Here is a 71,002-nt window from a genome sequence, read left to right on the forward strand (position 1 = left end):
TCTTGCTGAAGGTTCCTGGTTCGAATCCAGGCGGGACTTTGGTTTGAAGAATCAATGTTCTTCACACACATGTTTTTGGTTTTACCGTGGTGACTGTCATGCATTGCATCACAATGTTTAGGACCAAGTATCCTATTAAGAAATTACTGTATGGTGGAAAGAAGATGGTATGACAGCTTATAAATCAGCACCCCTGTAACTATTCCAGCAATGAATCACAAACTAAAAAGGGAAAAAGTTATATAATTGTATGAAAAAAACAAAAACATAGGTGTGAAGAATATTGATTCTTTAAACCAAAGTCACGCCTGGATTCGAACCAACAACCTTCACCAAAAGAAGCAAGCAGCAGCTAAACCACTGACCTATGCAGTCACACCAGCCTCCTTCAAAAAGGTCATATATGTTTTTAAAAAGCCATGATTAAATATTCTTCACAGAGATGTTTTTCTTCACATGCTGTGAAAATATGGAATTTGTGTTGACACAGAAATCACATCCACAGATGATATTCAAATTATGGCTTTTTTGAACCATATATGACCTCTTTGCAGTGGGTCAGCGTGACTGCATAGGTCAGTGGTTTAAACTGCTGACTTTTTTGCCAAGATTGCTGGTTCGAATCCAGGTGGGACTTTGGTTTTAAGAATCAATATTCTTCACACACATGTTTTTGGTTTTACCGTGGTGACTGTCATGCATTGCATCACAATTTTTAGGACCAAGTATCCTATTAAGAAATTACTGTATGGTGGGAAAGAATGGTATGACAGCTTATAAATCAGCACCCCTGTAACTATTCCAGCAATGAATCACAAACTAAAAAGGGAAAAAGTTATATAATTGATGTATAAAAAAACAAAAACATAGGGTGAAGAATATTGATTCTTTAAACCAAAGTCACGCCTGGATTCGAACCAACAACCTTCAGCAAAAGAAGCAAGCAGCTTAAACCACTGACCTACTAGGTCACACTGACCAACTCAAAGAGGTCATATATGGTTTTAAAAAAGCCATGATTAAATATTCTTCACAGATGTTTTTCTTCACATGCTGTGAAAATATGGAATTTGTGTTGACACAGAAATCACATCCACAGATGATATTCAAATTATGGCTTTTTTAACCATATATGACCTCTTTGCAGTGGGTCAGTGTGACTGCATAGGTCAGTGGTTTAAACTGCTGACTTTTTTGCCAAAGGTTGCTGGTTCGAATCCAGGTGGGACTTTGGTTTTAAGAATCAATATTCTTCACACACATGTTTTTGGTTTTACCGTGGTGACTGTCATGCATTGCATCACTTTTTAGGACCAAGTATCCTATTAAGAAATTACTGTATGGTGGGAAAGAAGATGGTATGACAGCTTTAAATCAGCACCCCTGTAACTATTCCAGCAATGAATCAAAAACTAAAAAGGGAAAAAGTTATATAATTGATGTATAAAAAAAAAAAAAACATAGGTGTGAAGAATATTGATTCTTTAAACCAAAGTCACGCCTGGATTCGAACCAACAACCTTCAGCAAAAGAAGCAAGCAGCTTAAACCACTGACCTATGCAGTCACACCAGTCTGCTTCAAAAAGGTCATATATGTTTTAAAAAGCCATGATTAAATATTCTTCACAGAGATGTTTTTCTTCACATGCTGTGAAAATATGGAATTGTGTTGACACAGAAATCACATCCACAGATGATATTCAAATTATGGCTTTTTTGAACCATATATGACCTCTTTGCAGTGGGTCAGTGTGACTGCATAGGTCAGTGGTTTAAACTGCTGACTTTTTTGCCGAAGGTTGCTGGTTCGAATCCAGGCGGGACTTTGGTTTGAAGAATCAATATTCTTCACACACATGTTTTTGGTTTTACCGTGGTGACTGTCATGCATTGCATCACAATTTTTAGGACCAAGTATCCTATTAAGAAATTACTGTATGGTGGGAAAGAAGATGGTATGACAGCTTATAAATCAGCACCCCTGTAACTATTCCAGCAATGAATCAAAAACTAAAAAGGGAAAAAGTTATATAATTGATGTAAAAAAACAAAAACATAGGTGTGAAGAATATTGATTCTTTAAACCAAAGTCACGCCTGGATTCGAACCAACAACCTTCAGCAAAAGAAGCAAGCAGCTTAAACCACTGACCTACTAGGTCCCACTGACCAACTGCAAAGAGGTCATATATGGTTTAAAAAAAGCCATGATTAAATATTCTTCACAGAGATGTTTTTCACATGCTGTGAAAATATGGAATTTGTGTTGACACAGAAATCACATCCACAGATGATATTCAAATTATGGCTTTTTTAACCATATATGACCTCTTTGCAGTGGGTCAGTGTGTCTGCATAGGTCAGTGGTTTAAACGCTGACTTTTTTGCCGAAGGTTGCTGGTTCGAATCCAGGCGGGACTTTGGTTTGAAGAATCAATATTCTTCACACACTGTTTTGGGTTTTACCGTGGTGACTGTCATGCATTGCATCACAATGTTTAGGACCAAGTATCCTATTAAGAAATTACTGTATGGTGGGAAAGAAGATGGTATGACAGTTTATAAATCAGCACCCCTGTAACTATTCCAGCAATGAATCACAAACTAAAAAGGGAAAAAGTTATATAATTGATGTATAAAAAAACAAAAACATAGGTGTGAAGAATATTGATTCTTTAAACCAAAGTCACGCCTGGATTCGAACCAACAACCTTCAGCAAAAGAAGCAAGCAGCTTAAACCACTGACCTATGCAGTCACACCAGTCTTCAAAAGGTCATATATGTTTTAAAAAGCCATGATTAAATATTCTTCACAGAGATGTTTTTCTTCACATGCTGTGAAAATATGGAATTTGTGTTGACACAGAAATCACATCCACAGATGATATTCAAATATGGCTTTTTTGAACCATATATGACCTCTTTGCAGTGGGTCAGCGTGACTGCATAGGTCAGTGGTTTAAACTGCTGACTTCATTGCCGAAGATTGCTGGTTCGAATCCAGGCGGGACTTTGGTTTGAAGAATCAATATTCTTCACACACATGTTTTTGGTTTTACCGTGGTGACTGTCATGCATTGCATCACAATTTTTAGGACCAAGTATCCTATTAAGAAATTACTGTATGGTGGGAAAGAAGATGGTATGACAGCTTATAAATCAGCACCCCTGTAACTATTCCAGCAATGAATCAAAAACTAAAAAGGGAAAAAGTTATATAATTGATGTATAAAAAAACAAAAACATAGGTGTGAAGAATATTGATTCTTTAAACAAAGTCACGCCTGGATTCGAACAACAACCTTCAGCAAAAGAAGCAAGCAGCTTAACCACTGACCTATGCAGTCACACCAGTCTGGTTCAAAAAGGTATATGTTTTAAAAAGCCATGATAAATATTCTTCACAGAGATGTTTTTCTTCACATGCTGTGAAAATATGGAATTTGTGTTGACACAGAAATCACATCCACAGATGATGTATTCAAATTATGCCTTTTTTGAACCATATATGACCTCTTTGCAGTGGGTAGGCGTGACTACATAGGTCAGTGGTTTAAACTGCTGACTTTATTGCCGAAGATTGCTGGTTCGAATCCAGCGGGACTTTGGTTTGAAGAATCATATTCTTCACACATGTTTTTGGTTTTACCGTGGTGACTGTCATGCATTGCATCACAATTTTTAGGACCAAGTATCCTATTAAGAAATTACTGTATGGTGGGAAAGAAGATGGTATGACAGCTTATAAATCAGCACCCCTGTAACTATTCCAGCAATGAATCAAAAACTAAAAAGGGAAAAAGTATATAATTGATGTATAAAAAACAAAAAAACATAGGTGTGAAGAATATTGATTCTTTAAACCAAAGTCACGCCTGGATTCGAACCAACAACCTTCAGCAAAAGAAGCAAGCAGCTTAAACCACTGACCTATGCAGTCACACCAGTCTGGTTCAAAAGGTCATATGTTTTAAAAAGCCATGATTAAATATTCTTCACAGAGATGTTTTTCTTCACATGCTGTGAAAATATGGAATTTGTGTTGACACAGAAATCACATCCACAGATGATATTCCAATTATGGCTTTTTTGAACCATATATGACCTCTTTGCAGTGGGTCGGCGTGACTACATAGGTCAGTGGTTTAAACTGCTGACTTTATTGCCGAAGATTGCTGGTTCGAATCCAGGCGGGACTTTGGTTTGAAGAATCAATATTCTTCACACACACGTTTTTAGTTTTACCGTGGTGACTGTCATGCATTGCATCACAATTTTTAGGACCAAGTATCCTATTAAGAAATTACTGTATGGTGGGAAAGAAGATGGTATGACAGCTTATAAATCAGCACCCCTGTAACTATTCCAGCAATGAATCAAAAACTAAAAAGGAAAAAGTTATATAATTGATGTATAAAAAAACAAAAACATAGGTGTGAAGAATATTGATTCTTTAAACCAAAGTCACGCCTGGATTCGAACCAACAACCTTCAGCAAAAGAAGCAAGCAGCTTAAACCACTGACCTATGCAGTCCCACCAGACTCCTTTAAAAAGGTCATATATGTTTTAAAAAGCCATGATTAAATATTCGTCACAGAGATGTTTTTCTTCACATGCTGTGAAAATATGGAATTTGTGTTGACACAGAAATCACATCCACAGATGATATTCAATATGGCTTTTTTGAACCATATATGACCTCTTTGCAGTGGGTGGCGTGTGACTGCATAGGTCAGTGGTTTAAGCTGCTGACTTTATTGCCGAAGATTGCTGGTTCGAATCCAGGCGGGACTTTGGTTTGAAGAATCAATATTCTTCACACACATGTTTTTGGTTTTACCGTGGTGACTGTCATGCATTGCATCACAATTTTTAGGACTAAGTATCCTATTAAGAAATTACTGTATGGTGGGAAAGAAGATGGTATGACAGCTTATAAATCAGCACCCCTGTAACTATTCCAGCAATGAATCAAAAACTAAAAAGGGAAAAAGTTATATAATTGATGTATAAAAAAACAAAAAATAGGTGTGAAGAATATTGATTCTTTAAACCAAAGTCACGCCTGGATTCGAACCAACAACCTTCAGCAAAAGAAGCAAGCAGCTTAAACCACTGACCATGCAGTCACACCAGTCTGGTTCAAAAAGGTCATATATGTTTTAAAAAGCCATGATTAAATATTCTTCACAGAGATGTTTTTCTTCACATGCTGTGAAAATATGGAATTTGTGTTGACATAGAAATCACATCCACAGATGATATTCAAATTATGCCTTTTTTGAACCATATATGACCTCTTTGCAGTGGGTCGGCGTGACTCCATAGGTCAGTGGTTTAAACTGCTGACTTTTTTGCCGAAGATGCTGGTTCGAATCCAGGCGGGACTTTGGTTTGAAGAATCAATATTCTTCACACACATGTTTTTGGTTTTACCGTGGTGACTGTCATGCATTGCATCACAATTTTTAGGACCAAGTATCCTATTAAGAAATTACTGTATGGTGGGAAAGAAGAAGATGTATGACAGCTTATAAATCAGCACCCCTGTAACTATTCCAGCAATGAATCAAAAACTAAAAAGGGAAAAAGTTATATAATTGATGTATAAAAAACAAAAACATAGGTGTGAAGAATATTGATTCTTTAAACCAAAGTCACGCCTGGATTCGAACCAACAACCTTCAGCAAAAGAAGCAAGCAGCTTAAACCACTGACCTATGCAGTCACACCAGTCTGGTTCAAAAAGGTCATATATGTTTTAAAAAGCCATGATTAAATATTCTTCACAGAGATGTTTTTCTTCACATGCTGTGAAAATATGGAATTTGTGTTGACACAGAAATCACATCCACATGATGATATTCAAATTATGGCTTTTTTGAACCATATATGACCTCTTTGCAGTGGGTAGGCGTGACTACATAGGTCAGTGGTGTTAACTGCTGACTTTATTGCCGAAGATTGCTGGTTCGAATCCAGGCGGGACTTTGGTTTGAAGAATCAATATTCTTCACACACACGTTTTTAGTTTTACCGTGGTGACTGTCATGCATTGCATCACAATTTTTAGGACCAAGTATCCTATTAAGAAATTACTGTATGGTGGGAAAGAAGATGGTATGACAGCTTATAAATCAGCACCCCTGTAACTATTCCAGCAATGAATCACAAACTAAAAAGGGAAAAAGTTATATAATTGATGTATAAAAAAACAAAAACATAGGTGTGAAGAATATTGATTCTTTAGAGCAAAGTCACGCCTGGATTCGAACCAACAACCTTCAGCAAAAGAAGCAAGCAGCTTAAACCACTGACCTATGCAGTCACGCCGACCCACTGCAAAAAGGTCATATATGTTTTAAAAAGCCATGATTAAATATTCTTCACAGAGATGTTTTTCTTCACATGCTGTGAAAATATGGAATTTGTGTTGACACAGAAATCACATCCACAGATGATATTCAAATTATGGCTTTTTTGAACCATATATGACCTCTTTGCAGTGGGTCGGCGTGACTGCATAGGTCAGTGGTTTAAACTGCTGACTTTATTGCCGAAGATTGCTGGTTCGAATCCAGGCGGGACTTTGGTTTGAAGAATCAATATTCTTCACACACACGTTTTTAGTTTTACCGTGGTGACTGTCATGCATTGCATCACAATTTTTAGGACCAAGTATCCTATTAAGAAATTACTGTATGGTGGGAAAGAAGATGGTATGACAGCTTATAAATCAGCACCCCTGTAACTATTCCAGCAATGAATCAAAAACTAAAAAGGGAAAAAGTTATATAATTGATGTATAAAAAAACAAAAACATAGGTGTGAAGAATATTGATTCTTTAAACCAAAGTCACGCCTGGATTCGAACCAACAACCTTCAGCAAAAGAAGCAAGCAGCTTAAACCACTGACAGACTAGGTCCCACTGACCAACTGCAAAGAGGTCATATATGGTTTAAAAAAAGCCATGATTAAATATTCTTCACAGAGATGTTTTTCTTCACATGCTGTGAAAATATGGAATTTGTGTTGACACAGAAATCACATCCACAGATGATATTCAAATTATGGCTTTTTTGAACCATATATGACCTCTTTGCAGTGGTTTTGCGTGACTGCATAGGTCAGTGGTTTAAACTGCTAACTTTTTTGCCGAAGGTTGCTGGTTCGAATCCAGGCGGGACTTTGGTTTGAAGAATCAATATTCTTCACACACATGTTTTTGGTTTTACCGTGGTGACTGTCATGCATTGCACCACAATTTTTAGGACCAAGTATCCTATTAAGAAATTACTGTATGGTGGGAAAGAGGATCGTATGACAGCTTATAAATCAGCACCCCTGTAACTATTCCAGCAATGAATCACAAACTAAAAAGGGAAAAAGTTATATAATTGATGTATAAAAAAACAAAAACATAGGTGTGAAGAATATTGATTCTTTAGAGCAAAGTCACGCCTGGATTCGAACCAACAACCTTCAGCAAAAGAAGCAAGCAGCTTAAACCACTGACCTATGCAGTCACACCAGCCTCCTTCAAAAAGGTCATATATGTTTTAAAAAGCCATGATTAAATATTCGTCACAGAGATGTTTTTCTTCACATGCTGTGAAAATATGGAATTTGTGTTGACACAGAAATCACATCCACAGATGATATTCAAATTATGGTTTTTTTGAACCATATATGACCTCTTTGCAGTGGGTCGGCGTGACTGCATAGGTCAGTGGTTTAAACTGCTGACTTTATTGCCGAAGATTGCTGGTTCGAATCCAGGCGGGACTTTGGTTTGAAGAATCAATATTCTTCACACACATGTTTTTGGTTTTACCGTGGTGACTGTCATGCATTGCATCACAATTTTTAGGACCAAGTATCCTATTAAGAAATTACTGTATGGTGGGAAAGAAGATGGTATGACAGCTTATAAATCAGCACCCCTGTAACTATTCCAGCAATGAATCAAAAACTAAAAAGGGAAAAAGTTATATAATTGATGTATAAAAAAATAAAAACATAGGTGTGAAGAATATTGATTCTTTAAACCAAAGTCCCGCCTGGATTCGAACCAACAACCTTCAGCAAAAGAAGCAAGCAGCTTAAACCACTGACAGACTAGGTCCCACTGACCAACTGCAAAGAGGTCATATATGGTTTAAAAAAAGCCATGATTAAATATTCTTCACAGAGATGTTTTTCTTCACATGCTGTGAAAATATGGAATTTGTGTTGACACAGAAATCACATCCACAGATGATATTCAATTTATGGCTTTTTTGAACCATATATGACCTCTTTGCAGCGGGTAAGTGTGACCTCGTAGGTGGACCGTTTTTCCCCACTCGGCGACACACCTGCTGAGAAACCGACCCTGGTAATTGGCGACTCTATTTTGCGCTACTTGAAGACGACTCCAGCGACCATAGTCAAGTGCTGCTGCTGGCTTCGTCAGTCGGAGGTCACCAAAATTAACATAGAGTCAGTGTGCAACTACGCAAAAACGATGTCGGACTCCGTAGCATTCTCTGGTCCCCTCCCCAATCTGGCCAGCGATGAGATGTTTAGCCGCATGTCGTCGCTTCGTCGCTGGCTGTCACGTTGGTGCCCCGATAACCTGGTGGCCTTTATAGACAATTGGAGCACTTTTTGGGGGAAACCTGGTCTGATTAGGAGAGACGGTGTCCATCCCACACGGGATGGTGCTTCTCTCATTTCTAGTAATTTGGCTAATTTTATTAGACCCAAAGTGACCTGACAATCCAGGGTCCAGACCAGGATGCAGAGTTGTAGTCTTACACACATCTCTGCTGCTTCCTTAGAACCCTCATCTGCCAACAATAACATATTTAAAACTATAGAGGTAGTCTCTGTTCCACGGTTAAAAGTTCACCAAGCACAGAGCAGGGGAGCGGTCAATCACCAAAATCTTATTAAAATTAATACTGAAGCACAAGTTGGAGAAACTAATATCACAATTAAGTGTGGACTGTTAAATATTAGATCTCTTTTGTCCCTGTTAGTGCACGACCTGATAGCGGATCATCACATTGATTTATTTTGTCTTACTGAGACCTGGCTTCAGGAGGAGGAGTATGTGAGCTTAAATGAATCTACTCCTCCTACCCATCTTAATTATCATATTCCACGTGTTACTGGTCGAGGAGGGGGAGTGGCAGCAATCTATTACTCCAAGTTATTAATTAATCCCAGGCCAAAACATGGCTTCAGTTCATTTGAAAGCCTGACTCTTGGCATCACCCATCTGAACTGGAAGGCAGAAAAGCCACTTCTGTTTGTAGTTGTATATCGGCCCCCTGCTGGGCCACATTCAGAGTTCCTGTCTGAGTTCTCTGATTTCTTATCTGACTTGGTCCTTAGAACGGACAAAGTCATTATCATTGGAGACTTTAATATCCATATAGACATTATAAATGACAGTTTTAGAAATGGCTTCATTTCATTACTTGAGTCAGTTGGTTTCCTCCAGCAGATAAACCAACCAACTCATAGCTTTAACCACACCCTAGATCTAGTCCTGAGTTATGGTGTTGAGGTAGAACATGTGTCAGTGTTCCCTCAGAACCCAGTCCTGTCAGACCATTCTTTGATCACTTTTACATTTATGATTAAGGATTCTTCTATGCTCAGAACAAAGTCTTACTATAGCAGATGTCTTTCAGATAATGCTGTAGCTAAGTTTAAGGAAGTGATCCCTGTGCTGATCCCAGGACCACCGTGTGTTTCCCCAGGGATCAATCATTATAATCTTAGCCCCGCTGAGGTTGACTCTATTGCTGAAGGTGCAGCAACCTCACTGAGAATCACGGTTGATTCTGTTGCCCCCCTGAAAAAGAAAATAGTAAATCAGAGGAGGTGTGCCCCCTGGTATAATTCACATATCAGGACCCTCAAGCAGAAAGTGCGAAGACTGGAAAGGAAGTGGCATTCTTGTAAAATAGACAGCTATCATGTAGCCTGGAAAGACTGTCTATTAGTTTACAAAAAGGCCCTTCACAAGGCTAGAACAGCTTATTTTTCTTCTTTAATTGAGGAAAATAAGAGCAACCCCAGGTTTCTTTTCAGCACTGTGGCCAAATTAACCAAGAGTCACAGTGTTTTAGATCCACGTATCCCTTCTTTCCTGAGTGGTGACGACTTCATGAGCTTCTTCACTGATAAACCTATCTGATATAGCTTCTAGCTATCAGCGAGAAAGCTAACCAGGCCATCCCAACAACTGGACCATCACCAGATGTGCCGACTGTGGGAACATACGGGGTCTCCAACGAGCCCTTAAACTCCTTCAGCCCTATATATTTTTCTGAGGCGTCATCGCTAATTCAGAAATCCAAGACCACCACGTGTCTTTTAGATCCCATCCCAACACACCTGTTGAAGGATGTTTTACCATTGATAGGCAGTTCTATCCTGGAACAGATCAATGGTTCTTTAGTGTCAGGTTATGTACCCCGGTCCTACAAGGTGGCAGTGATTAAGCCGTTGCTTAAAAAACCATCACTGGATCCTGATGTCTTAGCAAATTATAGGCCAATATCCAACCTTCCTTTTATCTCTAAAGTTCTAGAGAAGGTGGTGGTGACTCAGTTACTGGAGTACCTGCAGAGGAACAGCCTGTTTGAGATGTTTCAGTCAGGCTTTAGAGCTCACCACAGCACAGAAACAGCACTTCTTAAAGTCACTAATGATCTTCTCATAGCTTTCGATCATGGACTGGTCTCTATGCTGGTTCTGCTGGACCTCAGTGCTGCTTTTGATACAGTTGATCACAGCATCCTGTTACATAGACTGGAACATGTGATTGGGATTAAAGGGACAGCACTAGACTGGTTTAGCTCATACTTATCTGATAGATACCAGTTTGCTCATGTCCATGGTGTTCCCTCTTCATACAGTAGGGTTAGCCATGGAGTTCCTCAAGGTTCTGTACTTGGACCAATCCTCTTCACATTGTACATGCTTCCCTTAGGGAACATTATTCGGCAGCATGGGATACATTTTCATTGTTATGCTGATGACACTCAGCTCTATTTATCCATGAAACCCGAGGAGACAGAGAAGTTAGTGAAGCTCCAGACCTGTCTTAAAGACATAAAGTCCTGGATGTCTTCAAATTTCCTCCTCCTTAACCCAGGAAAAACTGAGGTCATGGTGTTTGGTCCTGAACCTCTCTGGGATAGATTAGATCACATGATCACTCTAGATGGTATCTCATTAACATCTAGTCTCTCTGTGAGGAATCTAGGAGTAACTTTTGATCAAAACCTCTCCTTCAACTCACACATTAAATTAGTCTCGAGAAGTGCCTTTTTTCACTTGAGGAACATCACAAAGATCAGGAAGCTGCTGACGCGGCATGATGCTGAAAAGTTAGTCCATGCATTTGTTACTTCCAGGCTGCACTATTGTAATTCTTTATTATCAGGGTGTCCAAACAACTCTTTAAGAAGCCTCCAGTTGATTCAAAATGCTGCAGCCAGAGTTCTGACAGGTATTGACAAAAGAGATCACATAACTCCTGTACTGGCGTCGCTTCATTGGCTGCCCGTTAAATTTAGAATAATTTTTAAAACCCTTATTTTGACCTACAAGGTCCTCAGAGGCCTAGCTCCATCCTACCTGGAGGAGCTAGTGATACCTTATCAGCCCAATAGACCGCTCCGCTCTCAGAATGCTGATCTACTTGTGGTTCCCAGAGTTTCTAGGAGTAGAATGGGGGGCCGAGCATTTAGCTACCAGGCCCCCCTGCTATGGAACCAGCTCCCTGTCCAGGTACGGGAGGCTGACTCCATCGCTACTTTTAAGATCAGACTTAAAACCTACCTCTTTGAAAAAGCTTATTATCACTAATTCTGTAGTTGCAGTTACTATCATAGACAGACAAATTAGTTTAACATCTTAGTTATGCTGCTATAGGCCTCCAGAAACCCAACCCAACCCGTCAAGTCCTCTCCTCTAGCCAGCCCTACATGAGCCTGGTCCGTTTTTCCTTGCCACTGTTGCTTGTTTGGGGTTAGGCCCTGGGATTGTGTAAAGCGCCTAGAAACAATTTTGATTGTAACAGACGCTATATAAATAAAGATTGATTGATTGATTGATTAGCGTAATTCTAAAATAACATTGAGAATCCCATTAACCTGCTAACCAGTTAGCACAGCTTGCATTCTTCAGTTAGCACACTAAACGCAGTTCCAAAAATCCACCATAGGTGAGTTATCAATTTTTAAAAAAGCAAGCAATACTTACAGACATGTGTTTTTTTAGGGATCCAACAGAACAAAGGTGAACGATGAAGAGAAAACACAGCTTGCCACAGGTCTTTCTTCGCGCTTTTCTTCCTTTGCTACAGGAAAACTACGGTAAGTCTACTTGGCCAAAAGAGAGGTGCCGTCAACCTAATGCAACTCTTAAAGGAGCGGCACTACGGAGTAACAAAACTATTCAAGAAACCAAACGAAATCGAATTAGGGTCTCAAATACACTCTTGGGCAGGCCTATTCAATTCATTTGGACTTGGGGCCGCTTCATGAATCTGAGGCAAATTAAAGACGCCACTCCGTAGCCAAAGGAAGTACGTACTGCAGCCAGTATCCACAAATCTGCTCCGATCCTTGTATAAAAAGAATTGACCTACTTTATACGACATTACCTTTCAAATCTCTGCCGATATTTTCACTGTTAATAGTTAGCTGCGCTTTATCTTTCATATAATAAGAATAAAATGTTCGGGATCTGAGGATTGGGGTTAAATGAATTAAGGTTGGGCTTTTATTGCATTTGAATTTCCCCATGTGACTCAAATCATCACTAAACACAGGAGCAATTTTAGATTTTAGTCACGAATACAACAAATATTCAGGAATTTCAGGAAAAGAAAATGGATCATTTAAAATGAAGCAATTCAAAAAAGAAAAACTGATTAGGCCATTGCCACCCATCGGCTGCCAAACAATCGGAACAAGCAGAGTCCCTGTGGGGTCATCCTTATTTCTTCGTCGTCGTACTCGTCATCCATGGTGTATTCACGCAGTCGACGCTGGCAGTTGCGACGACGACGACCGGCGGGTTTTTTGACCTTTGGAGGCTTGGGCTCCACTAGAACACAATTATAAAAGTCTGTTAGTGTTTAGAAGTTTCTCCCTTCCTGGGACTCGCATTCATTTCACAACAAAGCCAGATACTTACATTTCAGAGTCCAGACCGGCTGGTCTTCGTCGGTTTGCCACAATTCTTCAGTGTGTTCCCCTGTTCAGAAACACCATCCTCATGATCATCACCATCTAATCTATTGCTTTCACATGTGAATTATGGGTTAATTTCTTCTCACCAGAGTCTGGTGGCTGGCCGCTGTGGGCCTCACTGCTCAGACACTTCTGAACTCGCAAGCTGCCGTTTCCTGTTGTGTGGGCCCTTTGCTCGCTAGAACCAGCATATTCAGTTGGCTGACCGCCGTCGTCGGCTTCGGTCTGACAGCCCTGATCCTTGGTCTCTGCTTGTGCGTGGCGCTGCTCCTCCTACATGGCCAGGCAGAGGAAGACATGGATCACATGTGTTTGACAGCTGTCAAAGCCAGCCTTTTCACATCTGCTTGTGCACTTCTTCGTGTCACCTACAGTATGTGGAGCGTACGCTCTGAGCGCTCACCTGCAGTCTGACTCTTGGCTCTTCTAACCAGAAGATCTGCATGAGCATTTCTACGGTGCAGAAATTGTCCGTATTCTTATTCCTGATGGACCCTGATTTGACAAACTCCTGGAATCCATCCAGGTATTCAATCAGATACCACTGGGAAAAGTGTAAGAAAGGAAGCTTTTTTATTACCATCCCTCTGAAAATGAATAATTAGTAGTGAAGCTGAATTCTTTTTTGTGCTTTTTAAAATAAAAAAAAATCCACTCCAGCTTCTGAGTAAGGGCTTCTGATTCTGCAGCAACATCTGAATTACCTCTCCTATAATCATTTTGATCTGTGCCAGCCACCAGCCAAATGGTTCCTGGTCACCAAGCCTGGAGAAAACCTGTGATACAATGGACATAAAAACTGGTAAACTACAACTACCAGACCTGAGTTAATTGAATCATCACTTATACTGGTAGTTCTCACCTCCACCTCATCTCCAACAGCCACGTTACAGGAGAAATTTGGAGGAGGCAGCCGCCGCACAGAGTCACAACACACCACAACTTCCTCCTGTGGACTATAGATAATATATGTTAATAATCAAAACAAATAATACGTCAATACACTCCAGAAGTTTGAGATGTTTAAAAAAAAGCATTACACTTACCTGTTTTCATAAACTACTGTCAGAAGCTTTCCAGCAATGGACTTGATTTGGGCCTAAAGAGAAAGAACCAGTCACAGTATTGACAACATTCAAACACATGGGGGTTAAATAAGTTTACAATTCTTAACAACTGAGTATTGAACTAACAAATGTGTGAAATCCTAGCTGTGAGCTAGTGAATATTAAGTATACAGGTGCTTTTGCTGAGATCATCTCTAAATTGAGCAGCGCCTCACCTCGTAGAAGGCGCCGTTCATCCCTTCGACTTCAACGTTGACTTGAACCATGTTGGAGCTTGTTTCTTTTGTTTGTCTCTTAGTTGGTTTTGTTTAACTAAAAATCTGGAGCTTTGCTACTTTATCTAGGCTGAGGCTCTGACCCTCATTAAATAAATTGCCTTTGATTTACTTTGATCTTTGATCTTTGCCAAAGCCATAGAGACTCTGCCCTTTGATAATGCTGCTATGTTCGGGCCATCATACCCGTGTAGACCTGTATTAAGCTCAGCGTTGGCGGCGCCACGGGCAGAAAATGGACACCTTTTTAGGCTCCGTGCGAAGAACTGGCGGCTGGTGTTGGTGCAGTACCATAACCTGACCGAAAAGTGGCGCTGATGAAATTTACCACAATGCTTCTGTTTCAAACAAAACTGTCTGTGTCTTTTAATATGTTCCTCTGCAAACTGAACTTAACACACAAACATGTCATAAACCTGCTGGGAAATGTACTTATTCCATATCAATACTCACTACAAACACAACTCATCCTCATAATAATAATAATCTCTGCATTCAGAAATAATAAAAACCTCAAAGATTACCTGGTCAGATCAAAGGTCATTTCACAGATTGATTGGAAACACGGCCCACAGAACCATTATTTTAAACAACAAGAATGGGTATTTGATTCCCAAAAGCAAAAAGTATTCAGAACTGCAACACAAGGAAACTTTTTTTTTTCCCCAAAAAAAACCTGTGTATAGTTAATGTGTTGCATACAATTTGTTAAAAGATATGTGGGAGAAACAAGACTGACAATACATGTACGGTTTACTTGCCATAATATCATGAAATGAGAAAACACTGACCGGCATGTTGTCCAGCACGTCATCTCCCCTGGCTGGGATGCATTGCAAGCCTTGGTCTTAGAGTACAGTCCACACTGGTCCACGGCTTAGAGAAGGAGAGTGGAGAGAGGCTGCATTTATAAATTAGGTACTACACATCCAAATGGCCTTACTAACCTTTTAAAAAAAAAAAAAACAACAACCCTCATTCCTACTTTTTTCTCTCCCCCACTCTCTCTGTTTTCATTTTAACTTTTATCCATGATTTAACTTTTATCCTAACCCAATTTTAGCCCTAGTCCTAACCTAACCTTAATCTAACCCTAACCCTCTCTACCTGGGATCTCCTTGGATGGCTTCGCTCCAGGGGGCACTGGTAGGATGAAGCTGAGGCCTAGCTCCATCCTACCTGGAGGACCTAGTGACACCTTACCAGCCCAATAGACCGCTCCGCTCTCAGAATGCTGGTCTACTTGTGGTTCCCAGAGTCTCTAGAGGTAGAATGGGGGGCCGAGCATTTAGCTACCAGGGCCCCCTGCTGTGGAACCAGCTCCCTGTCCAGGTACGGGAGGCTGACTCCATCGCTACTTTTAAGATCAAACTTAAAACCTACCTCTTTGAAAAAACTTATTGTTACTAATTCTGTAGTTCCAGTTACTATCATAGACAGACAAATTATCATACTTAGGGGGTCGTCTAATCGTTAGGTCACATCTTAGTTATGTTGTTATAGGCCAAGGCTGCCGGGATCCGGAAACATGATCGCCTGACAGGCCTCTGTCACCCCACTGGGTGATGGTTTCCTCTCCTCTCCTCTCCTCATCAAGCAGACTAGTTATACTGATTCTTGTGTAGTTTTTCTGCTTCTCCGCCCCCCTCCCCTCTCTATTTATTTACAGGTATTGCCGCCTTCGGAGCTGCATAATGACCTCCGGCCCCGCTGAAGTGATTGTATATCATCTTTTTGCGTGTGTTTCTGTGCTCTGTGCCTCTCCTCTCCCCCCCCCCCTCCTTCTCCTTTTCCTCCCCCTCTCCTCTCCCTTCCTCTCCTCTTTCCCCTCCTCCTCCTCCTCCTTCTCCTCTCCTCTCCTCTACCTCCCCTTCACTCTACTTCTCCTCTCCTCTCCTCTACCCCTCTCCTCTCCTCTACCCCTCTCCTCTCCTCTCCTACCTATTCTATCCTCTACCTGTCCTCCCCCTTCTCCTCTCTCTTTACCCAGCCGGCCATCAGCAGGAGGGTCCCCCTACATGAGCCTGGTCCTGCTCGAGGTTTCTTCCTGTTAAAGGGGAGTTTTTCCTTGCCACTGTTGCTTGTCTGGGGTTAGGCCCTGGGATTCTGGAAAGCGCCTTGAAACAATTTTGATTGTATAAGACGCTATATAAATAAAGATTGATTTGATTCCCTGTAAGCTGACTCATCGTTATCCTTGATGAGGCCAACCACTGTGGTGTCATCTGCGAACTTGATGATGGTGTTGGAACCATGTAGAGCTCTGCAGTCGTGGGTGAAAAGGGAGTAGAGGAATGGGCTCATCACACAGCCCTGTGGTACTCCAGTGTTTACAGTGAGGGTAGGGGAGCAGTGATGGTCTAACCGCACATGTTGTGGTATATTGGTCAGAAAGTCCAATAACCAGTTGCAGATGGAGGTGCTGATGCCCAGATCCCTTAGTTTGGTTATTAGCTTGGAGGGGATAACAGTGTTAAATACTGAACTGAAGTCTATGAACAGCATTGGGGCGTATGTGTCATTATTGTCCAGGTGTGAGAGGACAGAGTGCAGTGCTGTGGAGACTGCATCTTCTGTGCTCCTGTTCTTATGATAGGCGTACTGATGGGGGTCCAGGGTTGGGGGGAGACAGGATTTGAGTTGTGCCAAGACCAGCTGCTCTAAGCACTTTGTTATGATAGGAGTGAGTGCTACTGGACGATAGTCATTGAGACAAGCTGGGGTGGAATGTTTTGGTACTGGCACGAGGGAGGTGGATTTGAAGCAGTTCGGCACAACTGCATAAGCCAGGGATAGATTGAATAAGTCTGTCAGGACCCCTGCTACACAAGTTCTGAGCATGCGTCTAGGGATGCCATCGGGGCCCGCAGCTTTGCGTGGATTGATCCTGCTCAGTTCCGCTCTGACATCAGTGGTAGATAAAGTTAAGGGTTGGTGGCCAGCAGTCAGCTCTACCTTGCTCGCTTGTTCAGGGTTGTCCTTCTCAAACCGAGCATAGAAGTTGTTTAGCTCATAGAGGAAGGAAATGTCAGTTGAGGGGGGAGAGGGATTGATGGGCTTGTAGTTGCCGATGACCTGAATGCCCTGCCACATAGATCGGGGGTTGGAGTTGGAGAAGTGCCCTTCTATCTTCAGCTTGTAGCCGTGTTTGGCTTTCTTAATACCCCGCTTCAGGTTAGCTCTAGGTTTGTGCATCCTCTGATCGGAAGGCGATGTTACGGGCCTTCAGCAGGAGACGGATATCCCTATTCATCCAGGACTTCTGATTAGGGTACATGGTGATCTGTTTCTGGGTGGTGACACTGTCTATGGAGGTGGAGATGTAGTCCAGTACAGATGAGGCATAGCATTCAATGTCTATGTGAGAGTCACAGGTTGCCTTAGTGGCAAATGTATTCCAGTCTGTGTTTGAACCGGTCCTACAGCCCAGAGTCTATCCCCTCAGGCCACACCTTTATTGTCCTCACTGTGGGTTCCACCCGTTGAATGAGTGGTGAATACTTTGGGGAGAGAAAGAGAGAGAGGTAGTCTGACTGTCCAATGTGGGGGAGGGGTGTAGCTTTGTAAGCTCCAGCTATGTTGGAATAAACATGGTCCAGTGTTCTGCTCCTCTAGTGTGGCAAGAGACATGCTGATAAAATCTGGGGAGGACTGTCTTCAAATTTGCATGGTTGAAGTCCCCCGCAACAATAAAAGCAGCCTCAGGGTGAAAAAAGGCACTTCTAGAGACTGTTTTAATGTGTGAGTTGAAGGAGAGGTTTTGGTCAAAAGTTTCCTCACAGAGAGACTAGATGTTAAGATGAGATATCATCTAGAGTGATCATGTGATCTAATCTATCCCTGAGAGGTTCAGGACCAAACACCATTACCTCAGTTTTTCCTGAGTTAAGGAGGAGGAAATTTGAAGACACCCAGGACTTTATGTCTTTAAGACAGGTCTGAAGCTTCACTCACTTCTTTGTCTCCTCTGGTTTCATGGATAGATAAAGTTGAGTGTCATCAGCATAACAATGAATATTTATCCCATGCTGCCGAATAACGTTCCCCAAGGGAAGCATGTACAAGGTGAAAAGGATTGGTCCAAGTACAGAACCTTGAGGAACTCCATGGCTAACCCTACTGTTTGAAGAGGGAACGCCATGGACATGAGCAAACTGGTATCTTTCAGATAAATATGATCTAAACCAGTCTAGTGTTGTCCCTTTAATCCCAATCACATGTTCCAGTCTATGTAACAGGATGCTGTGATCAACTGTATCAAAAGCAGCGCTGAGGTCCAGCAGAACCAGCATAGAGACCAGTCCATGATCTGAAGCTATAAGAAGATCATTAGTAACTTTAAGAAGTGCTGTTTCTGTGCTGTGATGAGCTCTAAAGCCTGACTGAAACATCTCAAACAGGCTGTTTCTCTGCAGGTGCTGCAGTAACTGAGTCACCACCACCTTCTCAAGAATTTTAGAGATAAAAGGAAGGTTGGATATCGGCCAATAATTTGCTAAGACATCAGGATCCAGTGATGGTTTTTTAAGAAACGGCTTAATTACTGCCACCTTGTAGGACCGGGGTACATAACCTGTCACTAAAGAACAACTGATCTGGTCCAGGACAGAACTGCCTATCAATGGTAAAACATCCTTCAACAGGTGTGTTGGGATGGGATCTAAAAGACACGTGGTGGTCTTGGATTTCTGAATTAGCAAAGACGCCTCAGAAAAATATATAGGGCTGAAGGAGCTTAAGGGCTCATTGGAGAACCTGTATGTTCCCACAGTCAGCACATCTGGTGATGGTCCAGTTGTTGGGATGGCCTGGTTAGTTTTTTTCTCTGATAGCTAGAACTTTATCAGTGAAGAAGCTCATGAAGTCTTCACCACTAAAGGAAGAAGGGATACGTGGATCGAAAACACTGTGACTCTTGGTTAATTTGGCCACAGTGCTGAAAAGAAACCTGGGGTTGTTCTTATTTTCCTCAATTAAAGAAGAAAAATAAGCTGTTCTAGCCTTGCGGAGGGCCTTTATTTAACCTAATAGACAGTCTTTCCAGGCTACATGATAGCTGTCTATTTTACAAGAATGCCACTTCCTTTCCAGTCTTCGCACTTTCTGCTTGAGGGTCCTAATATGTGAATTATACCAGGGGGCACACCTGCTCTGATTTACTATTTTCTTTTTCAGGGGGGCAACAGAATCAACCGTGATTCTCAGTGAGGTTGCTGCACCTTCAGCAATAGAGTCAACCTCAGCGGGGCTAAGATTATAATGATTGATCCCTGGGAAACACAAGGTGGTCCTGGGATTAGCACAGGGGTCGCTTCCTTAAACTTAGCTACAGCATTATCTGAAATACATCTGCTATAGTAAGACTTTGTTCTGAGCATAGAAGAATCCTTAATCATAAATGTAAAAGGGATCAAAGAATGATCTGACAGGAGTGGGTTCTGAGGGAACACTGACACATGTTCTACCTCAACACCATAAGTCAGAACTAGATCTAGGGTGTGGTTGAAGCTATGAGTTAGTTGGTTTATCTGCTGGAGGAAACCAACTGACTCAAGTAATGAAATGAAGCCATTTCTAAAGCTGTCATTTACAGCGTCTACATGGATATTAAAGTCTCCCATGATAATGACTTTGTCTGTTCTAAGGACCAAGTCAGATAAGAAATCCGAGAACTCAGATAGGAACTTTGAATGTGGCCCAGCAGGGGGGTGATATACAACTACAAACAAAAGTAGCTTTTCTGCCTTCCAGTTCAGATGGGTGATGCCAAGAGTCAGGCTTTCAAATGAACTGGAGCCATGTTTTGGTCTAGGATTAATTAATAACTTGGAGTGATAGATTGCTGCCACTCCCCCTCCTCGACCAGTAACACGAGGAATATGATAATTCAGATGGGTAGGAGGAGTAGATTAATTTAAGCTAACATACTCCTCCTCCTGAAGCGAGGTCTCAGTAAGACAAAATAAATCAATGTGATGATCCGATATCAGGTGGTGCACTAACAGGGATTTACACAAAATAGATCTAATATTTAACAGTCCACACTTAATTGTGATATTAGTTTCTCCAACTTGTGCTTTAGTATTAATTTTAATAAGATTATGGTAATTGACCGCTCCCCTGCTCTGTGCTTGGTGAACTTTTAACCATGGAACAGAGACTACCTGTATAGTGTTAAATATTTTATTGTTGGTGGATAAGGGTTCTATGGAAGCAGCAGAGAGGTGTCTAAGACTACAACTCTGCACCCTGGTCTGGACCCTGGATTGTCAGGTCACTTTGGGTCTAATAAATTTAGCCAAATTACTAAAAATGAAAGAGGCACCATCCCGTGTGGGATGGACACCGTCTCTCCTAATCAGACCAGGTTTTCCCCAAAAAGTGCTCCAGTGACCTCCGACTGACGAAAGCCGGTTGGCATTTGCTCCAACGTGAATAATAACTTTACCAAATTTATGTTTACATCTCGCCAGCAGCTTTAAATTGGCTTCTATGGGTTATATTTTCAAGCTCGGTCCCCAGCGAGTTCAGAACTGAAGAAGCCTTCTGGATAGAATGCAAAACATCTTCAAAGAGAAGAAATACAGTCCAGTTGACCAAGAAAACTACCTTGGATAGGCACCAGGGTTATACTGAAAACTCAGAATTTAGATGTGGACACACCTCCAGGACTGTGCTATGATCCAGTTGGACTACCAGATACGGACTGACAGACGGGGGACCAACCAGCCGCACATTGTGGTGGTGGACAAAAGGGCTGTTCTGATAGATGTGGCATTCCTGGATGATGGGTGAATCAACGGGAGAGAGGAGCACCTGACATTCTAAGGAATTTTTGAAAGATTACATTGCTTTAATAAGTTGCTTGCTAATAAGTTGCTTTTTGTTGCGTTTGCAAAGTAAAGGCAATACAACTTAAATTACTGTTGACACACAATCGTGTGTGCCTTTTATTAAATCGACAACAGGTAGAAAAAGAAACCAGTAAGAGCGGGAAAACCACACCTCTCTGCCATTAAACTCCCACGGTCCGTTAAAGGAACCGTGCCAAATTACCCGACTTAGTTGTTGGCAAATAGTGCGAGCAAGTGAGGAACTCATACATGGCAAAATGCTCAATAGGACTATGGCAATGGAACAGATATGACCAATTATGGTGAATTATGATATTTGAGTACATGAACAGCTGTAGAGAACCACGAGATACAAGTGACCGCTACACATGCCCCCCCAGAATTCACCATCACAAAGCAAGAACAGTCAACGATTCGGGGCTCGAACGGGTCGGCCAGATCGTGTGCGTCGAAGTGGTATTGGTGGTGCTAGAGGAGCAGGGGAAACAGGATGCGCAGGGGGTCAGTGGCACTGACAGAGTTTTGAGGGACCTGTGTTCCTCTCAGAGGACTGGGCCGGGCGGGGGGGCGTCCTCGCCACGGGGGCACGGCCGTGGCAACTGGCTGACCAAGGTCCAAGTGAGCTGCCTTGAGGCGGTCTATCGTAACGCGTTCAGGTCGGCCCCCACGTCTAGCAGAAAATGCTTGTCCCCGCTCTCCAAAACACAAAAAGGCCCATCATAAGGTGGCTGCAGCGGGCCTCGATGAGCACCATGGCGGATAAAAACATAGTCTGCCCTCTCCAAGGATGGTGGGACATAGGATGGTGGCAAACCATGCTGGGAAACAGGGATGGGTGCAAAAACCTTGGCAGCATCGAGGAGTGTTGCTCGCTGTGCGCTCACAGACCAAGGCGCTGTAGTGTTGGGGACAAACTCAACTGGCACCCGCAGTGGCTCTCCATACACCATCTCCGCCGAGGAACACTGCAGGTCATCTTTGGGGGCGGTGCGCAGCCCCAACAAGACTCAAGGAAGTCTGTCCACCCAGCTAATGTCCTTCAGAGACGTGGCAGACTGCAGGGGCACCGCCTCCGGCCAGCGGGTGGTCCTGTCCACCATTGTGAGGAGGTAAGTGCAGCCGTGTGAAGGGGGAAAGGGCCCAACCAGGTCCACATGGACATGGTCGAGGCGTCGCTCTGGCACCGGAAATGGGGCCAGCGGGGCCCTAGCATGGCACTGTACCTTTGAGCTCTGGCACGCAACGCACATGGCAGCCCAATCCCTGACGTCCTTTCTGAGCCCATGCCAAACAATTAGCAGCTACAAGACGTTGAGAAGCCTTCCTCCCCGGATGGGAGAGGTTGTGGACTGAATCAAACACGCGCCGCCTCCAAACCGCGGGCACAACAGGGCGTAGCTGACCGGTACTGACATCACAGAGAAGCGTGACACCAGTGCTCCCAAAAGGAACCTCGCGCAGCTGCAGCCCTGTGGCTGCAGACTTTAGAGCCTGGACGTCACTGTCTGTGGTTTGGTCCACTGCCATCTGTCCATAGTCAAGTCCCATGTGGACGGCGCCCGTGACAGCCGGGAGAGGCAGTCCGCAACGACATTGGTCTTACCAGCCAGGTGTTTAATGTCCTTGGTGAACTCGGAGATGTAGGAAAGGTGCCTCTGCTGCCGAGCTGACCATGGTTCTGCCGTCTTTGCCATCGCGAAGGTGAGGGGCTTGTGATACACAAAGGCAGTGAAAGACCTTCCCTCAAGCAGAGGACGGAAATGGCGAATGGCCAGGTAGAGGCCAAGGAGCTCACGGTCAAACATGCTGTACTTCTGCTCATTGGGTCGTAGCTGGTCAGGGGTTGCCAAGCACCTTCTACCCATTGTTCATGCACCGCACCCACTGCGTAATCCGAGGCATCCGTGGTGATTGAGATTGGCGCGTCAGGCAATGGGTGCGCCAACAGTGTAGAATTGGCCAGAGCAGCCTTAACATTCTCAAATGCGCGCTGTTGCACGTCGGACCAGTCAACCATGTGCTTGGGAACTGCCCCTTTCAAACAGTCATACAGTGGCCGCATGAGGTCCGCTGCCCGGGGGAGGAAACGGTGGTAAAAATTCACCATACCCAGGAACTCTTGGAGCGCCTTGACCATGACTGGGCGGGGAAAGCTCGCGATGGCCTCCACCTTTTCTGGCAGGGGAACTGCTCCGTACCGTGTCACGTGATGGCCAAGGAAGTCGATGGTCCAAACTGGCACTTCACTGGGTTTATGATGAGCCCATGCTGGCTGAGGCGCTGGAAAAGAGCCCAGAGGTGTGCCTCTTGCTCAGCCTGAGACGTGCTTGCGACGAGGATGTCATCCAAGTACACAAATAGGAATGGCAGGTCGCGTAGGACGGAGTCCATCAGGCGCTGAAAAGTCTGTGCTGCGCTTTTAAGACCAAAAGGCATCCGTAAAAACTTAAAACAGGCCGAACGGGGTGATTACTGCTGTCTTGGGGACATCGGCAGGGTGGACCGGTACCTGGTGATAGCCGCGGACAAGGTCTACCTTCGAAAAGACCGTTTTCCCAGCCAGATGCGCGGAAAAATCTTGTGTGTGGGGGACAGGGTAACGGTCCGGGGTGGTGGCATCGTTGAGCCTGCGGTAATCGCCACATGGCCGCCAACCCACCCAGCTTCTCCACCATGTGCAGAGGTGACCCCAAGGGCTCTTGGAGCAGCGAATGATGCCCAGGCGTTCCATTGTCTCGAACTCCGCTCGAGCAATGGAGAGCTTGGCCGGGTCCAGACGCCTGGCCCGAGCGTGCACAGGGGCGCCCGTGGTGGCGAGGTGGTGTTCCACACCATGCTTGGCCGTGGCAGATGAAAACGTGGGCTGAGTCAGAGCAGGAAACTCGGTGAGGAGGCGAAGGAAAATGTCTCAGGAAAGCCTGACTGAGTCTGTAACACCAAGAGTGCATTCATACGAACAGAAAGTGACTGCATCCACAAGGCGCCTATTTTTGACATCAACCAGAAGTCCCAAAGCGAAGAGGAAGTCTGCACCAATCAGTGGCACAGTCACCTTGGCAGTCACAAAGTTCCATTCAAAACGTTGTCCACCAAAACACAACTCCACATACCTCACCCCATACGTGCGGATGGGGCTGCCGTTCGCTGCTTCCATAGGGGGCCCATGGGATTCAGACAGCATGTCCAACCTCGACGCTGGCAGGACACTCCTCTGAGCACCTGTGTCACAGAGGAACCGTCGTCCGGAGATAGAGTCCTGGATGAACAGCAGCCTGCCAGTTTGGCCGACGCTCATGGCTACTGCTGAGCGCCGGCCCCGGCGTTTCCCTGCGGAGGTGGGCCGGTGAAACTGCATGGAGGGCGGCACCGCCTGGCTTTGACTCCAAACCGTGCATGGAAAAAGCACAGCCCAGAAACCTGTTGATGCCTAGGAGCCGCTGCGGCAGCTGTGAAAGCGGGAGCGTCAACCACAGGACCGTCTGCGCCAGCCGGGAGGAACGCAGCCACATAGGTCGGTTGGGAGGCGAGGAAGAATTTATCTGCCTCAGCAGCAAGCGCACGGCAGTCCGAGATTGTTGTGTTGGCCAAAGCAGCCCGCACTTGGGGAGGCAACAGTCGCAGGAAAAGCTGGATGAAGAGAAAATCGGGCTTGTGTTCGCCCAAAAGATCTAACATTTTGTCCATTAGTTCGGAAGGCTTGGAATCGCCCAGCCCCTGCAAAGAGAAAAGGTGGCTAGCCCTCTCCGCGTCGGAAAGTTCGAACGTTTTTAAGAGGTGAGCCTTCAAAATGCCATACTTGTTCTCCAGCGGTGGCTGTTTAAGAATGCTTACCACTCTGGAGGCCAAAGCATCCCAAGTGCAGAAACCACATAATAATATTTGGTCTCATCTGCGGTGATTTCTCGCAGCGCGAACTGTGCCTCCGCTTGAGCAAACCAGAAATGCTCAATAGGACTATGGCAATGGAACAGATATGAACAATTATGGTGAATTATGATATTTGAGTACATGAACAGCTGTAGAGAACCACGAGATACAAGTGAGCGCTACATTTTATCCTTTGTTGTTTTGAAATAAAAAATGAAATAATTTATAATTATTTCACATGAGGTTATGTTTAATATTTAACACCACAGTAAAACAACTGTTTGATGCTACAAACCTCAAAGATGGAAGCTTCTGTAATTACATACATCAATGCCATGACGGTGACCACTAAGCAACTTTCAAATTAAATTTTAAATCCAGTGTTTAAGAAAAGAGAAGTTGTGAACTGACAACTCTGCTGGCCCAATATTTGGCGGAAATGCCTTTTATTTCTGTTGCTACGAAAGGTTAGGTCGAATAACTACCATTTTACTGTTTGAATCCTTTGATGTCCTAAAAACATAAGTAATTTAAGTGGTACAACAGCAACTTTGATCAGTGCTTTGAATATTTAATATATGTTATTTTAAAATGTTTTATTTGTGCAGAGAATATTTTTGTAAAGTTGCGTATAGTTTATTGGAATTACTGCAGTAACATGACAGAATTTGAAAGGTTTTACAAGGACATATCCAGAAAAAAGAGCCTTGGTATTGGATCACTAACTAAACACCCAAACACTAGAAAGCTGGCTCCTGGTTTCAATCAGTCAGAAGAGAATACTGATTTGGACTCAACAAATCTACGACATAAATGTAAACTGGAGCAAAGTGAAACCCAATGTAAGTTAAGGAAGAAGGAAACCGCCAAGCGTTCTCATAAGGACAATGAGATGTTGGCACAATTCAAGACAAAAGTAGCACTCGAAAATGCAAAGATCCAAATAAAAAAGCAGAGTGAAAAAAATCTTCAAATCCAAACTCAGCTGAGGCATTTAAAAGAAAAGGTCAAATCTTTTCAAAATGACATCCATAGAGAAAAGGCCGCACACCAAAAGACAAGAGAAGCGCTGGAAAGTGCCAAATACCAAAATAGAGCACAGGATGAAAAAAATATTCAAATCCAGAATCAATTGAGGCATTTAAGAGAAAGGATAAAGCAGGTCCAAAAGGACTTCCATGTGGAAAAGTTGGCACACCAGAAGACGAAAGAAGCGCTGCTAATTGCTAAAAGTCAAGGGAGGACAATGGCAACCAAACTGAATTGTAATCAACCTAAAAATAAAAAACCGCCAGAAAGGGAACATGTAATGGAAATTCCCCCGGTGGACTCCTCGAAGGAGCTGAAAACTGCCATTGAAGAGCTTAAAGTCCAGCTACAACAAACCAAAACAGAGAACATACGTCTCAAGGAGGATTATGAGGAGGAAAGGGCAGCACACCAAGTTACAAGAGAACAGCTGGTATGGGCAAACAACCAAATTAAAGGGCTGAGCGAAACTTGTGAGGAAGTGAGGAATCAACTGCAGAACACTGAGAAAAAAATCAAGGAGGATCTTCTCACTTGTATGTCTGTCATCAGTGAGCCCAACCTACTGCGAGAGGCCGTCATTGTGCTCAAAAACCACTACTTATACCAGAATGAGCACATCAACATGAACATTTTGGAGAAAAAGTATAAACTTGAGATTAATGATCTCAGGACAAAGCTTGAAAACTGCACGGCTCTTCTGGATGCCAGCATTATAATAAAATCCAGGTTGGAGGAGAAGCTCTCCAATATGGGCAGCATGTACGCCATGAGAGAGCAGAAATATGTAAAATTAATAAATGTGCACATTGTCCTGGCACACCACTTAAAGACAAAACTGAGAAATCATATTTCAAAATGTAAAAGGCCAATACAGCATAAGATCTGCTCTTGGATTAATGAGAACATCTTTCGAAATCCGACACACACGACGTGCGATGATAAGGAGCCTCCAAATTTGTATCCACACGACTGGCGGTTGCCAGGAATCCCTGATGAAGATTTGTGGTGAAAGAGGAAATTCATCTTCACCATTAAGGAACATCTGTACCAGGGTTAGACTGAAAACTCAGAGTTTAGATGTGGACACACATCCAGGACTGTGATACTATCATGTGACACCCGCTCAAACTAATCTTGTGATAAACATAAAAACCCAATTCCAAAATCACAGTACAACAGGAGAGGCGAAAATGTTACCACCCAGGACACCAAAACCACGGGTACTGAGCAGCTGAAAGAAAGACAACCCTAACCTTAAAAACACATTAATACAGAAACAGAAAACAAAACCTTATACCAATTAACATAACCAAACTAACCTAAACATACTAATGAATTAAAATACCGACCTAAACCATTCTCATAAAACCCCTCATCAGGTCACACACTCCTGCACCATGAATTCATGCATCAAACACCCAATTCCCGACCATGGGCCTGAATTCCCTCGGTCCGCGAACTCAACACAACCAGACACCCACGATCGCTGTCCAAGGGGTGCAGCAGCTGCAACATTCAAGGAGCAAGGAGCCCAACAAACGCAGCAGGTCAATGTCCAGCAGGAACGGCAGCCACCAAGATGGCGAACCCCCGGCCACTGGATGAATCCAGCTTTCACCTCTGCGCCCGGGCCTGGAAGCCAGCAAGCCGGCACCAAATACCTCTGTGGCAGCCCACGTGCGTCAGTCCCACAGCCAAAGAGCCACACCACCAAAGGCAGCACTCAGCGGGCAGCCACCCAATCAGGAGCAGCGAGCATCAAAGAAGCAGCCACCCTCCTGCGCTCACCTCTCGATGGACTCCGCCAGATGTCCGGACCAAACCCTTGGGAAAGAAGCGAGTACCCAAAGGCGATCACACCAGCGGTCAAACAATGTCTTTCCTGCTGTGACACAAATCATGAATGGTTTAACGACCCGCAGGACATTGTCAGCCAGGGACCAGAACGCGATGCGGCACCCAGAAGGCCGACAGAAAGAACCACCCAGGAAAGGAGAGTCACAGCGAGAGCAAGGAAGGTCTCAGGGCGAGCAACTGACACGCGAGTGGTGTGCAGGCAGGGCCTCATAACCTCCCCCAAAGACTATTAGACTAGATTGCCAACTAGAGGCACGTGGCTGGCCAAGCTGGGGGCAGGTACTGCTACACATTCTTTCATTTTGAACGACAGGACATATGTCTGAGCAGAAACATCCCCCATAACATCCCATTAGAGCTCAGCTTTTAATACCATTGTTCCCAACTGTCGTCAAAATAATCCTCAGAAGTGTACTCAGACAGGCACACGAACGAAGTTCACCACAAATTGACACCCGACGTCTAAGAACTTTTCACCTGGCCAGGAGTCGCGCACTGATCAGACACAAACTCTGCCGCACTACCCTGGAGACTTACTTCCCTCTCCCCAGCGCTGTCTCTTTTAATAAAACAGGCAGGATTACATGGCAGGAGGCGTATTTTAGTTACACAGAACGCATGAGCTACATTTTCTCACAGCAGGATGGGAAAGTTTATGCTCGTCGATTCACATTACTCATATTTTGACTATATTGGAGCGGTTCTCAGCCTCAGAACAGGTGCGCAGGCCTGAGAACCCTAACCTAAGCAGCTCTCACACATTATTGTTTTGTCCTCCTTCTTACTAACACGCTCACATACAGATCCGTTCCCACACTCCACTTTCCCACATCTTAATCCTTCTTATATTACCTAAGAAACTACTCTACTTTTGTTTTAAAATAGCAATAACATAAAATGCAATTCGCAATATTTCCCAACGTTCCCCTGTTGATCTCTAAATAGAGATCACATCCATTCTTCTCGTTGTTCAGCCTCTTCTCCTCCTTCCTTAGAGGCCGACAAGAGAGGCATCATCATCTTGGGATCAGCAGATCCCTTTCCACAGTAGCAGTAATAAAATGTACACACAAAGCTCGGATATATGGGATACAACAGCAGCCACACGTAACAAGAATGGCTGTAAAATCGGCTAAAGAAGTAAGTATAGAAAAAAAATCAACCCTTTCCATTTGCCCAACATCTGGGATATCCAAGAGCCAGGTCTAGAGTTCATGAGAGAGGGACCTCAGTCCCTCTAGAGCTTTAGTTACGTAGCCGTCCAGAGCCGTATTGTTGGGAATAAAGGTGCAACACATTTGCCCAAACATGTAACACACTCCCCCCTTCTCAGCCAGCAGCATATCTAAGGCCATTCTATTTTGCATCGCGACCAGAGAGGTTGCTCACAGTTGCTCAGCAAGTGCCCTCACCGCATCTCTGGTCAGGTTTTCCAATCTTTGAGCATTATAATGCACATAATTTATCCGGTCCACATTCGTATTACTCTAATTGGGAAGAGTGCTGCAAAGATTGGAAGATTCTCAAACCCAGCCACCACTTGATTAGCCAATTTATACTCCTCTGGAACTCCCCTAGGGACTCCTATTGCATCTATATACGTGGGAGACCCTGCAGACAGATTGAACGCAGATGAGCTCCTTTTTTGTAGGACGTGGCGTCGGCGTCGGGCTGTTAGGCCTGCTGATGTTGTCTATTCAAACTCATCCTGTTACCAATCAGTGTCAACGGTGGTTTTGTTGCTAATTGGTGGGTAAATCGTAGCCAATTGTGTACAGTTTATGGGAGTGTTTTCTCTGGTTAGCGCCATCATGCACTGAGATCCCCAATCATCATCAAAATGCAGAGGAGCCGGCTCGGTGAACAAATGTGATCGCCCTGTGGCGCATGCGATGCATTCTCCGCTAATTTTATCCTTTGCCTTGCTCGCCAACCAATCTAGCCAAATATTGGCAGTCCCCGTTCGTGTGCTCATTTGTATTATGTCTATTCGTTCTAGAGCCCAATAGTTCAACGTTCTTACCCGCTGGGAGGAGTCACGCTCTCTCGGGTTCTCATCCCTTGGGGGGGCCGTCACCTCTCCTACCCGGTAGGGTGGTGGTGACGTCAACTGTATTTTCTGTATTCAACCCCATAAGGTCATGCCTAGTTATGTCAACTCCTAACACAAGATATACTGGGGAACCTGCACCCCTCCAGACTGGAGACTGATCCCAGTGTAATGATAGCGTAAGTGGGTTGCTTGTCAGGGAGAAATCTCGTTAGGGGTTTAGCTCTCTCCATAAGTGCGCTTTCCTACGAGCTGCTCTAACATAGGGGCCGCTCCCTGCATATTGTAAGGGGGCTGGCTGCTCCACCATTCCTGTATGTACTCGGACATACTCCAATCAGAACACCACTTACCGTTGGTGTAACCATGGTGCGAGCATGAGAATTGAATAGGACCCGGTTCATAACATAAGTAGACATCATACCCTCTCCACATGGTAGGAGTCTCAAGACAGTCGATAACGTCGAAATGGGGCACAGTCAGAGGAGATTGGATCCCAGTGGATCCAGCCACTCAACAACCATGGCAGCCTGGCAGCCAAGAACTAAATGACAGACTGTACGAGCGCATGCGAACTACTTTTAACAGACGAGCTGACTACAGCACCATTACGGCCACGAGACAAAAGACTGACGAAAGTTTTGAAGACTATAGTATGAGAATGAAAGATGTGTTCCGGAAAAATAGTGGAATTCCGTATGCGGAAGAACCAGAAGGTCCCTACCAACAGCAGTTAAAGCAAGCTATACATGGGGGATCAAAATCAGAGATAAAAACCTGGGTAGAGAGACAATTAGTTGATTTCGGAACTTGTAACCTAAACCGCTATGAACAACATGCTATGCATGCTGAAAGACAATGCCAAAAGAGTAAGAATCAATTAACAGGCATGTTTTTCAATGCCAAACCTGTCCCAAGACGAGGCCGTGGACGTGGGCGAGGGCGAGGCGGAAGGGGAGGAGGAGGCAATTCCCGTGAAAATGATCACTGTCATTATTGTAAAAATTATGGACACTGGGAACGTGATTGCAGAAAGAAACAACGTGCCCGGAGATACAATAGAGGAGAGCAGCAAGGTTCTAATCCACCCCAGCAATGACTAGAACTGGAAAAAGATGTCACAAAAATTAAAACAAATCAGGGCACAAAATTTGACCAATTTGAAAAAGAAGACTTAGAAGATGTTTTAGACTTAGAAACCATCTCCATGTTTGCTGAAGGCAAACCAGAAATACAACTGACCGTGTTAGGCAATTCTTTAACATTCTTAGTAGATACGGGTGCAGGTAAATCAGTAATTAGAGATCCAATAGCCCTAAAGCCAACTTCTACACAGATTTTTGTGAGATCAGCAAATGGTCTTGTAACTAAAGAAAGAATGTCAGTTCCTGTAGATGTTTGTGACCCTGTAAGTGGAATCACACTTAAAGCCCCTTTCGTGATCTCCACCGCATGTCCCGTAAATCTATTAGGAAGAGACCTTATCTCTCAGCTTCAGTTGATGATTCGTACCACAACCGAAGGAGTGTGGTCTGTATATAGAATGGTTGATTTGTGGGTAAGAGAAGGGGAGAAGTGCAGTAAATTTTGGTCACTCGACATTCCTGAAAAGCAGCCCCCTCCATTCTCTGACCCAATCACTATGATATATGGTAAAGCTCTGTCATAATTACAACCTGAAGCCCACCTCCACAATCAAGCTGACCTGCATGTAACCATGCACATGGAGCGTATAGGTGAAATCTGTAAATCAGACTCACAAGACACACCAAGCTATGCAGAGAAGTTTGCTAAACTCAAAGATCCACAAATGATTGTAATTATGCATCTATGTGTGGTCAGACAGCTGTCTGCACGGCAGAAAGCCTTTCCACCAAAGCAGCAGCGCTATTCAAAGTGTCAGGTTCTGTACCACATGTTTCTATTGCTAAACCGCTTAAGAAAAGATTTGGGATGTGACGCAAAATAGCTGTATGTAAATGCACTGCACATACTAACAACACAGACGCAGTCTCACAAGGCAATGCCTTTGCTGACAAAGCCGCAAAGGCTGCAGCAAATAACAACACACTTCTTGATAATGAGGATTCATTTACCTTAGAACCTGCAGATAATGATATTCTAAAAGAAATGCAACAAAGTGCTCCAGAAAAGGAAAAGGCCACGTGGAAGAAGCGAGGAGCCAAACTGGATGACAAAGGACTGTTAACCATAGGAAATAAACCAATCCTTCCCCGGAATATGCATAAATGGGCAGCATTAGTGAGCCATGGGCCATGCCATGTCTCAACAGGAGGGATGGTACAGATGGTTAATGAACACTATAGGATTTCATACATACTCAAAAAAATTTTGTTCACGATGTGCTATTTGTGTAAAACACAGCCCACAGGGAGCCCTTAAGGCCCCTGCAGGCACTACACCATTACCGAATCACCCATTTCACACAGTTTTTCTAGATTTTATTCAGCTAACACCATGTGAAGGTAAACAATATTGTCTAGTAGTGTTAGATGGATTTACTAGGTGGGTAGAAATTTTCCCCACGGCAAAAGCAGATGCACTCACAGTGGCAAAAGTCCTATGTAGAGAGATCATTCCCAGGTTTGGCATCCCGAAGGTCATATGGAGCGACAATGGAAGCCATTTCGTAAATGAGATAGTGAAAACTGTAGGAGTAACTTTGGACATTGATTTGAAGAATCACTGCGCATACCACCCTCAGAGTGCAGGGTTGGTTGAAAGAGTCAACGGTACTATCAAGAACAGACTAAAGAAGTGTATGGACGAGACAGGAAAGAACTGGATGTTTTGTCTCGACCTGGTGAAATTATGGATGCACATAACACCACACAAGAAAACAGGCATCACACCCTTTGAAGCATTATATGGGCAGCCTTATTGCCTGCCATACTTTGCAACAACAAATGAGTTTGAACATGTTGAGGAAACAATAGCAGATTATCTGAAAAAGGTGTTACTTAACCGATGTGTGAATGCTGTAAATGTTCTGCCTAGTCCTGTTTCTCCCACAGATTCCACCCCCCAGGAACCCATTCAACCAGGCGACTGCGTGTGGGTGAAGAAGTTTGTGCGAAAGAGGTGGAACACGACTAGATGGGAAGGTCCTCATCAAGTACAGCTGACCACAAAGACTGCAGTTCGAGTGGACGGGAAACTGTCGTGGATACACCTTTCCCATTGTAAGAAACAGAAAATTCTTCCAGGTGAAGACGAGGGAGCAGTGGCGGACTCTCCGTAAATGGCTGACGGCCTGTATAGGTGAGAAGGAGAGCTAAAAGGAAATGAAGTTGTTCTTCCTAATTGTGGTGAGTGCTGTGACGGCGGGACTCGTGAGTTTCGGCCTGTGGAACTTCCGACAGGAGGGAGGTAATCAGTGACAGAATAATGGTGCGCTAAACGCACCGTAGTTAGCCACTTAGGACATTCATGGTTAGAACAAAATCCAGAGTCCTCACACACTTACAGTTTGAATACTTGGTGGCGCTATGCTAATTTCACAGCTCGGACACAGAATCATTCTCGTTGTTATGTTTGTTCTATGCTACCAGTTTACGTGCATACACCGCGAGTTTGTCCATATTGGGCTAAGCCGTGGCACGAACTTCACACTGAAGTTGTTGGATGGAACGTGGTTCGCTCGCAGCAACTGCACCCAAGAGCCACTACGGACAATGGCAGGGAAAGCCAATGTAGCACTTTTTAGTCAGCTACAGTTACCCTGGACCAGATAGGTTCGACTACTGGAGCAGTGAATGAATTAAATGTAATAATAATAACCACAGACCAGAAAAAGGGTTTAAATTGCCGGCATATTATTTGAATGACACAGACAGAAAAAACATCAAATATACAGTCGACATACAATTGACAGGCTTTGGATATTGCTTTAAAAAAAAAAAGAAAAATAGAAATATTCTTCCCTTTTTGTTCAAGTTTGTAGTTTTCAATCCCTTTTGTTTTGTTTTTTTAAGTTTCAACCATTTCTCACACTTTGTTGTTTATACCAACAAACCAGTTACACTTGGAACAATACCCTTAAAGTACTCACAAGGATGAATAACCAAAAATACCATAGTAAAATTTAAACTCAAAATAATTCAGCAAAAGACTGAACAATTTGTTTTCCAAAAATAAAATAATTTTTTTTTATTTAAACGAAATGATCCTTTTATTGTCCTGAACCTTTAATTTAGAGTCTATGGGAGTCTTTTGCACTTTTGCAGAGAGATGTGGGCAAATTCTACCAGTTCTGATGAAAACGTGCAATTTCCAGCAGGGGGGCTTTGCTTCTGTGTGATGCACGGTTTCTGGGTCATCGTGGTCTTAATGGGTGGCTCGCCATCTTGTATTACGCACGTGGAATCCAACTCTCTGACTGTTTCTGGTCCACTCTTAAAAAGGCTATCCACAGGCTAATGCTCCCCCTCAGCATCAAGTCTCGTTTTGTATCAAAAATAACTTCACCAAATCACGGACAAGTTGGAAAAAACAAAGATACCTCCTCGGAGCACGAAAACAACTCCAGTTCAACTCCTTTTTTCACTCTCTTTTCTCCTCTCTTTTTTTTTCTATCCCAATCAGCAGAACGTTTGCTCATCTCCAATTCAGGTGCAGTGGAAAAGCCAAAACAACCCGATTGGCTGTGGCTAGTCACCTGGTCCACGTCAGCACAGCCCTTCAAAATAAGAGTCTAAACACAAATTTCAAGTCGCTTCAAACAAAATGGAAACACAATGAATTTACAACCTTTTAACTCTTCCCTAGACACCGTATCATGAAACATACAATTTTAATGATTTTTAACCATCTTAATCCATTTCAATCCAATCACTTAAAATGTATTTCTTATTAGCTGTTTTTTTATTAACATGCTTTTATTGTATGAGGCTTTGTAAACCAGGGTTACACCAATAGATTCAGATTCCCTGTGCTAGGTGCGATGATTCACACATACTGTTATGCACGGAGTGGTGGTAAAGATTTGGGGTCGTTACACAAGGATGTCTGTAAAGTTGTTTATACGTCATGCACACTGGGAGTCAGTTAAACTTTACAACTGATCGGTATTATCGGAAAACATTTTTCGTCTACAGCAAAATAAAAGTTCTGAACAATGCGAACAGGAGTGTAATGATGACCCTCGGTACTTATGTGGTTTATATACCTTAAATGAATCCAGAAGGTTATAACTGTACATGTAACTATCCCGCTTTCGCGCCAGGAGACAAAGGCACGCAATTAGTGGATAAGGGATGGTGGTTATGTGGACACAATGCGTATGCACACCTACCAGCAAACTGGTCAGGAGTGTGTGCTCCAGTACATCTCAAGCATCACACAGTCCTAATTTATGCTGCTAATGCTAGATCCGCACCACAGTTGCGTTCCAGGAGAGATTTGAATGACTACGAGTTCAAACCACACGACTCTGTGTGGGGCACAGATGTACCACGAGAGTTTAAACACTGGACAGATGGAGAAAAGGTCTCCATTAGCCTTTTTCCGTGGGTAGGAGTGGCAAAGAACATATTGAGATTGGAAACAGTTGATTATAGGCTGAAAGTGTTTACTAATTTGACAAAAGTTGATCTCACAGGAGTCAAGGAAGAAATGACAGCGCTAAGACTGATGACCATGCGGAATAGGATGACCCTAGATCTCTTAACGGCCCCCCAGGGAGGAGTTTGTGCAATGGTAGGAGATTACTGTTGTACTTTCATCCCAGAGAATGATGCGGATGGTCATTTGATAGATAGCGCATTGAACAATTTAACTAAGCTACAGAAAGCTATGATTGACGATGGTAGTCCTCCACCAGACTGGCTTACAGAAATGTTGTCAAGGGGGAGGGAGCTGTTGTTCAAGATAGGAATGATGATAGGGATAGTGTTGCTAGTATTAGCCATACTAGCTTGTTGTGTAGTACCTCTTGTTCGGGGTTGCATTGGCCGGCTCGTGGGATCGGTTGTTACTAGTACTATGCTGCAGGTGGAAGAACGATTTCTACTGGACGACGATGAAGAGGAGTCAGAAGAAGAATGGACAAATGTGACACAAGATGTAAATGAAATGTTTAAGATGTCTTAAGCTTGAAGAGAATTGTCTTTAATTTTATTATCATGTGTTGTACCATATGTTTTTGTTTTCTGTTACAGTTAGTTTAGAAGTTAGGGCTAGTATATAATCTTTAGTAGGAATAAGCATAAGTAAGTCAGTTGACCCTTCCTTGACATGAATGTTGTTTGGACTGTTGGGGCCAGGAGGAGACAGTCAGACGGAAAGTGGTAGACCCCCATCGTAAAACGTGACAGAATAGTTTACTGGTGATTGATAAGTTCCTTGGTAGGAATATGACCTCTGACCTGGCCATCTGAGAAGACAATGGAGAAGAAGGACTGCACCAACACCAAATGAGGCAGGAAGAAGAAGATGAGGTCACCCAAGAAGAAGGACTGGATTGGACTGAATTAGCATCAATAATTTATATATGTCTTTCTATAAAAGACTGGGTCAAGGGATAGTTAGGTGGTCAGACTTCATGCCCTGACAATTGACTCTGTTGTTTGTAGGGTTATGATTAGGCCCAGGGTTCTGTAATATTTGTATCTTGAATTCATTCTATTGTAAATACATTTTGAAATTGGCAGCATTTGTTTACTTGAAGTCTTCATTCAAAGAACACGCGGATTGGCAGTGACACACGAGAGGTATTGCAATCCAACAAGTTGTACACATATTGAATTTTGAATGTAAGAAATGTGTTTCTAGGAAAATGATGTAATGCATTTAAATTTCATAAAAGAAAAGATGTAATACTGACGATGAGAATCTAGACACATTTAACGATAAACAGGAGGGAAATGTGAGAAGAATTATTGTTGTTATTACTATTATTGTTTAAATTCTAGGATGAGTAGATTTAGAGTGTTTAAGGAGTGTTTAAGAAAAGGAATGTATGAGTGTTTGAATCAAGTATTGGAGCTGTTATGTACCCAGCACTGAGAGGTACCATGTTCAAGGACACGAGGAAGTCGTAAAGATAGGAAGAGAAGGAATCGTGAGGTCAGATTGACATAGATCCTGTGTGCACCAAATAAAAGAGGTGAGCGAGCAGCAGACGAATGGAGTTGACAGAGGAAGCTTGAACTGCTGCTCGACTCTCCCTTGCAAGAAACTCCTGTTGTTTGCGTGGTTGATCTGAGTCTGGTGAACGAACAGCGCGGGTGATCAAAACTTCACCCTCACACATTCACAAGGTGTGATTCTGGGTAACGTATTGTGTCACTTCCTGTCTTCTCAATCATTCGTTGGTTGCACTGTGCACGGTGTGTTGTATTCACTTTACTTAAAATTGAACACTTGGGACATTCTAGTAACCTGATAACAGTGAGAAACAACCCATATTAAACAAATACAGGGCTCCACCGATTATCAGTGTTAGCATGGCCTCACCGTCTGTTTCACCCGGTGTCTTTGTCTGTTCAGCATGTAAAATGTTTAGTTACTCCTCTGCCTCCTTTAGTGAAGGGAATAGGTGCGGAAAGTGTAGTTTATTTACGGCTATGGAGGCGAGACTTAGTGAGCTTGAGACACGGTTCCGCAGCTTGAAGTTAGCTGGAGTTGCGTCAGGTAGCCAGGAGAAGGTAGCTGCTGCGGAGCCGCCTAGCGTAGCTACAGCTAGCGGTCCCCCAGCAGCAGCCGAGCAGCCGGCTAGCCCGGGGCGGCTGGGTGACGGTGCGCAGGAAGCGCAGCCCAAACCAAAGGCCCACGGTGCACCACCGCACGCTTCCCGTGGCTAATCGTTTTTCCCCATTGGCGACACACCCGCTGAGAAAAAGACCCTGGTAATTGGCGACTCTGTTTTGCGCTACGTGAAGCCGACTCCAGCGACCATAGTCAAGTGCATTCCGGGGGCCAGAGCGGGCGATGTAGAAGCCAATCTAAAGCTCCTGGCGCGAAGTAAACGTAAATTTGGTAAAGTTATTATTCACGTCGGAGCAAACGACACCCGGCTTCGTCAGTCGGAGGTCACCAAAATTAACATAGAGTCGGTGTGCAACTACACAAAAACGATGTTGGATTCCGTAGCATTCTCTGGTCCCCTCCCCAATCTGGCCAGCGATGACATGTTTAGTCACATGTCATTGCTTCGTCGCTGGCTGTCATGGTGGTGCCCCGAAAACCAGGTGGCCTTTATAGACAATTGGAGCACTTTTTGGGGGAGACCTGGTCTGATAAGGAGAGACAGTGTCCATCCCACACGGGATGGTGCCTCTCTCATTTCTAGTAACTTGGCTGATTTTATTAGATCCAAAGTGACCTGACAACCCAGGGTCCAGACCAGGATGCAGAGTTGTAGTCTTACACATCTCTCTGCTGCTTCCATAAAACCCTCATCCACCAACAATAACATATTTAACACTATAGAGGTAGTCTCTGTTCCACGGTTAAAAGTTCACCAAGCACAGAGCAGGGGAGCGGTCAATCACCATAATCTTATTAAAATTAATACTAAAGCACAAGTTGGAGAAACTAATATCACAATTAAATGTGGACTGTTAAATATTAGATGTATTTTGTGTAAATCCCTGTTAGTGCACGACCCGATAGCGGATCATCACATCGATTTATTTTGTCTTACTGACACCTGGCTTCAGGAGGAGGAGTATGTTAGCTTAAATGAATCTACTCCTCCTACCCATCTGAATTATCATATTCCTCGTGTTACTGGTCGAGGAGGGGGAGTGGCAGCAATCTATCACTCCAAGTTATTAATTAATCCTAGACCAAAACATGGCTCCAGTTCATTTGAAAGCCTGACTCTTGGCATCACCCATCTGAACTGGAAGGCAGAAAAGCTACTTTTGTTTGTAGTTGTATATCACCCCCCTGCTGGGCCACATTCAAAGTTCCTATCTGAGTTCTCGGATTTCTTATCTGACTTGGTCCTTAGAACAGACAAAGTCATTATCATGGGAGACTTTAATATCCATGTAGACACTGTAAATGACAGCTTTAGAAATGGCTTCATTTCATTACTTGAGTCAGTTGGTTTCCTCCAGCAGATAAACCAACTAACTCATAGCTTCAACCACACCCTAGATCTAGTTCTGACTTATAGTGTTGAGGTAGAGCATGTGTCAGTGTTCCCTCAGAACCCACTCCTGTCAGATCATTCATTGATCACTTTTACATTAATGAATAAGGATTCTTCTATCCTGTAGCTAAGTTTAAGGAAGCAATCCCTGCGTTGATCCCAGGACCATCGTGTGTTTCCCCAGAGATCAATCATTATAATCTTAGCCCTGCTGAGGTTGACTCTATTGCGGAAGGTGCGGCAACCTCACTGAGAATCATGCTTGATTCTGTTTCCCCCCTGAAAAAGAAAATAGTAAATCAGAGGAGGTGTGCCCACTGGTTTAATTCACATATCACGACCCTCAAGCAGAAATTGCACGGACTAGAAAGGAAGTGGCATTCTTGTAAAATAGACAGCTATCATGTAGCCTGGAAAGACCGTCTAGTAGTTTACAAAAAGGCCCTCCGTAAGGCTAGAACAGATTTTTTCTCTTCTTTAATTGAGGAAAATAAGAACAACCCCAGGTTTCTTTTCAGCACTGTGGCCAAATTAACTAAGAGTCACAGTGTTTTAGATCCATATATCCCTTCTTCCCTTAGTGGTGAAGACTTCATGTGCTTTTTCACTGATAAAGTTCTAGCCATCAGAGAAAAAGCTAACCAGGCCATCCCTACAACTGGACCATCACCAGATGTGCTGACTGTGGGAACATACAGGTTCTCCAATGAGCCCTTAAGCGCCTTCAGCCCTATATATTTTTCTGAGGCGTCTTTGCTAATTCAGAAATCCAAGACCACCACGTGTCTTTTAGATTCCATCCCAACACACCTGTTGAAGGATGTTTTACCATTGATAGGCAGTTCTGTCCTGGACCAGATCAGTTGTTCTTTAGTGTCAGGTTATGTACCCCGGTCCTACAAGGTGGCAGTAATTAAGCCGTTGCTTAAAAAACCATCACTGGATGCTGATGTCTTAGCAAATTATTGGCCGATATCCAACCTTCCTTTTATCTCTAAAATTCTTGAGAAGGTGGTGGTGACTCAGTTACTGCAGCACCTGCAGAGAAACAGCCTGTTTGAGATGTTTCAGTCAGGCTTCAGAGCTCATCACAGCACAGAAACAGCACTTCTTAAAGTTACTAATGATCTTCTTATAGCTTCAGATCATGGAGTGGTCTCTATGCTGGTTCTGCTGGACCTCAGTGCTGCTTTGATCCAATTGATCACAGCATCCTGTTACAGAGACTGGAACATGTGATTGGGATAAAAGGGACAGCACTAGACTGGTTTAGATTATATCTATCTGATAGATACCAGTTTGCTCATATCCATGGTGTTCCCTCTTCATACAGTTGGGTTAGCCATGGAGTTCCTCAAGGTTCTGTACTTGGACCAATCCTCTTCACCTTGTACATGCTTCCCTTAGGGAACATTATTTGGCAGCATGGGATACATTTTCTTTGTTATGCTGATGACACTCAGCTTTATTTATCCATGAAACCAGAGGAGACTGTGTGTGTTTCTGTGCTCTGTGCCTCTCCTCTCCTCCTCCCTCTCCTCTCCCTCTCCTCTCCCTCTACTCTACTCTACTCTACTCTACTCTACTCTACTCTACTTTCCCTCTCCTTCTCCTTCTCCTTCTCTCCTCTCTCTTTACCCAGCCAGCCATCAGCAGGAGGGTCCCCCTACATCAGCCTGGTCCTGCTCAAGGTTTCTTCCTGTTAAAGGGGAGTTTTTCCTTGCCACTGTTGCTTGTCTGGGGTTAGGCCCTGGGATTCTGGAAAGCGCCTTGAAACAATTTTGATTGTATAAGACGCTATATAAATAAAGATTGATTTGATTTGATTAACATGTGGTCTCTCTGTGAGGAATCTTGGATTAACTTTTGACCAAAATCTCTCTTTCAACTCACACATTAAAACAGCCTTTTTTCATCTGAGGAACGTCACAAAGATCAGGAAACTACTGACGCGGCATGATGCTGAAAAGTTAGTCCAGCACTTGTTACTTCTGGCTGGACTATTGTAATTCTTTATTATCAAGGTGTCCAAACAACTCTTTAAGAAGCCTCCAGCTGATCCAAAATGCTGCAGCCAGAGTTCTGACAGGTAATGACAAAAGAGATCACATAACTCCTGTACTGGCATCTCTTCATTGGCTGCCCGTTAAATTTAGAATTTTTTTTAAAACCCTTCTTTTGACCTAGAAGGTTCTCAGAGGCCTAGCTCCATCCTACCTGGAGGAGCTAGTGACACCTTACCAGCCCAATAGACCACTCCGTTCTCAGAATGCTGGTCTACTTGTGGCTCCCAGAGTTTCTAGGAGTAGAATGGGGGGCCAAGCATTTACCTACCGGGCCCCCCCTGCTATGAAACCAGCTCCCTGTCCAGGTACGTCCTATATAGTCCTATTGAGCATTTTGCCATGTATGAGTTCCTCACTCGCTCGCACTATTTGCCGACAACTAAGTCGGGTAATTTGGCATGGTCCCTTTAACGGACCGTGGGAGTTTAATGGCTGGGGTGTGGTTTTTTCCCGCACTTACTTGTTTTCTCCTCCACATGTCGCAATAATAAAAGGCACACACGATTGTGGGTCAATAGTAATTTAAGTTGTATTGCCTTTACTTTGCAAACACAACACTGGTGACCCCGACTCTCGCTGGATGTATCATTCAGTGACTTTTATTTTCGACTATGGCGACGGATGCAGTTTCATTGAAGCTGCTGGAGTTTTGGGAGACTTCGGCGACTGCATGGTTTGCTCAAGTGGAGGCGCAGTTCGCGCTGTGAGAAATCACCGCAGATGAGACCAAATATTATTATGTGGTTTCTGCACTTGGGAGTGCTACGGCATCCAGAGTGGTAAGCATTCTTAAACAGCCACCTCCGGAGAACAAGTATGGCATTTTGAAGGCTCACCTCTTACAAACGTTCGAACTTTCCGACGCAGAGAGGGCTAGCCACCTTTTCTCTTTGCAGGGGCTGGGCGATTCCAAGCCTTCCGAACTAATGGACAAAGTGTTAGCTCTTTTGGGCGAACACAAGCCCGATTTTCTCTTCATCCAGCTTTTCCTGCGACTGCTGCCTCCCCAAGTGCGGGCTGCTTTGGCCAACACAGCAATCTCGGACTGCCGTGCGCTTGCTGCTGAGGCGGATAAATTCTTCCTCGCCTCCCAACCGACCTATGTGGCTGCGTTCCTCCCGGCTGGCGCAGACGGTCCTGTGGTTGACGCTCCCGCTCTCACAGCTGCCGCAGCGGCTCCTAGGCATCAACAGGTTTCTGGGCTGTGCTTTTTCCATGCACGGTTTGGAGTCAAAGCCAGGCGGTGCTGCCCTCCATGCAGTTTCACCGGCCCACCTCCGCAGGGAAACGCCAGGGCCGGCGCTCAGCAGTAGCCATGAGCGTCGGCCAAACTGGCAGGCTGCTGTTCATCCAGGACTCTCTCTCCGGACGACGGTTCCTCTGTGACACAGGTGCTCAGAGGAGTGTCCTGCCAGCGTCAAGGTTGGACATGCTGTCTGAATCCCATGGGCCCCGTATGGAAGCAGCGAACGGCAGCCCCATCCGCACGTATGGGGTGAGGTATGTGGAGTTGTGTTTTGGTGGACAACGTTTTGAATGGAACTTTGTGACTGCCAAGGTGACTGTGCCACTGATTGGTGCAGACTTCCTCTTCGCTTTTGGACTTCTGGTCGATGTCAAAAATAGGCGCCTTGTGGATGCAGTCACTTTCTGTTCGTATGAATGCACTCTTGGTGTTACAGACTCAGTCAGGCTTTCCAGCATGCTCCCCACTGCAGACATTTTCCTTCGCCGCCTCACCGAGTTTCCTGCTCTGACTCGTTTTCATCTGCCACGGCCAAGCATGGTGTGGAACACCACGTCGCCACCACGGGCGCCCCTGTGCACGCTCGGGCCAGGCGTCTGGACCCGGCCAAGCTCTCCATTGCTCGAGCGGAGTTCGAGACAATGGAACGCCTGGGCATCATTCGCCGCTCCAAGAGCCCTTGGGCGTCACCTCTGCACATGGTGGAGAAGCCGGGCGGGGGTTGGCGGTCTGTCGCGGAATTTTTAGCCGTTTGGAGAAGAAAACTATTAATCTAAGTTACTGCGTAGGAGATGGTTTTAATCCAGTCAGTTGGTCAGGATACACACACGGAAGCATGAGAGAGAGATCTCTACTCAATGTACACAGTTCTGATCTTATATAGTTGAAGGCCCGCCTCTGAGGTGCAGACGTCTTCACAGCATGTGTTTGCTGCATGCACAGGACACAGGACGCCAACACAGTAGGTGTGCACTGTATGCACCACAGGAGTTTGGTGCCTTCACAGCATGTGTTCCGGCTGGCGCAAGAAGTTGAATGACTTAGGATGTCCCCCCCCCCCCTCAGTCGTTTGACGCTGGTCTTCTTTCAACCTTTGTTTCCTTGTAAATGAATGAGGAACCAAATGGACTTCATCTGCTCTCCCAGTCTCCACCACACCCTTCCTAAATTTCCATTTTAACCCTTCCTTTTGCTCTCAATTTACATTTCACAATAAAATACCCTTTCAATTCCCTCCCTTTGTATACAATTTACATTTCATAATCAAATTCCATTTCAGGCCATGTGGCGATTACCGCAGGCTCAACGATGCCACCACCCCGGACCGTTACCCTGTCCCCCACATACAGGATTTTTCCGCGCATCTGGCTGGGAAAACGGTCTTTTCGAAGGTAGACCTTGTCCGCGGCTATCACCTGGTACCAGTCCACCCTGACGATGTCCCCAAGACAGCAGTAATCACCCTGTTCGGCCTGTTTGAGTTTTTACGGATGCCTTTTGGTCTTAAAAGCGCAGCACAGACTTTTCAGCGCCTGATGGACTCCGTCCTACGTGACCTGCCATTCCTATTTGTGTACTTGGATGACATCCTCATCGCAAGCACGTCCCAGGCTGAGCACGTGGCACACCTCAGGGCTATTTCCAGCGCCTCAGCCAGCATGGGCTCATCATAAACCCAGTGAAGTGCCAGTTTGGACTGTCTACCATCGACTTCCTTGGCCATCACGTGACACGGTACGGAGCAGTTCCCCTGCTGGAAAAGGTGGAGGCCATCACGAGCTTTCCCCGCCCACTCACGGTCAAGGCGTTCCAAGAGTTCCTGGGTATGGTGAATTTTTACCACCGTTTCCTCCCCCGGGCAGCGGACCTCATGCGGCCGCTGTATGACTGTTTGAAAGAGGCAGTTCCCAAGCACATGGTTGACTGGTCCGACGTGCGACAGCGTGCATTCGAGAATGTTAATGCTGCTCTGGCCAATGGTACACTGTTGGCACACCCATTGCCTGACGCGCCAATCTCAATCACCACGGATGCCTCGGATTACGCAGTGGGTGCGGTGCATGAACAATGGGTAGAAGGTGCTTGGCAACCCTTTTTTAGTAGGCAGCTACGACCCAATGAGCAGAAGTACAGCACGTTTGACCGTGAGCTCCTTGGCCAGGCAGGGCAGGTCTTTCACCGCCTTTGTGGATCACAAGCCCCTCACCTTCGCGATGGCAAAGACGGCGGAACCATGGTCAGCTCGGCAGCAGAGGCACCTTTCCTACATCTCCGAGTTCACCACGGACATTAAACACCTGGCTGGTAAGACCAATGTCGTTGCGGACTGCCTCTCCCGGGCCGTCACGGGCGCTGTCCACATGGGACTTGACTATGGACAGATGGCAGTGGACCAAACCACAGACAGTGATGTCCAGGCTCTAAAGTCCGCAGCCACAGGGCTGCAGCTGCGCGAGGTTCATTTTGGGAGCACTGGTGTCACGCTTCTCTGTGATGTCAGTACCGGTCAGCTACGCCCTGTTGTGCCTGCGGTTTGGAGGCGGCGCGTGTTTGATTCAGTCCACAACCTCTCCCATCCGGGGAGGAAGGCTTCTCAACGTCTTGTAGCTGCTAAATTTGTTTGGCATGGGCTCAGAAAGGACGTCAGGGATTGGGCTGCCATGTGCGTCACATGCCAGCGCTCAAAGGTACAGTGCCATGCTAGGGCCCCGCTGGCCCCATTTCCAGTGCCAGAGTGACGCTTCGACCATGTCCCTGTGGACCTGGTTGGGCCCTTTCCCCCTTCACGCGGCTGCACTTACCTCCTCACAATGGTGGACAGGACCACCCGCTGGCCGGAGGCGGTGCCCCTGCAGTCTGCCACATCGGCCGAGGTGGCACGTGCGTTTATTGGGACTTGGGTTGCCCGCTTCGGTCCCCCTGCTGACATCTCATCTGACCGTGGCTCGCAATTCACCTCTGAGCTCTGGACTTCTGTAGGGGAGAGCTTAGGGGTGAAACTGCATCACACAACGGCATACCACCCAGTTGTCCAGCTGGGTGGACAGACTTCCTTGGGTCTTGTTGTGGCTGCGCACCGCCCCCAAAGATGACCTGCAGTGTTCCTCGGCAGAGATGGTGTATGGAGAGCCACTGCGGGTGCCAGGTGAGTTTGTCCCCAACACTACTGCGCCTTGGTCTGCGAGTGCACAGCGTGCAACACTCCTCGATGCTGCCAGGGTTTTTGCACCCATCCCTATTTCCCAGCATGGTTTGCCACCATCCCATGTCCCACCATCCTTGGAGAGGGCAGACTATGTTTTTATCCGCCATGGTGCTCATCGAGGCCCGCTGCAGCCACCTTTTGATGGGCCTTTTCGTGTTTTGGAAAGCGGGGACAAGCATTTTCTGCTAGACGTAGGAGGCCGACCTGAACGTGTTACGATAGACCGCCTCAAGGCAGCTCACTTGGACCTTGGTCAGCCAGTTGCCACGGTCGTGCCCCCGCGGCGAGGACGCCCCCTCCGCTCGGCCCGGTCCTCTGAGAGGAACACAGATCCCTGAAAACTCTGTCAGTGCCACTGACCGCCCTGCGCGTCCTGTTTCCCCTGCTCCTCTAGCACCACCAATACCGCTTCGACGCACACGATCTGGCCGACCCGTTCGAGCCCCGAATTGTTGACTGTTCTTGCTTTGTGATGGTGAATTCTGGGGGGGCATGTGTAGCGGTCACTTGTATCTCATAATTCTCCACAGCTGTTCATGTACTCAAATATCATAATTCACCATAATTGTTCATATCTGTTCCATTGCCATAGTCCTATTGAGCATTTTGCCATGTATGAGTTCCTCACTCGCTCGCACTATTTGCCGACAACTAAGTCAGGTAATATGGCATGGTCCCTTTAACGGACCGTGGGAGTTTAATGGCTGGGGTGTGGTTTTTTTCCCGCACTTACTTGTTTTCTCCTCCACATGTTGTCGCAATAATAAAAGGCACACACGATTGTGGTCAATAGTAATTTAAGTTGTATTGCCTTTACTTTGCAAACGCAACAACAGACAAATTATCATACTTAGGGGGTCGTCTAATCATTAGGTTAACATCTTAGCTATGCTGTTATAGGCCAAGGCTGCCGGGGTCCAGAAACATGATCACCTGACAGGCCCCTGTCACCCCACTGGGTCATGGTTTCCTCTCCTCTCCTGTCCCCTCCTCATCAAGCAGACTAGTTATGCTGATTCTTGTGTAGTTTTTCTGCTTCACCCCCCCCTTCTGTATTCATTTACAGGTGTCACCGCCTTCGGAGCTGCATGATGACGTACGGACCCACTCGGCCGACAGCTTGCATAAATAGTGTATATTTGTATGTGTTTCTCTCCTCTCCTCTCCATTCTCTCCTCTACCTGTCCTCCCCCCTCTCCTCTCTCTCTACCCAGCCGGCCATCAGCAGGAGGGTCCCCCTACATGAGACTGGTCCTGCTCAAGGTTTCTTCCTGTTAAAGGGTTTTTTTTCGTTGCCACTGTTGCTTGTCTGGGGTTAGGCCCTGGAATTCTGGAAAGCGCCTTGAAACAATTTTGATTGTAAAATACGCTACATAAATAAAGATTGATTTGATTTGATTCTTCCTGCAGACAAACTTAACACAACTAAACTATGCTGTCCAGTTTTCCAATGGGTGTTCAACACTTTCCGCCTGACTGTCTCCCCTGATTACAATTATCTAAACAGTCATGTGAAGGAAGGGTCAACTTTCTACTTGTCTTTATTACACTTGCTAATGATTATACTATCCCTAACATCTGAACTATTTCTAACAAAACAGTAGTGATGGGCAAATGATACCGAGGCTTCAGAGCTTGTGTCACTCTTCCCGAAGCGGAGGGATTCGTAACGCTGTGTCTAAGCTTGTATCAAAACACCAGTGTCACGTGACCGATGACGTTCGAAGCTTCGAACGCTAATGGCGTTTCAACGCATTCTGAGACAGATTTGAGTGGTTTGATGGCATATCAGCTATATAAGATGCAATATTATGCTTCAAAATTGTTGGGTTGTGAGGAGATAGAGATTTGGAGAGTGAGAGTTAGAGTATTTTGGCAAGTTTCATGGCGAGTATCACCAATAAACGATGTTCTAGAGTTTGTGAGGACAAATAACTTTTCTGCTTCTGTTATTAATCATTCCAAATCAAACATATGACTAATGACAAACCATTATCCTGAAAGGTTTTCCTTAAAAGACATCACACAAACAAAAACAATGTTTCTGAATTCAAACACCATGATCATTTGCAAAGTAGGATCGTTCCTACTTTGCAAATGATCATGGTGTTCAGTCGTGCTCTTTCGAGGTTGCTATGGCTTCAGTTGTCCACCAAATGTTACCATCACTGAAGTCTCAAAGCTTTGAATCTTTTGACACAATTGTTAGGAAAGCCTCAGTGCTTCATGAGGCTTCACTTGCCCACCCCTACAAGACATGAATCGCCAGCAGTGGCTTTAATAGGCCTAAGAAGGCGCAACAGGTGAAAATGATGAAGGCTGATCAGATGGGTGTGGAAGAGGGGCGTGGCAGAGGGAATGGAATTTTCCACCTCAGCACGTGAGCAGAAGAGCAGGCAGTGACAGGCTCCAGACACGCTGCCATCAGAGGTCCTGGCACTAATTGAAGCTGACATACAGTACTTCAGCCATGCAGATTGATGTCTAACCGCAGTAATGAAGAGACCCCTGCCCTGCAGGAACTGAGAGAAAATGTAGCAGACAAGGGGAGTGCAGTAGTTATCATGGACAAAGAACAATACCTGTGGGAAGGAATGAGACAGTTAGAAGATATAAATTATTAGAAAAAATTAGATCAACCTATAGTATATATCTGGAAACAGCAAAATTGGTGGAACAAATTATTGGAGAAAACATTTATAATCGAGAAACAATACAAATACCTGATTGGGAATTCTCAGCCCAGGGCCAGACGACATCTGGGGGGGTTGGCATCACATACAGGAGGAATTTGGGGAATTCCTCACAATATTCAAATGGCAAAGTCCTTCCATCAAGCTGAAATCCACCATCAGCACCACAGCAGTTGACTTCCTGGACACAACTACTTTTAAGGGGAGGAACTTTGATGTCAGTCACAATCTGAACATTGAGGTAGACTTTAAAGAAACAGATTCACATACATTACGGCATAAAAGTAGTTTCCACCCCAAACAAACATTTCCATGATCTCTGCCTATTCTCTGCCTGTTCTCTCCTCTACCTGCCCCCCCCCCCCTCCTCTGTCTCTACCCAGCTTCCCCCCATCAGCAGGAGGGTCCCCCTACATGAACCTGGTCCTGCTCAAGGTTTCTTCCTGTTAAAGAGGAATTTTTCATTGCCACTCTTGCTTGTTGGGGGTCAGGCCCAGGGATTCTGGAAAGTGCATATATTAAAGATCAATTGGTTGACTGAAACACATTTTAGGGGTCTGTTGAATTCACAATTATTGAGATTTCACAGAATCTGCACTCACCAGGGAGAATTCTTGGAGGCCACCATTACGCTGTTCTGAGCTCTCTCCACTAGAGGGTACTCGCGCTCTTTCAGAAGAAAGACCCTCAGGGAGTTCCTCGTGACCAGGAGAATCAATGTTTCCTCCATGATATCCCTGGTGACCACATACTCCTTTCCTGTGACCTTATTAATAAAACGGCTGAGAAACAATTTTTCGAAAATCCTGAGCAACCGCTCCACCTTCTCTGACTGTAGAATCACAGAAAAAAAACTTGCAGGACCTGTTGGTCAGGGCGAAAGTCAAGCCTCTCTTGGCTGCAATTCCCAGAGTGTGGATACAGAGACAGATGGATAAAAATGTTTTTAAGGGAGAAACTCAGGGGAGCCCCCATATGAGTAATTGTGTGTACGTGATCACTTGTGGTGCATACAATACATGAGAAACTAAAAGCACTCTTCTCCTGCGGTTCGCCCAGCACCGATACAACATTTTATGACAACAGTAGACCCACACTCCTCTGGCCAATCATTTTTGAGACACGGGTGGCCGTCACCTATCCAACATGATACCACATGGTCCAAAACTCAGAAAATCCTAGCGCAGTGATGCTGGATCCTCAGGCTGGACACACAGGTCCCTGGTGGCTTGAACCTGAGATAATGCCAACTCAGCTGGACATAGTGATGGCCCGTGCACGGAATTCTGACCCCGAATCGTGGTTAATAAAGGTTAATAAAGAAAACACCAAACTGAATTCAGGGTGCATTTAGAATAGAGGCGAAAAAGACCTCACACCAAAAGTTATATAAGTGACACAAGTGTTGGAAAAGTTCAGTTGCTTCTCCAACAGCAAATTTGCAGTAGCCTGCCATCATCTGTAGTTTAGAGGTTGAAAAATCTACATCAATAGCAATTCAAACAACACCTTTGTGGTAATGGTTGATTCAGATGGGAATTAGTTTGGACACATACCTAAGTACATTTATATACATTTGACATTGCACAACAGACATTCCCCACCTTGTTTGATAGTGTTGCAGGATGATTTCTCATGAAGGAACTATCCTGATATTACTGAGGGATTGAACAAGTATAATATTATTAGTAATGTGTGTGTGTGTGTGTGTGCATGTGCGTGTGTGTGTGTGTGTGTGGTCTATTTTTTGCAACATCCGATGCCCCTCGTGAGGCTATCGATGGCCCACTAATTTCTTTATTAGTTTTTTCATACTGTTAATTGCTCCATTGGCCTGTAGTTTTTAAATAACTGCTTCAGGGGTCCTAGTGGTATGAGCTGCTGACCAGGTAAGCCCTAAGCCTACCTTCCCAACTCCCTAGCCCCTCCCAGTACAGCTGCTACATCCGCACGCTCAGGCAGGACCTGTCCCGTAACCTGGGTTCGACTGTTCAGTGACTTAACTGACCCCTTAATTCTCATCCCGGCTGCCTCACACTTGGCTGCAAACCATCCCACTAGAAGCTGATGGTCCTGGCTCGAAGGAGCCAGGACGATGACCCAGAGCCCTCTGAGCCCTGGCTAAGCCTTGAAAATAATGAATAGAACTGGTGGCAAAGGGCAACGCTGCTGGAGTCCGATATGCACTGGGAACAGGTCTCCTCACACAAGAGTAGGAAACTTTCACTCATGACCAGAAGTTTATCCTAAATAAACCTCTCAGCTGGATTGGATTCTGGAGGTCTCTCTCTTATAGGATCTTTCCAATGTATGTATAACCCCTCCCCCACCACCATCCCTCCCTATGTTGAGGTCTATAAATAACATTTATTGTTCCCAGCTCATCCGTCTGTCAGCCTATGTGACTTTAGAACTTTATGTCTGACCTATGGATATGTTCTGGCTCCTTTGTTTCAATGCAACAGGTGTGTGTGTACATGTGTGCGTCTGTGTGTGTGTGTGTGTGTGTGTGTGTGTATACATGTGTGCATGTGTGTGTGTGTGAGTGTGTGTTTGTGTGTGTGTGTGCGTGCATGCGTGTGTGCGTGTGTGTTGGATTTTGGAGCTTTGCAGTGGAGCCTTAGTAGAAGCTCTTGCTACTCTCTGGTTGCAGCAGCTGCTTTGTTTTGTGTGTCAGTGTGGAAATATTAAAGACGTCATCACAATATATTTATACTGGTGTGTGAAGAAGCTACTTTTCTATATGGAACATGGATCATTGAACCTCTTCCCGAGCCCAGTCGAGGGCCACGTCATTGTGGAAGAGGGACCTACCACAGTTAACCCACCTCACCCTAACCCTTTATGTTTTTGCTCAGCGTGGCTCAGCTTTATCCTACTGTTGTCGCTTCCTGACTATCTGACGATCTTATTCCTAAATATTTATTGCTGCACTTGCTTTTAACCTAACATATTGTGGGTAGTCCAAAAGCAGCTTGAAACAATGTTAAAGGTAAATCCAAAGAGGTTTAGGCAGCTTATGTTTAACCTTTACTTTTGATGCTTGAGGTTAAGGGAAGGAGTCAGTGAGTAAGTGACAAACATACTGTGGGTGTGTGTTTGTGTTTTCAGTGACAGCAGAGGGATTTAGGGGACTAACCCATGGTTTCCTTGGCGCCTGTTGTTTAACTAAAATAGGTTTACTGTATTGGCCTCAATGTGTGTGTGTGTGTGTGTGTGTGTGTGTGTGTGTGTGTGTGTGTGTGTGTGTGTGTGCGTGTGTGTGTGTGTGTGTTGTAACAGGTGTGGATATGGTCATATATTGCGGATTTATGAAGTATTATAATGGCATGTTCTAGGTCTGTGTTGCCTTTATGCTTCAAAACGTCTGCATTTAACTTGATCTGCAGATCTTGACAGATTGACGAGCAGCTGTATGACGAGGAAAAAAAGTTTATATTTGATTTCAGGTCTAACCACAATGGTCCCACTAAAGTTCCTCGATTAGAAGAGAGGAATAGTGGATTACCATTCCTCGCTACTATTAATACACCAGGGGTTGTGAGAAATTTAAAGCAGATTTAATGCCCATTTTTGGAAATCTGAGGCCAGTAAAGTTCAATATTCACACATATAGATGTTAGAGGGTCAGTCAGAGGCACCACATAGGGAGTTCAATAAATAGAAAGTGATGTTTAATACCAACAGGAGGATAAAGTCAACGTGGAGGGACAGTCGGGGTAGGATGGGCAGGTCGCAAAGTAAACACAAACCAAACATAGAAACTACTAATGAGCAAAACTAACAAATGCAGAAACACAAAGTCACCAAAAATAGCCCAAACAGATGGACAGATCCTGACAGTGAGCTTTAAAAGATTTAAACAGAGAATTGCTCTTCATGTTACTCTAGATGAGCATCATAAATATGTTGGCAAGTCCTTTCATCTTCTCTCAGTCAGTCCATTAGTTGTTGTGGCACTGATAAAAAATAGTTGTGTGCTTGTGCGTGCACTGCCAATACCGAGAAAGAAGGATAAAAGGGGATGAAGGATCACTAAGAGTGGTATAAATGTCATTTCTGCTTGATGACAGTCAATATTAAATACTGTGTGAAGTACATCTGAATTAATGCTTCAGTATTTACAGACACCCTCAAATGATATCCAAATGATTGCACGTGTAATACATCACCAACAAACTACAATGTTTGTTTCAAATAACTAATGAGTAATGTGACATAACTAGGAGACAGTGCTAACTTCACCTGATGAGCACAGATTAATGTCTCACCATCGTAGAGCTCAACAGGATTGATGGATGGATGGATGGATGGATGGATGGATGGATGGATGGATGGATGGATGGATGGATGGATGGATGGATGGATGGATGGATGATGGATGGATGGATGGATGGATGGATGGATGGATGGATGGATGGATGGATGGATGGTGGGTGGGTGGGTGGATGGATGAATGAATGGATGGATGGGAGGGAGGGAGGGAGGGAGGAAGGGTGGATGGATGGATGGATGGATGGATGGATGGATGGATGATGGATGGATGGATGGGTGGGTGGGTGGATGACTGATGGCTGGATGGATGGCGGGATGGATGGAAGGATGATGGATAGATGGATGGTTGGTTGGTTGGATGATGGATGGATGGATGGATGGTGGATGGATGGATGGATGATGGATGGATGGATGGATGGATGGATGGATGGATGGATGGATGGATGGATGGATGGGTGGGTGGGTGGGTGGGAGGGAGGGTGGATGGAGGGATGGATGGATGATGGATGGGTGGATGGAGGGAGGGAGGGATGGATGGATGGATGATGGATGGATGGATGGATGGATGGATGGATGGATGGATGGATGGTTCCATAGATAGAACACAGATTCATGTGGAGGGCTTTGGGTTGAACCACTGCAGACCTTTTATGACAGTCCAGCAAACCCAGCTGACCAATGGGCCGCGGCTGCCTGGACACAGAGGTTATAAAGTGAAGCGATGCTGCGTGAGCAGACTCACCGCGTGGGCACACACCTCAACCACAGGAGGACATTCAGCAGAAGACATTTGGAGCAGACCAAACTGATCCACCACAGTAAGACATCTGCAGCGTCACTCCTGTCTTTATAAAAGGGAAATTGTTCATATTCAATAATTTAGGAATAATTGCAAATCTGCCTATGGCAGTTTGTACTCAAGCATTGTACTTGCACAAAATGATGGGTCTCTGTTAATGATGTATATTAATATTATTCCTTTCTTCTCCAATGCTGCTAAAATGAATAAAAGTTAAAAGAGTTCAGATGAAGCTCTTACATGGTGACTATGTTTCTAAATCAAGCCAGTATATTATATAGTTTAGTATATAATTTGTATTCTCTTCCTCATATAGATTCTCGTTAAACTTTTATTTCTTTACTCCAAAACAATGTTAATCCGTTTTTACCTGTCCTGTGTTACCTGATGGACCACCATTATGAGAGATGTGGAATATCTGTTCCAGATCCACTAGCTTTCAGAAATACGGATGCATTCAATATGTCTCACTCACTCACTCACTCACTCACTCACTCACTCACTCACTCACTCACTCACTCACTCACTCACTCACTCACTCACTCACTCACTCACTTCAGTGTAATTCACCTCTGCATTCTTTATTGCTGATGTCATGACCACGAAGACAAAAAAAGGTGGTGGAGCACTTGGCTGTGCCTCTGCTACATCAGTTGGGTGGGGGGGTTAGGGTTAGGGTGGGGGGGGGGGGGCGGGGGGGGTGCAGCTGGTGGCACGTTGATCAGATCCTGCTGTGAGCTTAATTTGGCAGCTGAGAGCTTGCGCCACAATCCAGAGTAATGTAGAAGTTAAGCCAGGTGTCTTTGGCAAAAATGCCCCATTGTTGACATGACGCTGCTCTTTGTTCTGTTTCTAATATTAACCATTTAACTAAAGCAGACGAACTCCTTCGGCTCAGCTCTGTGATCTCCACTGCAGCCTGGTGCCACCTGTGCATCACCGCAGGAGCCTGGCCAGGGTTTAAAACCCATAGCCTAAAACCAATAACAACATGCCATCTGCGTAAAGGAAACCTGAAGTGAACATCACTGACAGCTTCCTCCCAGACACTCATAAATATTGTGGACAGAAACCCAAAAGGACAGACATGAGAAATATAAATGGACAGCAACTTCTTAAGCCTTTAGCTGCATCTGCTCTGGCCCTTAGGAAATATTGTGACTGAATAAGAAGTTTGGTCTTGATGATGTAATCCAGAGTTCCAGATAATCAAGTTTGTTTCAATATAAATAGCAAAATTTGGTAGCCTGAAGAGAACTTTGTGCTTTACAGATGTCTCGGTTCCTGGATATGAAGGAGTTTGGAGATGCAGCGCGTTACCTTCGTCTCACCAACCTGGAGCACCTTGCTGCCAAGGCACAGGCCTTCGATGGTACACTGATGATATTTAATAACCGTTTCATCTGTGGTTTATTCTTAAAACAGTCACCATGGGGGCTTTTTTTAAAGCCACATTTAGACGCTCTGTTTGTAAATGACTGTTTGCAAAAGTAACTACATCAGATGACAAATCAGGGGGCATTTTAGCTAAGGGCTGCTGCTCAGGCACATCTGACCAACCGACTTCCTGTTGTCAGGGACAAAGCGTGTGTGGATGCCTGATGATGCTGAAGCTTATATCGAGGTGGAAGTTAAAGAGTTAAATGGAAACAAGAGCACCGTGGAGACCAAAGACGGACGTGTGAGTTTTCCAAACCTTCCTTCTTCTTCATCACCTTTCATTTGCTAATGTGAGGATCTTTCAGCAGTTGGACTGGAGACCTTAAACGTGTATTTTTCAGTTTCTCATTGTGAAAGAAGATAACCTACAGCCAATGAACCCTCCAAAGTTTGACATGATTGAGGACATGGCCATGCTGACCCATCTGAACGAAGCTTCCGTCCTCTTCAACCTGAAGCGCAGATACAGCATGTGGATGATCTACGTTAGTGCTATTTATTTCTTTATTTTCAAACGTCTGCTTGAAAATGGGGGTTTATTTGAGTTGTGCGTGTGTCTCAGACCTATTCGGGATTGTTCTGTGTAACGGTCAACCCCTACAAATGGCTGCCAGTCTACTCCACTGATGTGGTCTCAGCCTACAAAGGCCGGCGCCGTGCAGACATGCCGCCCCACATCTACGCCATTGCTGATAACGCCTACACCGACCTGCTGCAGAGTGAGTATTGGCTGATTTGGATGCTTCCACCAAGCCAACTAAAGATAAGTGATGCCTTCAATTAAAAACCTCTGAATTGAAGTTGAATGAGTCCTACAAAGGTTTGAGGCCCCACAGTCAAAGACCAGAACCATTGTTCATCTTCCGGTGCTGTTCAGTTCAGGACAGGGACCTGGTGACAGTGTAGTCTAATGAAGGAAGACTTTATCTTCATTCTTCTCCATTCTGCTCCACAGATCGTGAGAACCAGTCGATGCTGATTACGTAAGTGTCAACCACTTTGCTGAAATCACAGGTCATCCAGTGATTCTCGTCTGTCTCTTGGCTAAGATTTCCTAAAACACTCCAGCAGCTAGACATCAGTAATACTGAGCACTAGATGAAACAGTGTTGATCCACCAGAACACAATTGATTGACAGTGGCCTGAACCCTGAATAGACCCAAACTTGAGATCAGCTCATCTGAGTGACCTTGTGTCTGTTTTCTTGTCAGTGGAGAGTCCGGTGCAGGGAAGACAGTGAACACCAAGAGGGTGATTCAGTACTTTGCCATTGTTGCAGCTTTGGGGGAAACCATAAAGAAAGGCGTGAGTTTTCCCATCAGCGTCCTGCTGCTGTCTCTACCGTTCTTCAGCCTCCGTGTTATATGATGTTGTGCTGGTTGTGTTTGCAGGGGTCTTTAGAAGACCAGATCATTGAAGCGAATCCAGCAATGGAGGCGTTTGGCAATGCCAAGACCATCCGCAATGACAACTCGTCTCGCTTTGTGAGTTCACAGAAGTGACAACACTTAGCGTAGCGGTTGTGATGAGGTTCAGTGGCTACTACACATCTTTCTGGCCTCCCACATGCCTGTAACGAAGATCAAAAGTAGAGAGTAACTGAAATGGTTGAGTGAGTTCTTCCAGAAGATGCTCAGGTTGTGCATCTGTTTGTGTATCTCAGGGAAAATTCATCAGAATCCATTTTGGGACAACTGGGAAGTTGGCATCGGCTGACATAGACATCTGTGAGTCTGCTCATAGCAACCACCAGCGGGCAGTGCACCACCTCTAACCCTTTATACTGTTGTTTATTTTATCAGATCTACTAGAAAAATCCAGAGTTGTGTTTCAGCAACCAGGAGAGAGAAGCTACCACATCTACTACCAGATCCTGTCCAACCACAAGCCAGAACTACAAGGTAAAGCCACCTCGCCCTACAGGAGAACTTGTAGGGTTAGGGTCACAACCTGCATCAGCTCTTGTCCAACCACAGGACCTTTTCTCATCCATGATTTTAAAAATAACCTAATTTCCTCATATACTGGGACTTCTACCCATAGCATAGTATGTATGCATTTATCTATACAAGCAGTTGTAATACAAGGTTACGGAACATAGTAGCATGGCCTATTCTCAATGGCAATGACAATAAACCAGTAAAATTTTGTCACCAACACAGATATGCTGCTGGTGACGACCAACCCCTATGACTATCACTTCTGCTCCCAGGGAGAGACCAAAGTGGACAGCATCAGTGATGGAGAGGAGTTGAAGCTCACCGATGTACACACACACACACACACACACACACACACACACACACAGAGTCAGACTGTTTCCTAATTTTTGCCTCTGTTTCACATGCGTGGACAGCATGCTATGGATACGTTGGGCTTCACAACAGAGGAGAAGTATGGCTGCTACAAGATAGTTGGAGCCATCATGCACTTTGGGAACATGAAGTTCAAGAAAAAGCAGAGAGAGGAGCAGGCCGAGGCTGATGGCACTGAGAGTACGAGAGTAAAATGGCACGACCGTGCAAGAGGTGAAAGCCAGCAGCACGACAGCTCAGATGATGTGTGTTTGTGTGCAGGCGTGGACAAGGCCGCCTATCTGATGGGTATTAGCTCTGCTGAGCTGCTAAAAGGGCTGCTAAACCCCCGTGTTAAGGTTGGAAATGAGTATATCGTGAAAGGACAGACAGTGGAGCAGGTAATGGATCTTTATTCCTTTCAAAGCATCAGTCAGCGACCAACCCGTCATTGTTTCAGTAATCAACAGACCCAGCACTGCTACTTTAGTAATGGTTCTAAATGGTTGTGGGTGTGTGTGTGTCTGTGTGGTGTGTGTGTGTGTGTGTGGGGGGGGGGGGGGGGGGTGTAGGTTAACTACGCAGTGGCAGCCCTGGCCAAAGCCACATATGACCGCATGTTTAAGTGGCTGGTGGGTCGAATCAACTCCTCGTTGTCCACCTCTCTGCCTCGTCAGTACTTCATCGGCGTCCTCGACATTGCTGGCTTTGAGATCTTTGAGGTACAGAGGAGATGATATGAGGATGTCACTTTGGCGTCTGGCTCATGATTTCTCTCTTTTTGCAGTTGAACAGCTTTGAGCAGCTGTGTATCAACTTCACCAACGAGAAGCTGCAGCAGTATTTCAACCATCACATGTTCATCTTAGAGCAGGAGGAGTACAGGGTGGAGGGCATAGAATGGACATTCATCGACTTTGGTTTGGACTTGCAGGCCTGCATAGACCTCATAGAGAGGGTTTGTATGCATGTATGTGTGCGTGTGTATGTTGTGTGTGCGCGCATGCCCCCGTGCATGTCAATCAATCATTAAATCAATCTTTATTTATATAGCATCTTTTACAATCAAATTTGTCTCTAGACCCTTTCCAGAATCCCAGGGCCATTCCTTGACATGACTGTTTAGATAATTGTAATCAGGGGAGACAGTCAGGTGGAAAGTGTTAAACACCCATTGTAAAACTGGACAGCATAGTTTAGTTGTGTTAAGTTTATCTGCCGGAAGAATCAAATCAAATCAATCTTTATTTATATAGCGTCTTTTACAATCAAAATTGTTTCAAGGCACTTTCCAGAATCCCAGGGCCTAACCCCAGACAAGCAACAGTGGCAGGAAAAACTCCCCCTTAACAAGAAGAAACCTTGAGCAGGACCAGGCTCATGTAGGGAGGGAGGACCCTCCTGCTGATGGGGGGGGGGGGCTGGGTAGAGAGAGAGGAGAAGGGGGGAGGACAGGTAGAGGATAGAATGGAGAGGAGAGGAGAGGAGAGGAGAGGAGAGGAGAGGAGAGGAGAGGAGAGGAGAGGAGAGGAGAGGACAGGAGAGGAGAGGAGAGGAGAGGAGGAGGAGAGGAGAGGAGAGGAGGAGAGGAGAGGAGGCCACCTGACAGAGGCCTGTCAAACCAGTCTGTGTGTGTGTGTGTGTGTGTGTGTGTGTGTGTGTGTGTGTGTGTGTGTGTGTGTGTATGGATCAGTCATTTCTGTGTTGTTCCACTAATGAGGTTTTGTAGGTTGAACAAAGGAAAATATATATATAAACACTTACATAAACAAAGGATCTGTTATTTTCAGCCACTGGGTATTCTGTCCATCCTGGAGGAGGAGTGCATGTTTCCCAAGGCTACGGACCACAGCTTCAAAACCAAACTGTACGACAACCATCTGGGCAAGTCGCCCAACTTCCAACGGCCGAGACTGGACAAGAAGCGTAAATACGAGACTCATTTCGAGGTGGTTCACTACGCCGGAGTGGTGGGTATCAGCCTGAGATCTTTCTGTGTGCACACCCAGGACGCATTGTTGAGTTTGAAATTCAAAAATATGCCTTGCCTTGAAATTTTGGTCAGGTTAGCTGTCATTTATTGCTATTTTGCCTTCAATCCCCAAATGCCAAAAGGACATTTCAGTATTCCATATCCAAGCCAGCAGCACTACAGCAGTTGTCAGGTTTCAGTTGTGTAACAAATTACTTAAGAATCACAGTTGGTTTCATTTCATTCCAGGTGCCGTACAATATATTGGGCTGGCTGGACAAAAATAGAGACCCTCTAAATGAGACCGTGGTGGCAGTGTTCCAGAAATCGGCCAATAAACTGATGGCTGGAATCTTTGAGAGCTACATCCGCTCTGACATGGGTACTTAGCCAAACCGACGGCAACGCAACATGCCTGCTGGCAATAAAGAGCCATGTTTTTCTGTCTCTTCAGTTGGGGATCCTAAATCTCAACCCAAACAGAGGAAGAGAAAAGCAGCTTCCTTCCAGACAGTTTCACAGCTCCACAAGGTGAGCAAAAGAGTGGAAAAAGCCATCCAGACTGAGGCTAGAAATGGGTAAAAACTGTCTTTTGTTACAAATACAGGAGAATCTGAACAAGCTGATGGCAAACCTGCGCAGCACTCAGCCCCACTTTGTGCGCTGCATCATTCCTAACGAGTCCAAGAATCCAGGTGAGAGTAGACTGATAAGAATTTCTGGAACCAGAAAAACCAGAACATAAACCAGAACATATAACAGGTTAAATTGCTCATTTCGTTCAACAGCATCATCCAAAAGGTGAAGTTATTACGAGTAAATTACTAGAGCTAGTAATAAATATATATACATTATCGGGCAAATTTGCTCTAAGGGATCTGGAGGGTCAGGACTTCAAAAATCCTTGGACGAAAAGTGTCAGTTAATTACCTACTGACATGATGGATGATGTCAAAATCTGAGATTAATCCAATGCGTGTTTTAATCTGTTTGTTCTCTGATCTCCAGGTGTGATGGATCCCTTCTTAGTCCTTCATCAGTTGAGGTGCAACGGTGTCCTTGAGGGCATCAGGATTTGCAGAAAAGGATTCCCCAACCGAATACTTTACGCTGAGTTCAAACAACGGTTGGCCCAAAACCTGCAATCACACAAACTCAAGGTTGAATTTGGGCTATTCAAACCTCCGGTAATGTGTTATCGTTACTTTTCTCAGGTATCGCATCTTGAATTCGTCTGCAATTCCGGAAAGTTCCTTTGTGGACAGCAGGAAAGCAGTGGAGAAGTTGCTGGGCTCGCTGGACATTGACCATAGCCAGTACAAGTTTGGACAAACCAAAGTAGGAAAACTGTGATTAATGTCAGATGACCATTATTGGCAAAAGTGATGAGGTTTGGTTATGAGCTCCCTTCTTCTCTCAGGTGTTTTTCAAGGCGGGACTGCTGGGTCTCCTGGAAGACATGAGAGATGCCCGCCTGTCTGAGATCCTCACCATCGTCCAGGCCATGGCCAGGGGAAGGCTAATGAGGTTGGAACGAGACAAGATGTTGCTGCAAAGGTGAGCGTATGAAGAGTGCCAGTAGCTCCTCTGAAGGTGATGGACGCTGTGTCTACATGGTCTGAAGACCAAAAACGTTGTCCTCAGGGATGCTGTGAAGGTCGTCCAGTTCAACCTCAGGGCGTTCTTCTCTGTGAGGACCTGGCCATGGATGATGTTGTTTTATAAACTTCGGCCCATGCTGAGAAGTGCCCAGGTGGAAAAAGAACTGACGGCTCTTAATGAAAATTTCACCAAATTAAAAGATGCTTTCGACAGGTTCGTCTCAGCAAAACGAAGCCAGTTTTGTACTCGGTGTTCTTTCATTCTCGTGCATTTTCCTAACAGGTGTGACGTAAAGCGTCAGGAGGCGGAGGATCGACAGGTGGTTTTGATTCAGGAGAAGAATGACCTGGCTCTGCAGCTCCAAGCTGTAAGTCATGCTGATGTTGGGATGTGTTTGTATCATATAAAGCTTTGGCTTATCCAGTCTCAGCCAGAAAGCCTTTAACAGAGCAGTGGAGAGCCATGGCAGCAGTGCCCAGGATAAAACCTGTGCACTTTCCATTTAACTCCAGGAGCAGGACAACCTAGAAGATGCAGAAGACCGTTGCAACCAACTGATTCAGTCCAAAATTGCTCAGGAGGCTAAACTTAAGGAGTTCCAGGAGCGTCTGGAAGATGAGGAGGAGGTGAACTCCAAGCTGGCATCCCAGAAACGTCAGCTGGAGGAAGAGGTAACATCCCTGAAGAGAGACGTGGATGATCTTGAAATGACTCTGGCTAAAGTGGAGAAAGACAGGCATGGAGTGGAGAACAAGGTGGGCAAACAAGCTCTTCAGAATCAGAGTACTGACTGGGGAGCTTAGTAAGTTTGATTTTGGATTTTGATCCAGGTGAAGAACCTGTCGCAAGAGATGACGGTTCTGGATGAAACCATAGCATCTCTGAACAGAGAGAAAGTTGCTCTGCAGAACGCCCACAAACAGGTTTTGAATGACCTTCAGGCACAAGAGGACAAAGCCAACATGCTGGTGAAGGCAAAAGTTCGACTGGAGCAACAAATTGACAATGTAAGAGAAGATGTGTTGTTGTTGAGTCAGTTGTTCTCTGAGCTCCAGCCTGGTTTCTGACCGCTCCCGTTTTGATCTCCACAGGTTGAAAGTTCTCTGGAATTGGAGAAGAAAGCACGGATTGATCTGGAACGGACCAAACGCAAGCTGGAAGGAGATCTGAAGTTGTCTATGGACTCACTGAAGGATTTTGAGAACCAAAAGGAAGAACTTGAGGACAGACTGAAAAAGTATAAAAAACACCTCTGAATTTGGTTGATCCAAGTCCTGTTTGGTATTATTCACCTCACAGAGTTCATGTTCATACACAGTTCTTAGTTTTAATGAATGGATCTGGTTCCTCCTTTTCTCTTTCACTCTCCAAAGAAAAGACATTGAGCTGGCTCATCTTCAGGCCAAAATCGAAGATGAGCAGAGTTTGGTCGTTCAACTTCAGAAGAGACTGAAGGAATTTCAGGTTTGTCAGACTAATCCAGACCACAAATCCATCCCTTCGGCTGCTACAGCTGTGCATTTCAATCCCTCAGACTCGTATTGAAGAGCTGGAGGAGGCGTTGGAGGCTGAGAGGGCCTATCGTACCAAAGCTGAGCGTCAGAGGAATGATATGGCACGAGAGCTGGAGGAGCTGGGAGAAAAATTAGAGGAAGCAGGAGGAGCCTCTGCTGCTCAGATTGCTCTCAACAGGTGATCGCCTTCCTCAGCTCATACAATGAGAACTACTTTATGCAATGATCTCTCTATATTTGTTTGAAATACATCAAAAATACATTAAATACGTTATGCATTTAGTCCCAGTGGGCCAAAGTTCTGCCTGGTTGTCTATTGTTCATCCATTCATCTATCCTTCTTCTACCACCTATCAAGGGTTGGGTCAGGGGGCAGTAGCCTAAGCATAGGAAGGCCTGGTCTTCCTTCTCCCCAGCCACATTATTTGACTCTTCTGGGGAGACATAGTCCCTCCATCATACTCTGGGCCTTCTCCTGGTGGGAGATACATCTCACCAGGGAGGAGGTCCAGGGGGCATCCTAGTCAGATGTCGGAGCTTCTTGGCCGTGTTTTTTTAGGACACTCCCGACAGCTTGTGACCATAGGTGAGGGTAGAATCTTAGGTAAATACAGAGGATTGTCTTTTGACTCAGCACCTTCTTTGTCAGCAGCCCGATAAAGCCCCAGAACTACATCATCTGCAGAGAGCAGATACCAGAGTCCTTTAGTCTTTGCAAATCCAACTTAGTGACAGAAATGAGGGCCACTCTCTGATGCCGTGTCAAGCCAGTCAGGCCCTGTACAAGGTTGACCACCTTCTGAAGGCGTAGAGCTGGTCCACTTCTATGGGGAGGAATAAAGCCCTACTGCTCCTTCTGAATTTGGGGGTGTACAATTTGAAGGACCTTCCCTTCCACAACTCCTGAAACCCTGTGATCCCCCTAGTTGGAACATCCGGTGTCCTTTCTTAAAGAGAGAGACCACCCCCTTTCAAATTCATTCACACTCAGGCAAACAAGGTTCTTACTCTCAAACAGGAAGAGGGACGCCGATTTCCTGAAGGTACGTAGGGAGCTTGAGGAGGCGGGACTTCACCATGAGGCTACAACCGCATCTCTGAGAAAGAAGCACTTGGAGACAGTGGCAGAGCTCAGTGAGCAGATGGACACTCTTCAGAGAGCCAAACAAAAGCTGGAGAAGGAGAAAGCGGAGCTCCGGCTGGAGACCGACGACCTTTCTGCCAACGTGGAGCAACTGACCAGGGCAAAGGTAGAAACAAAATCACCTCAAAAAAGTCCACAGATGCTTAAAAAAGTTCCCGCTTGGGTCAAAGTAAATATGCGTGCGTGCGTGCGTGCGTGCGTGCGTGCGTGCGTGCGTGCGTGTGTGTGTGTGTGTAGGCAGTTGTGGAAAAGATGTGCAGGGCTTCTGAGGACCAGCTGAACGAAAGCAAGAACAGAGCGAACGAGCTACAGAGACAACTGACTGAAGTGTCTGCTCAGAAAGCTCGAGCGCTCTCGGAAACCGGTAGAGAACACACAGTAATCCATACCATAATAATATGTAGATAATAGAAGGAATGGGTGATTTTCTTTTCTTTGGTCCAGCGGAGGTGAGTCGGCGTCTGGAGGAGCGGGACTCTCTGATTGGTCAGCTCCAGCGCTCCAAGGCTGGCCTGATTCAGAACTATGAAGACATGAAGAAGCAGCAGGAGGAGGAGAGCAAAGTAAGCACAGACCTGAATGAGGGACAGTCGTCCCCCGTGTCTTTGGCGTGGCTTTTGACGATTTCATCAGGTCTGTGTGTGGTTTCAGGCTCGTGTCAGTTTGGCTCACGCATTGCAGTCGTCCCGCCACGACTGCAGCCTCTTGAGGGAGCAGCTGGAGGAAGAGCAGGAGGCCAAGGCAGAACTGCAGAGGGCGCTGTCCAACGCCAACACTCAAGTGGTTCAGTGGAGAACCAAATACGAGACTGAAGCGGTGCTGAGAATAGAGGAGCTGGAAGATGCAAAGTAAGGCTTGGAACAGCTGATCAGTCGGTCAACGGCTGCCGATGGCTGGAAATGGCTTCGCAGATGTTTAACCTGTCATCGTCTTCAGGAAAAAGTTTTTATTTGTGGGTGTTGAAAGGCCGACTCCAATGTGGCAGAAAAGCATGTGTCCGGTTTTGCAAGAAGGTTCTAGTAAAGAATAAGGGACCCCCACACATGGTCAGGAGTGGACGAGGGTAGCTATTGTAGGCTGCTAACGCTGGCATGCCGACTTAATGAGCCCCCACTACTGCATTGCTCGCAGTAATTTGTTGATTGCAGGTAATTTGCTGCTTGCAGGTAGTTTTCTGCTTGCAGGTAACTTGCTGCTTGCAGGTCATTTGCTGCTTGCGGGTAGTTTGCTGCTTGCAGGTAATTTGCTGCTTGCAGGTAGTTTGCTGCTTGCAGGTAATTTGCTGCTTGCAGGTAGTTTGCTGCTTGCAGGTAGTTTGCTGCTTGCAGGTTGTTTGCTGCTTGCAGGTCATTTGCTGCTTGCAGGTAGTTTGCTGCTTGCAGGTCATTTGCTGCTTGCGGGTAGTTTGCTGCTTGCAGGTAATTTGCTGCTTGTAGGTAGTTTGCTGCATGCAGGTCATTTGCTGCTTGCAGGTCATTTGCTGCTTGCAGGGCATTTGCTGCTTGCAGGTAGTTTGCTGCTTGCAGGTCATTTGCTGCTTGCAGGTAGTTTGCTGCTTGCAGGTAGTTTGCTGCTTGCAGGTAGTTTGCAGTGCCAATGTTGTGTGAGTCACGATCACGTCAGTGTCGGAGCTTAAAAAAATTAAAAATGAGAAATGCAACATGTTTAACAGCACGTTGTCACGGGAGTGTTGCTTTAGCCTTATTCACCAAATACATTGTATTGTACTTGATGAATCATGACCAGAGCAATATTTCATTGATTTTTTTTTAGACATGAGCCTGACGCCAACATCACAGTTCTGTTGATTTTCTGTTGCTGATTGTAGGAAGAAGTTAGTGGTCAAGCTGCAGAGTCTTGAGGAGGCCATAGGAGCATCTCAGGCCAAATGTTCCTCGCTGGAAAAAACCAAGCAGAGTTTGCAGATCGAGATCGAAGACCTGGGGATTGAACTCGAGAGATCCAACTCTTCTAATCAGGCTCTGGAGAAAAAGCAGCGCAACATTGACAAGGTCAGCAGCAGCAGCACCAACATCGTGCACCTGGCCTGAGAGGAGCTACAGAACGATGCCATGTCTTTGCTTTTTCATCAGCTGTTGAGTGACTGGAAGCTGAGGTTTGAGGAAAGCCAGATGGAGCTGGAGGCATCCCAGACAGAATCCCGCAGTCTCAGCACTGAACTTTTCAAGCAGAAGAACTGCTATGAGGAAGCTCTCGACCACCTGGAGACAATCAAACGTGAAAACAGGAACCTACAAGGTAGCTTCTGCCAGCACTTACTTACCCTCCAAAATGACTTTCAAAGACTCGGAGGATCAACGCTCGTTAATGATGCGTCCACATTGAGGACGCTAGATGATGCATCGCCAATGCTTCAGGCCTTAGTGAAAGGTCACTGAAGGTCATCGCGTGCCATTGTTGACTGAAAAATTGACTGACTGTTTGGTTGCAGAGGAGATTGCTGACCTGACTGATCAGATCAGCCAAGGAGGGAAGACCATCCATGAGCTGGAGCGAATGAAGAAGATCCTGGATGTGGAGAAGAGTGACATCAGAGCAGCTCTGGAGGAGGCAGAGGTAAGAACCCATCCAGCGTCTCCTCCCTGCCAACCCAACTGCTTCTAAAACCAGCTGTATTTTACCCTTCAGGGGACTCTGGAACACGAGGAGAGCAAAATCCTGCGATTTCAGATGGAACTGCAGCAGATAAGGACTGAGATGGAGCGAAGGGTTGCAGATAAAGAGGAGGAGATAGACAACCTGAGGTAACAATACACTGTAAACAGACTGAAGCTCAATGTGAAAATGTACTCATTTATGTTCTTTAAAAGAACATTCTGAGTTATAAATGAATGCTGAAAACCACTGTGCTGCTGACTAAACACAGGCGGAACCACCAGCGCTCGCTGGAGATGATGCAGACCAACCTGGAAGCCGAAGTCCGTGGGCGCAGCGAAGCTGTTCGTCTGAGAAAGAAGATGGAAGCTGACTTGAATGAGATGGAGATTCAGCTGGAACATGCTAACAGACAGGCAGCAGAGAGCCAGAGGATCAACAGACACCTGCAGACACAGGTAGACTCGCCTGATGAGGGCCTCTGTGGAGTAGATCCTCCATAACCGAGGCCAAAGCTAAGAGACGTGCTGCCAGGACACCAGCGCAGTCCTGAACGGTGAACGGCAGTAGTCGTAGTTCCTCCATTGGGCTTTATCTAAATGAATTATGAAGGTCTTCATCTTCAGGCTGAGCTGAGGCTGCTTCCTGTGAGTGACTGCTGCTTGTCGCTATGCAGGTGAAGGAACACCAACTGGAACTGGATGAGAAGCTCTACTTGCTCAGTCAGCTGAAAGAACAGATCGTCATGCTGGAGCGGCGTTGTTCTCTGCTGACGGCCGAGGAGGAGGAGCTGCGTGGGATCCTGGAGCAGACCGACCGATCCCGCAAGGTGGCCGAACACGAGCTAGTGGAGGTGGCGGAGACGGTTAACCTGCTCACCAAGCAGGTACAGGTTCAAAGGCCCTGGGTGGTTACAAACCCATGTGCAGGACTCCATCTCCACTGGCCCTTTTCTGACTGCTCCCTGGCTTCAGAACACAGGTTTGGCCAGCCAGAAGAAGAAAATCGAAGCCGATCTGTCTGTTCTCAGCGGGGAGGTAGAAGACGTCTTGCAGGAGAGACGCAGTACTGAAGAACATGCCAAGAAAGCCCTCACTGATGTCAGTCTGGCCTCTCTTTGTGCTTTCCTGTTCTTGTGAAAGGAAAACATATAGCTGCTCTGATGCATGTGTGTGTGTGTGTGTGTGTGTGTGCAGGCGGCACTGATGGCAGAGGAGCTGAAGAAAGAGCAGGACAGCAGCAGCATGCTGGAGAGAATAAAAAAGAATATGGCTTCCACAATAAAAGGTAGCGTCTCTACGTCTCTGGTGAAAACTGGGAATGGGCCTGATCACTGCAGGGGGAAGGTGCTGGGTCCAGACTAAACTACTCCACCAGTAAAACAGAGAACATAGCAGGTTATTCAAAACGGAAGATAGATGCAGGCGGAGCAAGATAGTCCCAGTTTCTTGGCTTCTGTAGCCGTTCAAAATTCTGGTCTCTCATCAGTGACAGATGACAGTTGCCACCTTCAGCAAACCTGCACTTCATCGCTCCAGGAGTAATAGCTGCAAGGAAATGAACGGTTTTAATGTGTCTGTAGAGCTGCAGGTCAAACTGGACGAGGTGGAGCAGATGGCCCTGAAGGGAGGAAAGAAAGAGCTTCATCAATTAGAGGGAAGGGTGAGTGCACACAACAGTGTGTGTGTGCGTGCGCGTGCGTGTGCGCATGTGTGTGTGCGTGCGTGCGTGTGTGTGTGTGCGTGTGTGTGTGTACGCTGCATTCCTGGAATCCTGACTTTAATATGTCGCCCAAAATGTTGGAGTGCCTTCTTAAATTTGAGTATCAGGGTTTCTAAACTGTGTCCAGGTGAGAGAGCTCCAGACAGAGCTGATGGTGGAGCAGAAGAGGAGCGAGGACTACCAGAAAGGTGTCCGCCGATACGAGAGGAGATGCAGAGAGTTGACCTACCAGGTTTGCACATCCCTAATGTTTCCATTCAGGATGTCCAGAAATTGTGTTGCTCACCCTTTCAACTTCTCTCTGCAGACTGAGGAAGACAACAAGACTCTGCTCAGGATGCAGGACCTGGTCAATAAACTTCAGACCAAAGTCAAAAGCTATAAACAACAAGCTGAGGATGCAGTGAGTGTTTATTACAATCATATACCATACCATATATGTGAAGATAAGGTATAAGTAGAATTAGCCAAAGTTCCTTCACACTGCCGCTGTTCTCGCGTGTGTCCGCCAGGAGGAGCAAGTGAGCTGTAGCACAGTCAGGTTCAGGAAGGTTCAACATGAGCTGGATGAAGCTGAGGAGCGAGCAGAGATTGCAGAGACCACAGTCAACAAGCTGCGGATCCGAACTCGCGAGCACACCAGCAAAGTTGCCATAGTGAGTTGCTTTACTTCCTTCAGACTGGATCATCTCGACTCTGACGTTTGCATCTCCTCTGTCAACGTTTGGCCTGTCTGAGTGGCTCTCGCTGTCTTTCTGCAGGTCGCTGACTGAAGCCGTCGTGTCTTCCAGGTGTCATGATGTGCTCGATGAAGTCACCTGACTGATGTGTTGACTTTTGTGTTTTTGTCTGATGTGTTTGTGCTGCTTCTAGTACCAAAGCGGGGTGGCAAAGGTGGTGAAGGGAGTCTGGGGCCAGATTTGCTGTCTGAGTAAAGCACAACTCGTGTTTGTGCCACAACACCTGGAAACTGGAACAGCAGCTTCTTCTTCCTGTCAGGCTCTGAATTCTGGGTGTCAACATTATTCAAAATGGGTCTTTAATCGCTTATTAGCCTGCTGCTTTATCCAAATCAGTATTCGCTGTTGTCATGGGAATTGTCGCAGTAACAATATAAGTCAGCACTCTGGGAATTTCAGTAATTCTCCTGTTGAAATGAAATATTCCATGAAAGCGCCACTATTAAAAGGTCTGGATGGTTTTGTGATCATATTTGCATTTATTTTAATGACGGATAAATCTGTGAAGTCCATATTTAAGTCAAATTGGTGACTAAATTAACCCACATGTCTCTGAGCATCGCCTAGGACACCATGTGACACAGAATGAATCCTCCAGCTCTTTCAGACGTCACTGATCTGCCTCGTACTTCTGCATTCAACGTTTTTATGCTGCTTACATGTTTTCTGTGTGGATTCATTAGCAACAAGCTGCTGTTTTAATGAAAAGGTTGTTTAATTCTTAGAATTTAACACAAACAATCTGTACAACTGGCATTTAACACGTGACGCACAAACTAAGACAATCACCGTTACCCAAAGTTCCACCGTACATGTCTGTCACATGGCACATGTCCACCAGCTGCTGCTGCTGCTTCCGTCCAACTCTGTTCTCCAGTCAAAGTGCACTTTTCCTTCAGCGTGTGTCCAGTTCACAACATCTGAGCTGGTCAACAACATCCCGGCTACAACACACCATATATATTCACAAATACATTCGATAGCTTGATTTTTTTTCTCTATAGTTGTTAGACACTAGAACAGCACCACAGAGGAAACACCAGGAGTTAAAAAAGTTTTGAATTATGTAGAAAGCAGTGGCAGTATGAGGAACGCCGTTTGGCTAAAGATGTGCAAACGTAGGTTTTTAAGCTCCTTATTTTAGCCCAGAAACACAAAGTGATCAGTTATTCTGGATGCCAGGCTGGAGGTTGGAGTCAAACCGAAGAAAAGGCCTAAAATGTGACCAAGCTAAGGTTATCTGAGCTTTAAAGTTAATTTTTCCTGACAAACTAAGCAAAAACTGTGTTTAAATAAAACCCCAACACATTAGACCAGAGAACTAATGACATCACAGTTGACATCCCAGTTAAGGAGGTTCCCCTAAACTGGGAGGTGAGGAGCGACGACGGCAGCCCGGAGTTTTAATCACAACCAGCCAGAAGAGAGAACACAACATTTCAAATGGGTCCGATCCGAGAAGCTGAGCGACAACGCAAAAAGATCAGTGTTCAGGAAGAAGCAGGTGAAGATGGGAATCTGTTATAAGGTGCTCCGAGTTCAGGAGGTGTGAACGCCATGCGTCTCCATCATCCTGCGGCGGTGCAGCACTTCACCCGTTACCATGCCAACAGTAGCGGTAGAGGAGGAAACAACGGAAGTGGCCACGATGTCATGGGTTCATCTTCAGGGATGTGTGAATATGGACAGATCAGAACCTCGAAGGAACGCTTCTGGAAGGAAGTTTTGCTCCAAATGGAAGAACGGTGCAGTCTCCTCCTCCTCCTCCTCCTCCTGACACGGAATGAAAAGGAGGAGCTGATGAAGAGGTGCGTGGAATGGTTGGACCCAGTGTCTTCGAGTGCAGTGGGGGGCCAGATGATGGGTGGGTGGTTGTCAGCTGTGACCCAAAGGACAAACACACCCTGTGGGTCCGAACCTGCTCCAGCCAACCAGGAAGCTCAACCCTTCCAGCCGTCCCAAATTGGACCTCTGGACAAACACAGACATGCATTAATCAGAAAGTGTGTGTGTGTGTGTGTGTGTGTGTGTGTGTGTGTGTGTGGTGTGTGTGTGTGTGTGTGTGTGTGACACTTCAGCTGACAGAGAAAAATGGGGTTTCTGTTTGAATGCACTCGTCTGAAAAACAAAATGGGGGGGGGACTCACAAAGTTCGAGATGATGACGATGATGAAGGTTTCTTCACTTTTGGCCACTTCTTTCGCTCAAACGCCCTGATGCAACAAGCACACAAACTGTTACACACAGCAGCAGCCACAGCAGCAAACACACCCCAGAGGGGTG

General features: G+C 45.2%; 3 protein-coding genes across 12 annotated transcripts in view; 1 reads left to right on the plus strand and 2 right to left on the minus strand.

The window, feature by feature from the left end:
- Nucleotides 1–11,503: 11,503 nt before the first annotated feature.
- LOC130530340 (RNA-binding protein FXR1-like) lies at nt 11,504–34,873 on the minus strand. 3 transcript variants are annotated; one of them, XM_057041409.1, is made up of 9 exons: nt 15,401–15,992; nt 14,314–14,366; nt 14,130–14,223; nt 13,972–14,043; nt 13,671–13,811; nt 13,354–13,540; nt 13,212–13,271; nt 13,080–13,121; nt 11,504–11,654 (listed from the first exon to the last, which is right to left on the minus strand). In XM_057041409.1, exons 1-9 carry the CDS (start codon nt 15,404–15,406, stop codon nt 11,623–11,625), a joined length of 687 nt encoding a protein of 228 aa, XP_056897389.1. In that variant the 5' UTR covers nt 15,407–15,992; the 3' UTR covers nt 11,504–11,622. The 3 variants fall into 3 exon arrangements, with proteins under 3 accessions (XP_056897389.1, XP_056897388.1, XP_056897387.1); XM_057041408.1 differs by lacking the exon at nt 11,504–11,654 and adding an exon at nt 34,538–34,873 and having other exon boundaries at nt 12,766–13,121; nt 15,401–15,485; XM_057041407.1 differs by lacking the exon at nt 11,504–11,654 and having other exon boundaries at nt 12,766–13,121; nt 15,401–15,986.
- An 18,748-nt stretch (nt 34,874–53,621) lies between these two features.
- Nucleotides 53,622–69,186, plus strand: LOC130529719 (myosin-7B-like). 2 transcript variants are annotated; one of them, XM_057040217.1, is made up of 46 exons: nt 53,622–53,693; nt 54,947–55,046; nt 55,252–55,355; nt 55,456–55,599; nt 55,677–55,833; nt 56,070–56,097; nt 56,327–56,420; nt 56,507–56,599; nt 56,779–56,842; nt 56,918–57,016; nt 57,278–57,381; nt 57,472–57,610; nt 57,692–57,810; nt 57,982–58,131; nt 58,197–58,367; nt 59,200–59,379; nt 59,631–59,763; nt 59,836–59,912; nt 59,989–60,076; nt 60,390–60,507; nt 60,596–60,719; nt 60,802–60,938; nt 61,026–61,196; nt 61,266–61,350; nt 61,496–61,738; nt 61,814–61,990; nt 62,075–62,220; nt 62,357–62,447; nt 62,518–62,675; nt 63,516–63,747; nt 63,879–64,005; nt 64,086–64,204; nt 64,293–64,489; nt 65,470–65,653; nt 65,735–65,900; nt 66,094–66,218; nt 66,291–66,406; nt 66,529–66,715; nt 66,934–67,143; nt 67,232–67,357; nt 67,454–67,544; nt 67,840–67,919; nt 68,107–68,211; nt 68,287–68,382; nt 68,492–68,635; nt 68,741–69,186. In XM_057040217.1, the coding sequence occupies exons 2-46, from the start codon at nt 54,947–54,949 to the stop codon at nt 68,750–68,752; spliced, it is 5,811 nt and encodes a 1,936-aa protein (XP_056896197.1). In that variant the 5' UTR covers nt 53,622–53,693; the 3' UTR covers nt 68,753–69,186. The 2 variants fall into 2 exon arrangements, with proteins under 2 accessions (XP_056896197.1, XP_056896196.1); XM_057040216.1 differs by having other exon boundaries at nt 68,107–68,382.
- A 229-nt stretch (nt 69,187–69,415) lies between these two features.
- Nucleotides 69,416–71,002, minus strand: part of LOC130529720 (extracellular sulfatase Sulf-2-like) — a 31,525-nt gene continuing 29,938 nt past the window's right edge. For 5 of the 7 annotated variants that reach the window (XM_057040221.1, XM_057040218.1, XM_057040222.1 and 2 more), the window contains exons 22-23: nt 70,867–70,932; nt 69,416–70,690 (exon numbers count right to left, since the gene is read on the minus strand). In XM_057040221.1, the coding sequence (XP_056896201.1) occupies nt 70,660–70,690; nt 70,867–70,932 (97 nt within the window). In that variant the 3' untranslated portion in view covers nt 69,416–70,659. The remainder of the gene's footprint in view (nt 70,691–70,866; nt 70,933–71,002) is intronic. The other 2 variants (XM_057040225.1, XM_057040223.1) reach the window with 1 other exon arrangement.

Source organism: Takifugu flavidus, chromosome 8 (genome assembly GCF_003711565.1).
Source record: "Takifugu flavidus isolate HTHZ2018 chromosome 8, ASM371156v2, whole genome shotgun sequence".
Classification (NCBI taxonomy): domain Eukaryota; kingdom Metazoa; phylum Chordata; class Actinopteri; order Tetraodontiformes; family Tetraodontidae; genus Takifugu; species Takifugu flavidus.

Bases quoted from the DNA above. Each gene is read 5' to 3' on its own strand.
- LOC130530340 (XM_057041408.1), bottom strand. The intron at 13,541-13,670 runs GTGAGCGCTCAG...CTGGCCATGTAG, and splicing joins AGCCAAGAGTCAGACTGCAG to GAGGAGCAGCGCCACGCACA. The intron at 13,122-13,211 runs GTAAGTATCTGG...ATTGTGTTCTAG, and splicing joins GCCGGTCTGGACTCTGAAAT to TGGAGCCCAAGCCTCCAAAG.
- LOC130529719 (XM_057040216.1), top strand. From the start codon at position 54,947: ATGTCTCGGTTCCTGGATATGAAGGAGTTTGGAGATGCAGCGCGTTAC. The intron at 64,205-64,292 runs GTAAGCACAGAC...GTGTGGTTTCAG, and splicing joins AGCAGGAGGAGGAGAGCAAA to GCTCGTGTCAGTTTGGCTCA. The intron at 67,144-67,231 runs GTACAGGTTCAA...CCCTGGCTTCAG, and splicing joins TTAACCTGCTCACCAAGCAG to AACACAGGTTTGGCCAGCCA.